The sequence below is a fragment of the Boleophthalmus pectinirostris genome, unplaced genomic scaffold (genome assembly GCF_026225935.1).
Source record: "Boleophthalmus pectinirostris isolate CB_2022bp ecotype Guang Dong unplaced genomic scaffold, ASM2622593v1 HiC_scaffold_1, whole genome shotgun sequence".
NCBI classification, from domain to species: domain Eukaryota; kingdom Metazoa; phylum Chordata; class Actinopteri; order Gobiiformes; family Gobiidae; genus Boleophthalmus; species Boleophthalmus pectinirostris.
This window is the reverse complement of record NW_026570970.1, coordinates 18931550-19003638: the sequence shown is the minus strand read 5'-3', so window position 1 is coordinate 19003638 and position 72089 is coordinate 18931550. Positions and strand designations below refer to the sequence as shown.

Sequence of the window (72089 nt, the reverse complement as noted above, 5' to 3'; positions counted from 1 at the left end):
AAGTGCATTTAAGTTTTGAATGGCCTTTTTCTGGGGTGAAGAGGCTGCTCTGACAAATATATTATTTTCATCAGGTGTATCCAGTGACCAGTCAACATTGCACAAGATCTTGAAAAGAAGTGACAGTAAGAACAGTCTTTTGTGCAGCAGATCCTATTGGTTGCGTCATTAGGGATGCATTGATACTGGTATTGTCTATATACAGGCATATTTTATCCTTGAATTTTTTTATTCATATTAAAACATTCAAGGTGCTGTGTTTACACAACAGAATCCCTTGTGTAAGAAGTTAACTGTGTTTTATGGAAGTAAGAGTCATTTTCCTTCCCTACACTGGTATCGGTTAATATCGAATACAAGCAGTTATGTAAAGCCAAAGTATCAATATTGCTATCAAAACTGAAATAGCTGAGTGGTGCATCCCTAGTGTTTTTATCTCTGGTCACTGGCAGGATCAGACAGTCGCTCTCTGGCCTCACAGCCTGTGGTGGTGGCTCAGTCCAAGGCTCAGGAGTTCCTGTCCAAGCTGCGGCGCCCCAAGAGGCAGGTGTGGGACCGCAGCCGACCGGACGTGCAGCAGTGGATTCAGCAGTTCATGTACATGGGCTTTGATGAGCAGGTACGAGCTGTTTAAATGGAGTAATATTCTACAAATGTTTGAGAGCAACTTAAATATACTATTTTGAATTAACTGTTTATATATGACAATAGCAAATTGAAAAATAAGTACAAGCAGCAATTTTATAGACACCACTTCAACCAACATCCACTTCAAACACAACAACTCACACATGATCATGTTTTAGGAACTTATATTTCTGGTAGGCAGAAAATTCTTGACAAATGTCTACATAGTACATAATCTCTAAAAGGCACAGATTGAATGAATAAATACAAAAGGGAACACTATATGTCACTTCCCTTTAATACAAAGCCCTCCGCTTCCTCTGGGTCAGAGGGCACTTTCAGCAGAGATGACAAACCATGAAAAGAGCAGATAACAAGAGGAATTGAAGAGCCTTGTCCAAGGACATGCATGTGTGTACAGTGAACATTTCTCTATCAGCTCCATACTCAGGATACAGGCTCTGCTGCTTTTTTAGCCACAGACCTAAAGCCATCTGGAGCGAAGGCATGTTCCGTGTTTCCCTGTCTCACAGCATGTGCACCACATCCTCCATCTGATCTTATCTTCAGACTCACAGTATCCACTGACTCTGGTCTTTTCCTCACCAGAGGCTAGAGGCAGACCTGTCCTATTGGATGGACCAGGCTCGGTCACATGACCAGGGCCGACAGCACCATTATGACGAGAACTCCCCTGTGGGCCCTCGTGACCACACCTCCTACAGACACGGGGCCAACGTCAACTATGACTACTATTGAGAAGCAAAGCCACAAGAGCAACTCTGCACCTCCCATCACCTCCAACCCCACAGCGCAAACAGCCCAAACAAACAACATTCTGACTTATAGTAGTGGCACTAAGTAAACACCAGAAATGTAAATAAACAAATGTGTATTTGTACCACTGAGTCTTCTTTTTTACCTACAGTTACAAGTATGTTTTACAGGTATCACTTTTGCCCTATATTACAAAACATTAAATAGTTTCATAAAATATCAAACATCTCATTCACTTGAAACTAAATCCATCCACTTGATTCTTTGACAGTCTTTTGGATCACTTCGCAGTAGTACAGTGTCTTTTTTTTAAATAGCAAAAGCACAAAAAAGCTGCTTGATTGGGTTTATTCTTCTTATTAAGTCTCAATCCTTCCAGCCTCAGTGATGGAGCTGCAGTGCTGCCAGAGTCATTGTTTTGTTTTTTTGTAAACAGGACCCTGCACTGCTCCTTCACAGCTGTCTCACAGAGATTCTTGTGCTCAGAACCATCCCTGTTTACAGATGGTTAGAGTCAGTTGTGTCGCGGCCGACCTTTCTTCATGCGTGCAGCTTTAGGTTTGGGGATGTACTGATTGTTGGCCTGGTGCTCCAATTCTCGGTTGAAATACTGAATGGTTTTATTCAGGCCTTCCTCCAGCGGCACCTGTCCACACACATAGATCACGTCATTCATAGAAAATATGGATATTTATCCAGAACTGTCAGTGTAAAGCAATACATACCACGGGTTCCCAGCCTAGCAGCATCTTGGCTTTGCGGATATCAGGTCTTCGCCTTTGTGGGTCGTCCTGAGCCTCCGGAAGAAACTGGATCTGACTGCGACTCACTGGCCACACACAGAGTAATCAGGTTATACAAGAAATCTACAGTTTTGAATTGAGGATTTTACTATAGCTGGAACTGAAAAAAATCCACTTTACCGACAAGGCTTTTGATAAGCTGAGCAAACTCCAATATAGTGTGCTCCTCTGGGTTGCCCTAAAAATAACACACTTGAGACGTCACAAGAGCTCACACTGTTTAGATTAATTTAAACTTTTCATTTTTTACACAGCTCACCAGATTGACAGGGCTACTGATGTTACTGTTCATCAACAGCACCAGCCCATTCACCAGATCACTGTATCACAAACAAGAGAGATGCATTTGAATTAGTAAACAACTCTCATCAAGGCTCCACATTGTACTATTTTCTGATGTATGTTATAATGTTGCATTCTCATCACAAACTCGAGTTGTGTTTGTTTCATTCACACGTTTAACACACAAATCCTGCATGTCAAGCAGAAAACACTCTGTTCCACCTTGTGATGTCATGTGATAAAACAGGAAGTGCTCCACTGTCTTTTAAGGGTTATTCAAAACAAAACACCAGGTATTTTTACGATGAGGTAAAAATATTATAACATGATATGCTCACAAGAGTCAATTTATGTATTGTGTAATATAGAACCTTTAAAGACAAAGACAAAGAGTAAAAAGTGATTTTACCAGACAAAAAATGAATCACACACACTACTGAACTGGAACTGATCATTTAAGCCATGCCCTTACTCTTTAGTCTTTTTTGTTGCTGTTGTTGTTTTTTTGTTTGTTTTTGATGGAGTTAGTTTGTATGTGAAAAAATGTTACATACAGTAGAAGCCTCCAAACATTGTTCATGGCATCAAAGCCTGGTATCAAATTAAAGAATGGTGCTAAAGATTGAATTGCAATTGATACCTAAAATGTATACTTAAGTACAGTACTTTATCACTTTTATTGATAAAAGTGGAATGATGACTGTTGAAGTAACCCAAAAGCAGATTTAAACAAAAACTGCTCAAAATCTACAAATCTGTAAAAAAAAAACAAAAAAAAAACATGAGCTGCAATAAAGGAGCAGCAGAATGAAAAACTTCAGTACTTAGATGCATCTGTAATGAGTCATAGAAGCCAAAGAATAACCTCAAAGCTGTTCTAGCTTTCATATATGAAACAAAAAGTAAATTCAGTAAATATCGTGAAGGAGGTACTTAAATGAGTACTGACCTAATGATAAAGTCAAGCCCATGAGCTATAAGTATGGGACAATATACAAATTTGGTGTCACGATCATCATGAGCAAAATAATTACAATTGTATCACAGTAATTATTAAAGTTGCAGGCAGTTAAAAAATGTTATGGACACAACAATAAATCATAATTAAATAACAATAATCACAATTTTAATGTTATGAATAAATATATAACTTCTATATAACTGTAAACAACTACAATCCAATGAGGATCATGATGGATAAATAGCTTTTTTCTGGACATTTTGGTAATACAGTGGTGATTATCTTTGTTAGCAATTATCACAATTATACAGAATGTCCCACGAACGATTACTGCCTACCCTTTTGATCACGATAAATGATATTATCGTTTATTGTCACATCTCTAATGTGCCATTGTATCGGGTTCTGAGATGGACTCTGCACAGACAGACATATGACATGGACAGACCTGTGTCCTGTGCGCGGTCAGAAGAAGACCTTGGCTTTTAACAACAGTGTGAGCGAACGGGGCAGCAGGTGAGCGCTTTGAAGAGACAGGAGACCTTTAAATTATGCATCACTGCTCTCTTTTCTTCTTACTGCTGAAATTAACGTTGTTATCACCGGTGTCAAACCTGATACACATTCTTTTATCCTGCCACATTTACATATTTCTGCTCGTCTAGATAAATATACATGCGTGTGCTGGTATTTAATGACAACCTTTTAAAAGACCAGTGGAATGCCTTTTTGTGGTCTATTTATCTCATTGCACAAAGTGCCAGAGGTTGGAGGTCAGACTTGCTCAGTGCGAAACATTTTATATTATTGTAGTACATTAATTACAGCCTAATTAAAAGAAATTCAATTCAAAATTATACACGAGTATTAATTTTCAATGTCTTACCTTACATACTGGAAAGCTCTTGTTTGTGAGCCAGTACCATACACCTAGAAATGAATATAAAACATGTATTAATATTGTTTATTTTTCATACCAAGTTGACTGTTATATGCATGAAATTAAGAATTAAAATGTTGATTGAGAAGCTAGGTCGCTCATCTCCATGTTATCACCTCCTCTTCATTAGATTTATTCCTATTATTCTCATGGCTTTAGCTTTCAATGCAGACCATTTGAGAATGACTAATCTTACTTGACACTAATGGTTGTCCAGAGGCAGAAAATGAATGAAATGAAGCTTGAAATATTTACAGTGAGTGGTTCTCCCTGTAAAGCCTGCAGGATGAAGTTGCTGACCACGCGCCCATCGTTCATGTGCATTCGAGAGCCAAAAGTGTTGAAAATCCTGGCCACCCTCACCTCCACTCCCTCCTGTGGACAAAGATTTAAGGTATGGGTAGAAATTAATATCTAAAAAATTATGAAAATCCACTTTTCTTTTCTTGTAGATAGATAGCTACGTTATTGATCCCAAAGGAAATTCAAAGTTCGGCAGAAGCAACATAGAAACAAACATAGCAACGTAAAAACGATGTTTAAGGTGCATAGTGTAACTTTTCTGGTGTAGGGCTCCTCATCTGCTTTTCTCCATGGAGATTTTGCCTTGAATGTTCTAAAGCAGGGGTGTCCAAACTTTTTTCATCAAGGGCCACATATCTAAAGACAGACAAAGCAGAGGGCCGATCGAGGGCCGTAGACTTGAGCTCAATACAGTGAATAATTAAAATATGTGCATGTTTAACACGTTAGAATGAATAAAGATTAATGGCTCATTCTTAGATCCTTAAAACCACACACTAAATATTAAATATGTGCTTTCTCCAGGTAGATTTTCAAAAAAACTTGCAGTAAAAAGTTAATTTTTAATTGTTGCAAGGTAATTTGGACCAATTCACCTGGAAGCCTGAGGGCCAAGAAAGATTTGTCTGAGGGCTGCATTTGGCCACCGGGCCATAGTTTGGACATGCCTGTTCTATGGCATTAAACTTATTTATCCCTATGGAAACTGCAAGTGGCACCAAAGGAACAACACAGTAAGAATGTGAGGTAAAAAAAACAACACATTATTGAGTAAATGCAAGATGGATATGTTTAATGTTACAATGTTATCTCCATGGTGACAAGCAGGTAGCTGATCCCTCCACTAGAAATGTTACACAGTGCACCTTGAAGTCAGTTAGAGTCTGTCTGTGGTGCAGGAAAGGGACAGGGATATCATAATTACAGATCATTACAGTATAACAGTCAATGCAACATGCGCCAACCTCTCCAAGGCTATGGTCCTTTTACAACTGGAGTAATTTATTATTCATCAAGAGTATAATTCAGGACAGAATATCCAAATCAAGTTATAAAACATGACACGCTTCATTCTTATCACGTCATTCTTCTTCACTGGTGCTTCGATACAGCTCTATGAAGGACACCAGTACAGCTTGGATTTTTTGTTTAAGACTCAATCGTGTCAATTTTATGTTATATATAAAATAAAAACTCAGATATCGGAAAGAAAGCCAGGCTTCAAAGGTCAGTGGAGCAACAACAACTCATACAGGCAAACCCTGTCTATTTCAACTATTATCAACAGTGTAGTCTACAAATTAGGTCTTTGGAATCGGTAGTTCAGATGCAATTAATTTACATTTTTGGTGAACATTTGCTTAAAGGTCCTACTGTATATTACACAAAATTAAATCTTGTGACCTCATCAAAAACATATTTTATATATATATTTTATTTCATTCATGCATGTTTGAGTAATCCTGGTTTATTAGTGTGTGTTCAAAATACTCTCCTCCATATTGTAATGTCAAGAAGTTGAAGTTTTCAAATTAAGTCAGATATCTTTTAATTTTAGTTCAGTAACGATGGTCAATTCCAAGGCTGAAATTATCCAAATGACTCTAGTGAAGGTGTATGGCGTTTAAAAACACAGTTCCACCACATGACATGAATGAAACAAAAACATACCTAGAATTGTTTTGATGAGGAAACAACATTATAACATAGACCGTAAGATAAGATAGACCCTTTAACATAAAAAACACACATTGCATTCATCAAAGTAATGTTCAATGGTTCAACAGTAGTGTTTCTCAAACTGTGGTAGGCAGGCTGCCTCTGAGGTACACCGGGCCTACTGCAATTTGAATATTTCTTTCATTTAGAGACAAATCTATGAGTGGTATGAAAAATTAGAGAACCACCAATCAATAGCCATCTTTGGTCATCCGGAGAAACTCAATTTAAAACTCAGAGGCAGTTTGTACATTCATTTCACAAGCCCTAGTTTAATATAAAAGACTCTAAAAATGAAGATTGCAACTCAGAATGGACATATATTGCCACCCCCTGATGTGCTTCGAGAGAAAGCCCTATACAGCTGCAGAACACCTGATTAAGAGTGCCAGTGATTCTACACAGTGCCTCTGCTTGACACTTATGCAAGGCCCGATGCCTTGCATAAGTGTCAAGCTGAGGCCATTGATTTTAAAAGTCGTCTTTTCAAAGTCCTCTAACATGAATAAAAACATGGATATTATGGAGATCCTACTCATGGACATGTACATGAAATTCAATGGATAACACACGGGCATATTCAATGGGTCTGATGGAACAAGGACGAACTGGGGACAATATGATGTAGAGCTCCTGAAGGCAGTGTGTGTGTGAGTGTGTGAGTGTGTGAGTGTGTGAGTGTGTGTGTGTGTGTGTGTGTGTGAGGCTACTTTCAATAGAGCAGGTTAGAGAGAGTATCAAAGCATGGCCACTAATACTAATTTGATCATAACACATCTTATTTTAAGCTGTGCTTATTGTTCACTACAACACTCCCATGTTTGTAGTCTACATGTTGTAAATGGCATTTTATATATATATATATATATATATATATATATATATATATATATATATATATATATATATATATATATATAAAATGCCATTTACAACATGTAGACTACAAATTTTTTTTTTTTTTGGAGCAGAGCTTAAATGTTGATGATGAATATGGTGAAAATGCCTCAAATGCAGAACAATACAGGTTTAGTCAAACAAACATGAATCAATCAATTCTTAAGTTACTGCTGAGGGAACTTCATTGTAGCACACTTAAACTCTCATAAAGGTCCATTGTACATGTCTTGTCCATTGGCTTTTGGAACATTTGTAGCTGAAGTAGAGCTGATGAGAAAAGATGTGAGGATTATATGAAGGCTCACATCAGTATGTGATGACACGTGTGTAAGAAATGTCAAGCACCACACTAAGATGTTATTCTGGTGTTTACAACTGTTCACAGACAGAAGTTATGACATGCATACAAGAAAAAGAGATCTACATCTTAAAATTAATATGCCAGTGTGGTCAGAGAAAGTTAAGTTTTAAGTGTAATCAAGCATCATCCTTCAGATAAATATGAAATGTTTAGTGAAACATTTTTGGTACGGTGCATAAAACCTAGACTCATCACTTTTAAATGTTAATGAAGTACAATTACATGACTGAGCAGTTGATGTAACACAAGATATTTCTGTCTTTTTGCCTCACTGCCTGACAGCTGAACACTGACATACGTCCATTTCAGAGAATTCTCAAATAAGATAAATAATGAGCGGCGATGGTGAAGCGGACAACAAAGCAGATAAATAAATATCACCTGTCCTACAAGAAAATCAGAGCTATCAGTTCATCAAAGGCTGGCATCAATCACACCACAATATAAAATGATTTGTAAAGGATTATATAAGGGGGCTCGGTAAACCTGCACTGAAGATGGCCATGCAGTACTGCAAGTACACCTCTCAGTATAGAGTGGCCATTTTAAAGTATAATAAAGCAACTTGCAAATGTATTAAACTACATATGTATTAAACAGGACGTATACTGCTCATTAGTGAAAGGTAATATTTAATGTATGTTACCTGCTTCATGTATGCATAGCACATAGTCTCTGCGACGCGCTTCCCCTCGTCATAGCAAGCCCGAGGGCCAATGGGGTTCACGTGACCCCAGTATTCTTCATTCTGGGGATGAACCTCTGGGTCTGAAACACAAAACAGGATTTTTCCTCCAAAAACCCCAGAGCATATTCAAGCGTCTTTAGCAGAAATACATCATGCCTATCATGAGATCAGTGTGATTGGCTGAACAGCCTGCAGGCAGTAACAGCACAAGAAATACACAGATCTATTTAATAATCTGCATATAGGATCTGGTCAAAGAAATCACTGCAGTCACATATTTTTTACATTTACTTATACAATATTACTTTATTAAGTTTGATCATCACATCGCAAAAGGGTCTTTATTAGTTATTTTCCTTGCAAAATCCCTTACAAATCCTTCCCCTCCTGGTGGACAGTAATTCATAATGCTGAGTAGATATTCCCACTTCCAAACATTTCTCCAGGCTTTGGACTAGCGTGTGTGACACAAGATTTGAAAAGTCAAAAGGGACAGATGTACTTACCACCGTACACCTCAGAGGTGGAAGCGAGGAGGAGCCTTGCACCAACACGTTTTGCTAAACCTACGACAATCATCAACAGAACAAACAGAACAGCTCTGTCATACCAAATACTCAACACGTTTCCATTATTAATGTTATAGGTTCTATTCATACTTAAGTCACAAACCAGAAAGAGGTTTGGAAAGATGTGATTACAACTTCCCAGGTCCAGTTTTTTTTCATCTGCATGTCATTGTAGCATTCCGTTATGTTCGGCTAATCAACAATTACAACCATATCTCAGTTTTCATCATTTCCCCACTGACGCACAACTACGAGCGCACTAAGTACACGCAATTAGAAGAAATGAGGACATCAAATTCAAGATGATTCCAAACAGCACAGTCTTTATTTTACTGCTGATGACATTTACGTCAATGGGTTTTATTACTGTCAGCTTTAATAGATCCATGGTAGGCGAGCCCAGTGTCAGTAACTACACCGGAAGTTGTAATCGCATCATTCCAAAAGTCTTTCTGGTTTGTGACATAAGCATGAATAGAATCTATTATTGTTTTCTTTATGGAATAGGATCAACATGTGCTCTGGGCTCAGGTGTCACCTTAAAGCAGCACTATAACTTTACTGATAGGGGTCTGCCACCTGCTGTCACTATGGTGGTGTTATGTGCCATGTTATAGCATTAAACCTATTTATCGTGCTTTTCTTTACAGAAAAAAAAAAAAAAAAACTTTGTAAAACACACATCCCTACTGTGTGCAGGGTACCCTCTCCACAGACCTGATCTGTAACTGGAGCCTGATGGAGTCACCTGATTGTCTTCATGGAGATAAGTTTAATTCCAGATAATGGGACATTCCAGGCAAAGTAATAACATCTCCAAGAAGACAAGCAGGTTGTGGACTCTCCTAATGAACATTTAAGCCTGAGAAATGGTTCAGGATAAATATAAACGGAGCACTTACCGAGCATGTTCAGGGTGCCAATTGTGTTTGTCTTGAGTGTTTTAATGGGGTTGTACATGTAGTTAGGAGGTGATGCAGGAGAGGCCAAGTGATAGATCTGGTCCACTGTGAGAAATGTAAAAAATTATTTCACTTTTAAAATAAAGATGATTTATAGGTTGCACCAGCAAAGAAAACTGTCATGTGCCCACTGCCCAGGTAACCTCTGCCCAGCAATGCTTATTTCATACAAAACCTTTTTTCTTCCAGTTTAGAATCACCTTTTGAACCAAATCAAGAAGTCAAATTGCCTAAGACTTCCTCTAACCTCTGTCTATTCAAAGCCTATTTCCTGAGTTTCTCATCTCCATGTAGCAAAGGAAGGCAGGAAAGGAGTACCTCAAGACACTTATTGTGAGTTGGATGACCTAAATACCCAAGTCTAAGCAGACCACTGTTTCAGAAAGCGTTAGTAGCTAAGAAACTAAAAGACCAGTAACAGTTGCCTGTATTTGTGGGCTTCGTATTTTATAATATTGTAATTTAAATGCAACCTAGATTATTGCTCAAATCTACATACAAGGCCAGACACTAAAACATCATTTTACTAAGAATCTATTAATTGAGTAAAAGGTTAATGTTAATGTTGACATTATGTCGGTACTTTTGTACAACCAATCAGTATTTAAAATAAATTGCACACATCGAGTTGACACTGATCTGATGCATAAGAAATCCACCCAAGTGACAGCCCAAGTACAGCAGCCACTGAGACTTTCTACAGAAGGGCAAAGAGGGCTCCATTTTCTAAGCATTGTTCAACAATAAAAGAAGAATAATTTATACAACAACAACAATTACAGTTTCTGTTTTATTCAATGTTTTGGGGGTTAAGCTTATTACTTTTCATAATTTCCTATAATATTGTCTGCACTGCATGTTCTTTCTTGACCCATTTCATAAGACATAGAACTGCAACAGTCTTGTATAATTATTAACTGTTAGATTGTAACCATTTCTGAGTGTATGTGTGTGTGTGCGCGCGCGTGCATGTGTGTAAGACTTTATTGTTGAGCACCATTCACAGACAAACATCACATAGTATTTTACAACACTATGCAATAGTAAAATTTAACATATTAGAATTTGCAATAGAGAAGGGATTTGAAAAGTGCAGTGTCTCAATGTCTCAATGACAAATGCCATTTTTAAATCTAAAATTTGTTGATATCACAAGTATTAGGGTATGGTCTATTATTTTCATGACTGGTTTGTCAATGAGTGTTTTCGTTCATCTCTCGAGTCTTGTCACCCACTGAGCCATAAGTCGCATATAAACGTTTTGCGAATGAGTTGCTGGCGAAGCTTTTCATGTGTAAAAGTGAGAAGTGGCCTGCTGTGCCCAGACTTCCCCATCAGCACTCCTACCTAATGCCTTTTATTGTGCTACACCAACACTGCTTTTGGTCCCAACTTTTCAAAAATCAAATCAACTGACAGTTACAAACTTGACTGTTACATGATACACATATGCTTCAAGACTTGGTAGTTCCAACTGACTTATACTGAACCATTATTAACTCCTGCATCACTGTAAAATGCATTTCTGTGAAAAGATACTGAATACTTAAAGGTGAACTAAGTAACTTCTCTGGTAGAGGGCCTACCAGTTGCTTATCTCCATAGAGATGTTATTGCTTTGCCTGCAATGTTCCAAAGTATGGCATTACTTGTCAATCTCCACAGAGACAACAGGAGATGTAACCTGGATAATTTACAGGTGAGATCTGTGAAGTGATGACCCTACTCACAGTAAGGATACATATCTTGGGACAATAAAAACACCCATAATTGAATAAACAAATCTTATTTAAGTTTAATGCCATATTGTGGAACATTACATGGAACAATACATGGAACAATATCATACCCATGGTGGCGGACCCCCAACTCGAAAAGTTACGCAGTGCACCTGTAATGATTTTCAGCAATACAATCTACTCTAGAGTGATCTTACCTTCAATATAAAGAGGTTCCACCACATCATGATTGATCAGTTCAAAGTTTTCGTGGCCGATCCAGTGCTCCACATTGCGTTTTCTGCCTGTGAAGAAGTTGTCCACGACAGTCACCTCATGTCCGTCCATCATCAGTTTGTCAGTCAGGTGTGACCCAACAAATCCAGCGCCACCAGTGATCTAGCAAAGGTTTCACAAAACATTCAGGGAGGGCCCATGTAAGGCTGACATTTACATCACTGTACAGAAGACTCAAATCGCAAAAATAAACTCAAGTTTTTAAACAGTTGAAAGCGGCTCATTCAAGAATCATTCAAGGTAATACTCTTATTGACAAATGAAAAACACTTGTCTTCAGTTGTTAAAAAATAATTAAAAGTATGCACGTTTATAAAAACTTTGAGACACTAAATATTTTGATTACATACCAAAATCCGTTTTCGATCTTTTTCCGACAAGAACTTCACTGGAGGATATTTCTGAGAAAAACTGAAAAGAAAATATAAATATTACACATTGTTTGACATAAATCTTAATTTATGCACAAACAAACAGTGATGCCTCTAACCTCTGTTCCAGATCACGTATCTTGTCTCTCAGAGGACCCACAACCTTAAGAGGAAGATGAGAGTATAAAAATATAAGTATGCAGTAGTATATACAATCTATGATACTACAGTAATCCCGAGTGTCCCAAAGGCCAATTTATCCTCACGTAGGCAACTTCTGAATGCTGATCAGTTCAAGTTTCCACTTTTAATAAATTATGTTGAATCTAGTGTGTATAGATTTTACATATATTATGTATTTGTCATTATTATAACATGAACTCTTAAAGTTAGCCCTCTCACTTAAAGACATCTAAATATTCATGAGAAGTATGGCTAATATCACATCAAGCCAAAATTATAACTGATAAGAGAGAGAGGTGTACATCATCTCTGTTTTGACATGCACTCTGTTTGCACTTTGCACTGTTTTTGCCCTGCATGAAGAAACGCATGGTGTAAAATATTACACTTAATTTGGGAACATGGTTTTAATTAAACTAAAATGGATAGATTTCTGAGCAAATAGAACACATATGACTAGCACCACAAATAATATTCTTGTTGGCCACATCAACTACAGTAATAAAAATACCATAGAAATTATAATGTGGGCGTGGATGATATTGAGAAAAATAAATCTGTTTTTTTTTTTTAATGGCCACCTTACCATCTGTTTTTAAAGGACTCTTAAAAAGAATTAACTCACTTCTTCGATTCGCTGCTCAATCTTGACTTCTCCATTTTCTTGTATTGATCTATGAATAAAGGAGGAAGCAGGAAAAAGAGCAACAATCATAAAACCTCACACAATACACACCCTTCTCGGATACCACTCACAAATGATATACCTTATGACTATTATGATTGTGTACTTAATGAGTAATTACGAACGGCAAGCCCAAAAAGACTCACTGGGCACATCATTTATTGTAATAATTTCCACATTTTCGTCATACATGATCAGTGTCAATTAAAAGAGAATTTATTAGGTAACTTACCTCATGTTTGTGTATGTCCCCCAGACAGCTAAAAAAGACAAACACTTGTTTTTATATAGATATCAGGACCAAATTTGACAAATCAAATGACAATATCTGCAACCAGGCAGCAACTCTAAAAGCCTAAACCACTGGTCCTCAAACCTTTCACATCAACTAAGAAAGGATTGGGCTTTCCAGGGACCACCAGATCCAAACCAGGTCTAGAACAGAACTATTCCTGGTCTAAATTAAAGTGCACAATTGCCAGAGTAGTACACATCACAGTTTGACAAAATCTGGCAATAAAGAAAAAACTCCAGTAGTTTACACCTTAAAATCTCAATTGTTTTAACATTTTAACATAACAATATAACAGGTTGATTCTTCTAATACAAATGAAAGGGATTAGACCAATGACTTTAATTATGATGAAACCTTAAAAGAATAATTCATTCCTGATTCAATAAAGAACCAAATTTCTAAGTATTTTTTTTACAGGGAAAAACAATGAAAACAATTTCAAGAGTACAGTTTCTGCATTCACTCACACAAGAAACATCAAAGTATAAAACAGAAACAGCTGCTTGACCTATCACCTGCCTGGCCCCATGAAGAAGTTTTATGCCAAACAACCCAGGCTGTCTGCTGTGGGACCATGGATGCGTGACAATTGACAAGAGCCATATCTGATAATTCTCAAGGGTATAATAATATAATAAGTGCTAGGCTGGTGACATGCGGCTGGCTGATTTTGTGAAAATGGGGGAAAGGATCATAGTGAAATGGGCTTTTAATGTAAAGATAAAATACACATTATATGAACTGAATTAAAACATATACGAAGAAAAACAATAGGAATCATGTATGAGTTTTGTGTAGAAGCATGTAGAAGATTGCCATAGAACTTACAGGCAATGTAGGCGATCAAGGCGAGAGCAAAAAGGAGCTTCATAATTCTTCTGTTTATTCCTGTTATGAGCCAGAAGACCCGCTTCATCCTCCGATCAATACAACTGGACCAGGTCGCCGACACGCTGCCCCTTCACGTCCAACTAGTACATTTTGTCTTCGGCCCAGAGTCCCAACTACAAATATACAACCAGCACAATTTTCAATGACACGTTTATCTCGTTGTGATTTGACATATCAAGCATGTTGCTACGTCAACACAGGGGCAGATTAGTTTACGTGGCTAGCAGCGTGCGCACAGGTAACCCGCTAATGTTAGCCGCATCCTATGATAACCTGATTGTTTACATCACTTTGCTTACTTTACACTCCCACAGTGTTGTCAGCACATCTACAAATCCACGAACTTTGTTTTCTGTACAAAATACATGCTATATGGTTTAATCTCTAATAGGAGGTAACAGGAAGTAAATGTAAATAGTTAGCTTCTTGTAGCATCCCTAATAGCATTTAGCAACACAACGGGCTATGCTACATGACAGAAAACAGCTGTCGTCTAAAGCTTCAGAACAGACAAAGACTGGTCTGGTTCACATGTTAGGTATATCATAGTTACAAACCAGAACATGGAATTGAAGCTCATTTTAGCAGCATTCAACAGGATATGGCAGCAGCTCTTCTCTGTGGCAGAATGAACAGTAGAGGAGCGATTACTCTGTGTTTGATTGGCTCTCCTGGCAACTAACTGGAAACATGTACATAAGTTAAGCATGCGTTTTATAAACTGTAGTTGTTGTTTCTGTTGATATTAATATTTACATTCAGTATTCCTCTTATTACAATCATATGTGTGTCTATTGTATAATGTAATTAGGACGATGTAATACAAGGGCCCTTTCATCCATTCATAGGTTTTCACTGTGCTGCTGTGCAGAAAGAGAAGAGGCATGAGGAGAGGCTGAACTCATCTGGCTGCTGATTTCAAACGCTGAACAGAGCTGCTCAGGTGAGCTGCTGTGCAAAATCTGTCTTTAAATGCTGCCTAATTCAACATGGGAAATGTGTTTATCTGAAGGTTGATTTATTGTGATAACTTTGGCTGTGGCTGTTTGATTACCCTGAAACAAAAAGATGTGTGTTTTTAAATGTTTTTAAACATCTGTGAGTTTTTCATGATTTTATGGCAGATTAAAAAACAAAATACACAATTTGTGTGAAACGCTCCCAGTGTAAGCATTTTTTCAACAAGGCACAAGGGTTAAGTAGCACTTGTGCCACTCTCCATCTCTTTCATATTCATATGTTTGCCTAATGGCTATAACAGCAAATAACTCAGCCTCTGAACAGCAAATAACTCAGCCTCTGAATTAGTTTTTGATACATTTGACTATTTATGTGTTTGATCATATGAAGATGATTCCACTTGTGAAGTGGTTTTACAAGTATGTTTTGCGCAAGTGCCTTTTTAAACATGCCAAAACACACTTTATCTTGACAATACAGGCCTACATAATAATATTAATATTATTTCACATGAGACAGGCTGCAGTATGCTCAAAAAACCCCCCCCAAAAAAACAAAAAACAAACAATAACTGCTCGGCAACTCGTATCAAAATCAATTCTCAGGTTTATTGTCAAAATTGCAATACAAGAGGCAGTCATGTTCAATTTCCGACTTGGCATTTATTTATCACAGTTCCTCATGGCATATGAAGGCAGCATAAGCCGTATATTATCATGGATCCAAAAATGGGCGTTCCCAACACACAACATTTTAATAAGGTTTTAACAGTTGGCCTTGGAGGGCAGGTCAGAATTCCAAATTAACAGCAAATTGCTTTGAAACTACAGCTTTGTTGACTTGGTTGTCTCCCTAATAAGAGACTTATGTACATGAAAAAACTGGTATAAAATTCAATGTCGTCTCTATCATCTTAAACAAACATTTTTACAGCACCTGAAAAGACATGAAGACATTAGATTGATTTGGTAAGTTTGTTGAACCAATCCCTAACATATAATAAAATATGAGATTTCTTACAAATGCAATGCTCTGTATTTATAAAGGTGCCTGCTCCATGAAAATAATCATATCGTGAAATTCTAGAATGTAACCTAAAAGGTTCGCCTGCAAAATCCCAACTTTCATATCACACTTCTCAATGAATTGAATGTAAATATTGTTTATAATCATGGGCTTATCAAAGGTTACTAGGCTATTACAAAGCTAAACTTTATGTTGTGGTTCATGTAGGTCATGACCCTTGTCAGCTGCTCTGTTCACTCCTATACAATTATCCTTGTCAACAGTAGTTTTCCTGGCTGCTGTTGCACAACACAAAGAAATGTATCTAAAAACAATATTCTTAAAGTTAAAATAATCAGCTGAATACTTCTGTGGAGTGACACTGTCCTGAGGTAGAAACTGTTTTTGTGGGGACCCACTTTATTTTCAGTTTTGTGCTAAAATAATAACTGAAATAGGCTATATTTATTACTCATTAGTTTAAATCATTGTTAAAAGTAGCATTACAAAAATCTCATACATGATTTCATAGAACTCCAATTATTATAGTACTTTATTAACATTAATACATTATCAAATAGGCTTATGTAAAATAGCCTATACAATTAATTAAAGAGTACTCTAGTAGTTACATGTTACATTTTAGATGAACACTCAACAACAGAAAATTTTGTATGCTACAATCCCACAAGTTAATTATTGACTAGTGGTGAAAATGACGTTGTTGGGACATTTTACTGATATGTTTATTGACTTTTGCAGAGTATGTGGTCATTATAACTTAGCAGCACATAATTAACAGATCCATATCTCCTAATTACATGATATAGGAGGGAACACATCATCTCAGCAGTTCATTTGCCAAAACTAAAGAAATTCCCATTGGGGAAAATGAAATGTGTTGAAAAACATAATTTAATTATGCTGCTTTCTATTTCATGCATAGCAGGGGCAGTATTTAAATAATAGAGAATTAGGCCTACGGAGTTCATGCTGTTGCCCAGGGCACAAATGCCATTACTAAAAGAAACAAGAAGAAAACATAACTTTGTTCCATTATAAAAGAACATTAGAAAGCCAATTTCTGTTCATTAATTGGTTAGTCTGTCTGTTTCTATCTCCTGTCTTATAGGCTACTTCAACAAACATTCGACTGACAAGCATTAGTTGAAGTAGCTCTTGGACAAATTACTTGGTGACATGCAGACTCTTGAGAAGGTGAAAACACTGCCATCATGCTAGCCACCATTTTTATTTCATTATTAATTTTGTTTAAAATTATTTTTTAATAACAACATCTCCAAATGCTGGTCACACCAAATATTTTGTCTAACAGGTTTAAGTCATGATTTACATTTTTGTCCAACAGCCTGGAGCCCTGATGACAGAGGCGGATTATTCTTCAGTCCTGTGGCGCATTGCTTGCAGCCACAATTTCGTCTGCCAATTTCAAAAACGGTAAGGTGCAGTTGGAGGCTGCATAATATGGGGGACTTAAGGGGGGAAAACTAAAATGACATCATTGTGCAGTTTACTCATCAACAATTTTTTGTCAAGTCCAGTTCCTTGGAGGCTAATTCATAATTCTGCTTGCTAAATTGAAAGTTAGAGCCTATACTCTACATTTAACTGGTAAGTACCTCTCTGCAGGCTATTCGTACATTTCCAATTTAGCCATAACCCATGTCGAATAAGAGCTGTCCAACATATAGCGCAATACTGAAGCACACACGAACCCATATGCGCACACACTCGTGACGTAGACAGTCACCTTTAAAAGCCTCGTAGTGGATCCGCGCGCGTCTGATTCCAGTGTGGACGGAGCGCACGGATTATCTACTTCTCCTAAATGTTGAGCGAAGATGGTCATAGTTAATGGAATGCAGTTATGAAAGAAACAAAAATGGTTTTGAAAAAGCTCATTTGCACCTGAAAACGGCGTAGAAGACGCACGATGCCTTTAGGTAACAGGTGCTATTTGAAGTGAGTTTTATAGAGCTTGTCAGCGAATATAACTGAATATGTGATGTATTGATGTAATGTATTTCAAAGCAATGTGTTTAGTTACATTAAAATTACGCACCGGAGACGCGCGTCCCCCAGAAACGATAACATGGACTCAAGTGTGGACACGAATCTAAACTTTCTCAAGCTGTGATCGACGCCACTCAAGGGTCAGATGAATGGCCCGCAGGATGTTTTCTGGTCAGGCTGCTCTGAACTACAGCCTCAACCTCAGTGATGAGCAGGGTCACTCGGACTTTACCCCGGGCGCAGGCAAGCTCACTCCCCCCGGCTTCATTGTGCTGTCCGTGTTCCTGGGCTTCATCATGACTTTCGGTTTCCTCAACAACTTCATAGTGCTCATTTTGTTTTGTAAGTTTAAGAAACTACGGACTCCGGTCAACATGCTCCTGCTGAACATCAGCGTGAGCGACATGCTCGTATGTCTTTTTGGCACCACGCTCAGCTTCGCCTCCAGCATCAGAGGACACTGGCTGCTCGGGACCAGCGGCTGCAGCTGGTACGGATTCATCAACTCCTGCTTCGGTAAGTTTAGTTAAGACTATCGGTATGGACCCAGAGTCATGAAGCGCATTCTTCCCAAGCTTATTTGAGCGCAACCAAAATGTAGCCTAAATATTGCATCTTTTTGTTATAACTTTTTAAATGATCAGGTGCTTGTAGCCCACTGTTTTCACTTTTACCCTTAATCATAAATTAGGCGACTACACATTATTAGAATCAATCTGTAGGTTATTAATAATTTATGTAAAATATGAACATTTGAAACGTATTTTTTTAAATAGTCATACAGATGTATTTTATACTTTCCCTGTAAATCATAGCATTAATGTTTCAGGGTCACACTGTAGCATAAAAAGTGCTATGCATCTGAGGCACTTTATGCCATGGTTCTGAAATAAACTCTTTACTAAACTCGTTTAGATTCAACCTGTGAAACAACAGCCTTTTTACAATTGCACCATTAGAACCCATTTATATAGAGGGCCTGTTTGTGGACTTCCACTTAGTGTCAGTTTCCATAACATTCAAATAGGCATGTTGCTTTCACATACACAGACTGTCAAAACATAAAACAGCGATATTAAGGCCCTGCTTATTTGTTTTATTTTCTCCATGAATCCCATACTGTCACTATCCTGTCATGCATCCCATGGGGAACCAAAGAGTGCTTTTGCACTGAACATACTTGACACATTTACAAAAAGCATACCAAGAAGGCACTGTTTACTCTCTTGATAAGTTGTTTGTTGTATAAGTTTGTTTGTATATCTTACCAGTGGTCCTAACTTTAGTGAGTTTCTGACATGTGTGATGCCTCTAAGTTCACTAACACAAATCAATCTTAATTTGCATGATCTTTTTCCATAGAAACTGTATAATTTGTCATTCTTTTCAAAGTCCGTTGTACATCTATAGGCCTAGTCATTCATGATACATTATGCCCTCATACACTAAACATCGTAAATTATTTAAACTGGTGGAAGCTACAAACATGTCATTGCAGTCAGTTCCTCCAGCACCCACACTTAGCACAGCAGGTGGTAACAAAACAGTATGTTAACTACATTAAAAGCCATGTAGTCCAATACAGAGGGGGATAAATGCATGTTTGAAATGTAATGAGCCAAAGAGCTGCCAACCAATTTATTCTCTTATTTTCTTTCTTTTTTCCCCTTCATTGTGAATAAACAGTAGAGAACAAAATGCAACACTCAACAGCAACACAACAGAAATCATTAACAGACAGCCCATTTCTGTCAGCTCATTTATTTTCTGTGACACTTTATTAGTAGTATAAAGAGGTCCCTAAAGATTATTTATCTTCTTATCATGCTTCTTTTAGTACATTAAAGAATATGTGATTATACATTTTGTGGGCAAAGAGGGCCTAAACTCTGCTACGTATTGATTCACACAGCTAGCCTATAGATGGCTCGTTAAAGTTGAAGTACACAATTTTAGCTCATGTTGTTGACGGTCTGTGCTGGTGACCATCTGAATAAATATAACTATAAAATATGATACTGGCCCAAACAGAACTAATAATATGGTAATTGACTTCCTAAATAGTAAGTGACTTTCTGACTTAATAGATCATGCTTATTGTGCTTCCCTATTTCCATTCACAGGTATAGTGTCCCTGATCTCTTTGGTCATCCTCTCCTATGATCGCTACAGCACTCTCACAGTGTACAACAAGCGAGGACCCAGCTATAGGAGGCCTCTAGTAGCTGTGGGGGGCTCTTGGCTCTATTCCTTGTTTTGGACAGTGCCCCCTCTTCTGGGCTGGAGTAGCTATGACATAGAGGGAGCAGGGACCAGTTGTTCTGTGTCCTGGACCATGAACTCAAGACAGTCTCATGCCTACATCATCTGCCTCTTCATTTTCTGCTTGGGCCTGCCCATCATGGTCATGGCCTACTGCTATGGCCGCCTGCTGTATGCCGTTAAAAAGGTATGCTTATGCACTCAAGATTCACAAATAAAATGTAATGAAAAACACACGTATGGCTTGACAATTATAATACACCTAAGCCTTGAACCTGTGATAATTGTGAAGGAAAAAGTGGTTATGAGTGAGTGGGTGGGTGTGATGATTTAAATTGTCTATGTAAAGCTGTAGGCTACGTGCAATGTATGAAAAGCAAGATACATCTAAAGTAAAACCTCCATTATTGTGGGCTTTTACAATGTCAAATTATAAGATTCTCAGCCTATGAAAACATGGACTATGAGTCATTATGCCTTCACAGAGAAGCGAAAATGCAATTGAGCACAATAGCACTCAGTTTTTAAGAAAAGAAATTGTTTTACCTCTATAACTGTCATAATAATAATGGAGTACCTTTTATACCACAAGGTTAACATGATATAATGCTGTACAAGGCACTGGTAAACAATGCAATCTTTGGGTAATTTAAGTTCAAAATGTTTTTATTGATGAAGAGGAGATGTCAATTTTAATTTCAGAAAAATGTGTAAGTGACAGAAGACGAGTGATGCTTCTATAAAAATCTGCCAAAGCGGCACAAAACGAGTTTGAAGTGTTCCCTGGAGTATCCACATTGATATAGGCTGGAGAGGTTTCTCCTCCTTTGACTGTACAATCTATATCTTCATTAGAATTTATTGATGGGGATGCTTAACAAGTGTGCCCCATATATGCTTCATATTCTATACAGTAACACACAAGTAAAACAATGTAAAATAATCTATGCAGATATTTGTAATGGTATGAGGACTTGAAAAGCTGAATCATTTTGCTCTGTGTGATTGAGATTGTTGAGTTGTGAGCCCAGGCTGAGTGGAGCAGGATTACAACAGGATTACATTAAATCTGATGCTGTTACATTGCTTTGGTCATTTTGAGGTTAAAATAACTTTAGCATGATTTTGATCAAAGAAATTTCTGTCATGCAATCTCATTTCTAAAAATGTTTATGTTTAAGGAAATACCAGATTTTTACCACTTTTATCACTCCTTTTTACGATATATTCACTACTGCATTTAATCTTTTTGTAGATGCTACACAAGTGCATGTAATGTGATTGCCTATAAGCAAGCCAACTTTCTTTGTATATAATCCCATCTTTAGTGGCGTAAATGGCTTAACTGTTGTGTTAAGAATTATGGCGTGAAAAGCAATGTGCATAACAGTATAAATTCACAATATTTTAATGTGAAGTGAAAGACTTGATACTCAATACCAATTTTGATAACACAATCTTAATTAAAGGTGCTACATTACGCTATTTTCTGATTTATGTTATAGTGTTGTTTCCTCATCAAAAACATACCTGGAGTTGCATTTTGCTTCATTTGCTTATATTTAACACACAAACCCTGCATATTTAAGTCTATTAAGTTATGCTCTCAAACAGAAAAAACTCTGTTACACCTTGTGATGTAATGTGATAATACAGGCTTAAAGGTGCAGTATGTAACTTTTTGGTTGGGGATCTAGGTGACAGTCCCCCAATTAGACTTGTTTCTATGGGATATGTCATTGTTCTGTCTGTAATATTCCACAATGACATTAGACACTTCTACTTTACATTTTTTAAATTGCAGCAGTTTTATAGCTCAAAAATATCTAGAAAAACAGGCGTTCTGACTGTGAGCAGGGTCAACTCTCCACGGATCTGACCTGTAACTTGGTCTGGTTTGGTCTCCATAATGATAGAAAGGTTTAATACCATACTGTGAAACATTCCAGACAAAGCAATAATGTCTCCACAGAGAAAAGCATTTGACCTTTGTACACAAAAGCTTTATAATTGTGCTAATATAGATCAAGACAACCTCAGCACAGCACATTTCTCATAAGGGGGTGCATGGAAGGGCACCAGGATCAATAAATACTTTTTAGATAGTTTGTCCTTCTGATCAGCCGCCGTTCTTTTTCTCATAGGTGGGAAAATTTCGAAAAACAGCCGCCCGTAAGCGAGAGTACCACATTTTATTCATGGTTTTGACGACAGCTGCCTGTTACCTGCTCTGCTGGATGCCTTATGGTGTGGTGGCAATGATGGCAACATTCGGCCCACCTAACATCATCAGCCCAGTGGCCAGTGTGGTGCCCTCCGTGTTGGCCAAGAGCAGCACTGTGATCAACCCAGTCATCTACATACTCATGAACAAGCAGGTAAGGCATGACATGACCACATCTTTATTTACACAGTAAAAAAGACACTTACAAATATTTAAATAACAGTTCAAGTGTTATAAGAGGAGTTAAGTCATAAACTCAGGCATGGCAGAGATGATTTAGTCTCTGTTCAATACACTTTAACACTAACAGCAGAAGTGTCAAATAAACGAGAACGTTGAGTCCTTACAGGCAGTGAACTGCAACAATTCTGAATAAAATCAAGTAAAGAAAATTATTTGATAAAAAAACAGATAAGGTTGTCCAACTTTCTTTTTTAGGCAATTCATGTTTTCCCATACAATAGGTTAAATAAAATCTACTCTTGGTCAGAGCACCTATAGTCCAGCAAGGAGACTGTATCCCTCATTAAGCTCTCTAAAATGACATAATTAAAAAGGAGTTTGGCACAACTATATTGAGATGCACAGGTAAGACTTCCCTCAGGCGCTGCACATTATTATTAAGAGCTCCCAGGGAATCACAAGCCCCACGCAGCTGCCTGCCCTTTCCCTCCACACAAACATGCTCAGAATTAGCTGCTCAGGACTTTAACTGGAACTACTGTGGCACAGGGCAGCAGACAGTTTAGACTCTTAACCCTAATACAGTCTGACATGCTGTGTGCACTGGAAGGCCAGCATCTAAATGTACATAAAATATACAGTGTTACAATCACAACCAAGAAAACAATGATTTCATCTCTCAATAGTCTAAAACGCACTGTTCAAATCTACATGAACAAAAAGTTGACCCTAAATTTCATTGTCAATCTTCATAATAATTTTACTGCAGTTACCATTTTTTATTTAAAACTTACTGAACCAAACATAAACAAACCACATAAAAGTAGAATGGAAATTGTTTAGTAGCTTATGTATCCACAACTATAACAAATTGCATCTTAAACAGCTATTATTCAAGTCTTCAATAAGGATTAAAGACAGCACGGTTAAATTCAAATCAGTGAGCAGTCATGTTAAAATAGGATTTAGCTCAGCTTGCATCAATGTGATGAAGTACCAGGATTAGTCGCAAGTTTAATTCACTGAATTACACAACAGAATTAATTCCATTTAGCTTCTCACTTTAATTAAGAGCTATAGATAATTAGAGTAATGTTATTATTGTGTTGGTTCTTCTAGTTGTCTAATATTAAACAATAGCACTATTGAATAACAAGCATTTTAGCCCAACTAACACATACTTTATGTTTTATTAAAACTACATCCCTCCTTTTCCCACACACTATAATACGTAAAACATGTCCTTTACATTATTCACTCTCTTTACCAGCACAGCCAAGAAAACATCTCAAGAAAGACTCAACAAGTATGATACAAGATTATTTTCTGCAAGGTTAAAAAAACCAAAAAAAAAAAAAAAAACAACTTCTAACTATCTTCCATGCATAGCCATTACCTTCCAAGGCAGAGATGTGGCACTGCTTATAAACAGAAAACAAGTCCAACCAGAGCCTGAACAAATCTTTGAAGTATAAGTGGTATGTCTCTGATCTGAAGATGCTACAGACCAATATTGAAGGGTTATCGCTGTAGGAAATGAGCTTCGTGTTGTTACATATTTAAAGAATGTCCCTGCAGTGGTACACACATGCTCGGGACTGTGCACTAAGAACCAGACAGGAATTACATTCAATTAAGTCACCTAACCATCAGAGAGTTTATATCATGGAGGTCCATACAGCAGGTCTCCTACAGCAATTCATCCTAAGTGTTGTTCTCCTGGCCCCACTGTTTTGGGGTTCAAGTGTGGTCCATTGGTCTGAGCACTTGTTGATCTTTGAAACAATTTGGCCCCATTATCCAGACATTTTGAAAAATACATAATAAAAAACAGTGTCCTAAAATAACTGCAAATGATTCAATTAACCCTAAAAATGTGATTGTTTGACTGACATGCGCCAGTCTAATTTTGAATATAACTGGAACAACATTATCCAGCCCAGCAAAAAAGTCAAGTCCCCCCACCCCTCCTTGTAAAAGTGTGTATGTACTTAAGACAGTCAGCAGAGATGACATTATGATTGTATGTAAAAACAATACATCCACTGGAACAATCATAAAACATGGCATCTATTAAAATCACACTCTTATTGTAGTCTAAAAACTTGTCCTAACCTAAGCTCCAAATCTAAGTTGGCTCAGCTAAAGCAGAACAGAACATCCCATTGCTTTGTCCTATTGGTGCAGTAAACATCTTGATGACGACACCATGGTCCAGTTAATGTCTCTGCGTGGGAATACCTATGGCTTACTGTGTTTATGTAAGCTGCAGATTCCAGGCCTTTTTGCACTGCACCCTTCTTCAGCCCCCCATAGGCCAGTGTGTACAATGTCTAAGAGGATGGGATGCAGTATTCAGACGCCACAGTCTATCGTGCTGAGCCCGGGCAGAGTGACCCTGCCCTTCCTGCGCAGGTCATTCTCAGGCCCAGTGTTGAGCCTCTGGATCAGGCTCTTCTCGTACAGCAGAGGGTGGTACGCCCCCAGAGTGCACGCTGCATCGAAGTAACGCTCATGGTAGTGGCAAAGGTCTGACTGCCGCACAGACGGAATGTACTCATAGACATGCACCTTCTCACACAGCGCCATCATCAGGAGGATACCTGTAACAACACAAAGTTTCATTTACATGGTCATTAAAAAAAAAAGATCAGATAAGCCAGTAATTAGACCTGATTTATGGTGTGTGATTACATGCAGAAAAGATATCTGATCAAAAACACCTAGTGAAATGTGCGGTAAATCCATGGCGTTTTAGAGAACCACTCATTTCTTCTGGGAAAGCCCTTTCTTTCGAGCTGTCCTTGGACGATTCAGGTTCGATTGGTGTAAATGAATTCTCCTCTGACAGGGATCAGCATTTTCTATGGTGCTCCTGAGAGAGGTCTATTCCTAATAGGTAAATGTGTTTGTGTTCAGAGCTTTGTTGGTCTAAACCTTTGAACAAAATGCATAATGCAAGAGCATGTGGAGTGGCTCTGCTGCAGCCATCACAGCTCTGTATCTTTGGACCAACATGAAGTCTTTTTACACAAAGCACAGTGAGCTCCCATAGATTATGTTGCCTTGGTACTTTTCATTCTCATTTTTGTCAGCTTCTGCAGCTGCTGGTCTGTTGATCATTTACTCAGTGAGAAAATACAGAGCTGTTTTCCACCTGGCATACAGTGAGACAAGATAACAACATATAGTTCCGATCCCTTTGCAACATATGTGCACTTTGCTGATTTCTTACAAAAGGTTTATTCACAAAAGTCTTAAGCTTGAGCTCAAGTAGATTACAGTGTAAAGACTTGTCCTTCAACAATAATGCACTTTGAACATTCATCAAAAGAAAGACCATTTGGTTCTTTTGTACTCCACATAAAAACTGTAAGAACCATATTCTTCTATAACATTTAACATCATTATACTCTCCTTTTTTAAACTCCTAGTCTGAGTTAGTACAGTTCTAATGCCACAGGTTATATCAGGACCCACTCTGTATCCCCAGATGAGTTTAGGAGCTGACTATGGACATGAAAGTGCACTAAGTCATGACGAGGACTTTTTCCAACTCTGGAGTTGTAGGCACTATTCTCACAGCGAGTACAAAACCAAGGTCAATCCACTTCACATAACACTGAGTTTTGATGGACTCCCTCTCTTTCTCTCTCCCTCTCTCGTCCTAGTTCTACAGGTGTTTTCTGGCTCTGTTCCACTGCGATCATTGGTCTGTGGAGAATGGAAATACTTCGATGCAGTCCAAAACCACCGTGATTCAGCTGAACCGCAGAGTCTACAGCAACACAGTGGCCTGTACCGCCCAGCTCTCCAATGAGACCCTCAACCAGTGCTGCAGTACCCCCCACATGAAGCACACCACCCCCCCTGTGGCCACCACCTAGAGACACCCAGCACCACTCTGCAGGGTCTTACCACAAAATATCAATCCAAGCAACACCCATTTTTATGTTACGAGAATGTGTTATGTCATCATATAGCTGCTGATGAAGATAAAGTGGTCCATTTCCACACTGTTCGTGTCCATCTCAAGTATGGCTACCTATGGGAAGCTTCACGCCTTTATGCATAACACATTAACAGTGAGCAGACTTCTTGTCCTTTGATTGTGCTGGTGAATCATACATCTATAAACACAGCTGCTAAGTGGACATCAGAACAATAATGGCAGGTGGCAACTGGGGTCATCTCTGTACAGTCATTTGCTGCTATTACAGCATCAGTGCTAGGGCGTCTTCAAGCTTTTCCCACAGAGTCACAGGGCACAGCACCAAAACTGTTACATTTATGGACCAAGAGATACTGTTATGTGTTGCTTGAAAAATACGTTTTAAAAATGGACCAAAAATGGGACAACTTTTGGACATCACACTTGGCTATGTAACTGTATTGTCAACACATGTGACCATCCTGTTTCCTGAATTATTGTTGGACCGTTTGCATTGTATTGCTAACTCGGTCAGGTGAATGCTGTACTGCAAATCAGGGTACAATTAAAATGTTTCAGGTTTATATTTCAAAGCTAATTTAATTCATTAGTAGCATTATCATTTACTGTATGAGCTGCCCAGTACGTGACTTTTAGCCAGTATCACACCCATTAGTCATTTTGTTAATGTACATCTGTGAATTGTGCTTGTGGACTGTAAGAATCAATTACCAGCTAGTCTTTTCTGCCGTCACTGCCCACAGGAACAAAATTTACCAAACGTCTTTCTTTAAAAAAATCTGCATGTAGGGTTTTTGAACTACTTGTGCGTCAAAGTGATATAATTTTATGTCATTGTTTTGCATGTTTTTACATTAAATGGTGACACTGATTGAAATTCCAATTGTCTGTGCTGACTGGTTAGTGATGGGTTGAAGAAAAGAGGAGGTAAAGATGTGCATTATATTTTGACAGAACCTCCATCCAATTAATAATACTTTTTTTTTTTTTTTTTAAGGGTCATATATTACACAAAATTTGCTCTTTTGCGTTAAGCTCTAATGCTGTTACCTCAAAAACATACCTGGAGTTGTGTTTTGTTTCATTCACACATGTTTGAGTAACCCTTTATTATTAGTCTGTCTACAAAATCTCCAAAGCTCTAAGTTTTCTGTTTTACCTTGCGATGTCACGAAGCAGTATTTTTCATGTTAACGATTGCCTTTTACCTTTAGTTCAGTAGAAATGGGCAATTCTAGGGCTGAAATTATCCATATGATTCTTGACTAGAATCATAGTAAGTAGTCAAGGTGTATGGAGTTTAAAAACACAGTGGAGCACTTTCTGTATTATCACATGACATCGCAATGTGGAGTGTTTTCTTATCTCTAAGGATACGTATGACTGCTGTGGACATTTAGCACAATCTATAATTTCTGACTTGCTGAGTGGCAGTTTGTGACAGCAGACCTTTTAAAATGGCTGTAACCTTGCCAGACCAATCATGTAAAACGTGATAACAAGGTGACAGTTAATGGACCACCCAAAGCAACTTAAGAATGCAATTAAAACAGTACGCAGCTGGTCTATCTCTAATTAAGCTCTTACAGATGGCTTTGTACACATTTCCAGACTACAAGATGGTGTTTTGCTACAGGCTTAGAACACCTATTGTAAGTGCCATTTGATGGTATGTGGAGAAGCCATGTCTGATCATTACAACTGTCAATCACACAAGAGCCCCTATATCTCCCCCGTCAATGGCAAGGATTTCTCAAAGATAAAAATACACCCGAAAGTCCTTCTTGAAATCTCACCAGGACTGTTGAAATGCTGAAAGGTTGCGTTGGATTGAATATAAATCACGTCTGTAAATAATGTACCAAGGCTACCAGTAAAATAGGGAAAACAGCACTGTATTAAAGGTCCTATATTACACAAAATTGACTCTTGTGAGCTTTAAGCCATGTTAGAATGTTAACTAATCAAAATATAGTTGAGTAATCCTTTATTATTAGTCTGACTACATTTCCAATTTCCAAAGCTCAAAATACTCTGTTGCACCTTGTGATGTCATGAAGCAATAGTTTTCAAGTTAACAACTCCTTTTTACCTTACGTTCAGTAGAGATTGAGAATTCCAGGACAGAAATCATCCAAATGATTCTAGTGAAGGTGTATGCAGATTAAAAAACACAGTGGAGCACTTCCTGTATCGCCACGACATCACAATGTGGCACAGTGTCTTCAGTTTGAGAGAAGAACTCAGCCTATATGCAGAATATGTGCGTTAAACAAGTGTGAATGAAACAAAACACAACTCCGGGTATGGTTTTGATGAGCAAACAACACTATAATAGATCAGAACATAGCGTAATATGAGCACTTTAATGAAAAACTTCTGTCAAACAGCAATTTCTTACACAATTAAGCATTTAAATCCTTAAGCATTGCTATTTTCTGCTGATTACAAAGCAGCAATGTAATTCAAATACCAGCATGGGGTGTTTAGTAATTCATATAGTGTATGGAAATACATACAACAGCATTAAAAACTGGCAAACTGGTGAAATGGAGTCTGTAAATTTCATACCAGCGGTAGGTGCGAGCAAGTGTTAGAAAAATAATATTTATAAGTAAGAACAAATGTGATCCTGCCATAGAGAGGAGTAAACAGATCCACAAGCCAAATATGAAAGCACTACACAGACTGCATATGATTTTTATGAGATGTGCTCTAAATAAATATTGCAAACATTGAAACGTTTTCAAAGAACACTTTAAAGCTACTACAACTTAAATGAAATGCAATACACACATGGTCGATTTTTCCATGACCTTGACTGCAACCTTTAACACTTATTTTACAATTCAATTTGTATATGGAGCTCATGGTTTTCACATTAGCTGCATCCTAATACAGTGTCCATACTCACTATTCAGGAACTGCACAAATAGCTATAGAGACTGTAGTGGGAATGGGACAATAAACAATAATATCACTGCTGTCGTACATTTTGTATAATTGTAAAAATCCCCAACAAAGATTCTCAAAATTTTCACTCCAAGCACCACCAAAAAAATTCTTTGGCTTTCCGAGTAGCACCAGATCTAACAGGATCATTCTAGGTCAAATCTAGGGCTAAACTAGGTCTAAAAGTGAACTATATCATTTCCATTGTAGTTTTAAACAATAAATGATCAAATGGAGGACAAATATTGGATAAAATTGACCCTAAATTAGGCAAACCTACGAACAGAAGAGCTGCTACTCTAGATCACTGCTGAACCATTTTATACTAGTTTTAACACAAAATTAATACAATATAAAATTATCTTTATAATTAACTTGACCATAATTATTTTGGTAATAATTGTGATACTAAATTTCAATATTGTCTCATTTGGAGTGTAGAGAGCAAATTTCTGCCTTTCTACCACTGCCATGATTTCTTCCCACCACTGAATAGTCAAAACTGTCAAAATTGCATCTCCATTTTTTTAGATTTACTTGAACTATATTCAGCCTTACTGCTGCTTTTGGAGCTTAATTATCTAGTTTAGTGTGTGCCCAGGATTGGACCCTCTTCCTATTAATTTACATGAAAGGGGCCCATGAGTGGTTTTACCTCAGCCCTCCAAATTTCTATCGATGGGCTTGGCCATAGGAGCCACTTATTCACCTTTTTAATGCTAAAATCTTATTGTATTAAAAAAAAAAAAAACTAAAATCTCCCTACTTCTATAAATAAAATGTACACAATAAATACTGAGCTCTAAAATATATTGTTCCAGCTTTCATATATTGAATAATAAGTCAATATAGTGACTATCGTGACAGGCCTAGCAACACCTCCTTTGATGTATTAGACTTCCCCATAATTCATGTCTAGTGTCTGGTTCCAAGTAAACAGATTATTCTTGACAAGTATATTTACCGCAGGGAAGTGTGGCGCACCCATAAATTAAAAACTATAGTCTGCTTCTTGGAGATAAACAAAAGCTTAAGTCATTATTGTGTGTGCAATTGACCATATTGAAATGTCCAAGTACCAGATCGCTATATATTGACATGCTAGGGGGTGTTATTTCAACGAGGGGGAGTCTTGGGAGTGACCATTATTTCCCATGATTCCTTCTGCCTCCTGCGTGGATGTGTGCTGCTTCACAGAGCACCACCACATACTGATAATGTTACTGTGCATTGCTGAGATAAGAATTCCATCATGTCTTTTGTGTGGCAGCTCGTGTGTGGTGGGTAGATTTCCACCCGCGCTGAGAGGAGGCAGAGATAAGAGCACAGAAGGGGTAGAACAGAGAAAAGAATGCCAGATTTGGACTTCCGCACGAGTCAGGGCTTAGTCTATGTACAGACATGTCTTACCTATAAAACCCGATGAGGGGGGGATTGGGCTGGATGTTCTCCATAGTATTGCTCTGGATCACATCCCAGAGCCGCCACACAAAGGCTGGGTGTAGGATGTAGAAGGGCTGGTCTGGGTGGAGCTGGCGGTGCTGCATGTAGGGGCCAAACAGGTTGTAGTCCGGGTTGGTGTACCACTGGAGAGGACAAAAGGTGGTTTAGAACAGGTTGCTTTCACCTGACATCATTCAGTTCAATTCTGTGGTGGAATTAGATTGACCGTGCTCACTTCGTACTGATGGGGTGAACATAGGGAGAAAAAGACGCACATTATCTTCTGACAAAACCTCCAACAGATCAATAATTGTGTGTCTTAATAACCAGCTGTTAAGAATGAGTTTGACATCTGCATTGTAAATAAAACACATTCTACAATTTCTTGTTCAAAGTTAATATGTATAATTACTGGGCCTACAAAAATGTCACCAAGCTCAATGTTTTCTCCATAAGAAATGAAAAAGTAAAATTATTATTTCACAACAGCTTCAGAAAGTAGTGCCATTATTCAAGCCTGGCCTCCATCTAAAATTATGACATCAAATTGTACAATGTGAACTTAACCTCTGCAGGTGGTGGTATGTGCCCTCAAAATGTGTTTTAGGAGCAAATTTAGAGAAACCATGCACTTGGTATAAATAAGGGTCAGATGTGTCCATCCTGGACTTTATCTGAGATGGCAGCTTTTAATCAAGTGGTGCCATCATGTAGATCGATAAACCCAGACACAGAGGCAGACAAATCTTCCACAATCACAGCTCTGTCTAAAAGGCTGTATTTGTCAAATTAAAACCGTGATGTGCATCTCTCAACCCAAAAATCAAAAATACAACACTTTTTCTTTGCAAGCAATACTTTTTATTAAAAACTAATATAGGTAAGGTGAACTTAACGTCATCATTCCTTCAGAGTAAACTATCCACACAGAATGCCTATATTTAATTATTTATGATGATAAAATAACTCTGCACTGACTATGCTGCATAATTCTACACATGATTTTCTATTGAGACCAAGCATGTCTGTTTTACATCTAAGCTGACCTTGCAGGGCTTTCGACCATGATTGGATCTTGCATTGCAGATATAAATGTATGTATGAAGTCACAGAATGACTTGTCAACATCAGTAACCTTTGTTGTTACTGAAATGCTCGAGACAATTTATTCTGCAAACATAACATAAGAAATACATTTCATCTTAGATGTGAAAACATTCTGGCATTTGCAGGAACAATCTCTGTGATACAAACAGAGACGTGCACATCATGATTTTCTTCTGATCCAGAGTCATGATTTAAATCAGATAACTAATAAATAATCAGTACATTTAAGATGTAACTTAACCTACCTACTTCTGTCCACACAATTAATATCGCAATGTCGTTTTCAGGATATTCCCAAAAAATATTTAGACAAAATTATGTCAGTCCAACAAAAGATAATAGGTTTCAAAAATTTTTTTCAAAATTTAATGAAAATGTAATCATATCATATATTATAGCTCTAATCGCATTCTGCAATTATTCAAAGTCATATTTTTCCTAATGTAAAGTAAATTATTTTATTTTATTTATTATAATACTGCAAATCATCATTAAATGTTTTTCTTCATATATTGACTTTTTTGTATTGACATTAAAATTTCATTACATTTTGGACTATTGTAAACACGTAATGTGTAATGTACTTGTACATACGCTGAAGTTATTAAAATTGACATCATGAGTATACAACTGACCTTTCAGTCTGTCAATAGCTTCAATTAATTTATAACATTACAGCAGCCAAGCACATCTGCAAATCCCAGCTCTAGTCGCAAGACATCACCACTACACAACCAGATTTTGAAGTTTATTTGTACAGCAAATGCAGCTTTTTATATCCTCCTCCTTCTGTCATTTGTAAATAATGTCAAAAAAGGTCAATATAGCTTGAATTAATAGACGCACATAAGTAGAGGGGCCGGGGTTAAGCTGAGGCACCTCCTGCTGTCTTCAGTGCATTACGACATGATGACAAACCACAAGTCTAAAAGTGTCAATACCTATTTATAAACACTGCTATTATAATACTCCTGACGTCATAACAAACTTGCATAACGGTGAATAAGGCGCTCCTCACAGAGTTCAAGTATAAAGGATTTCAATTAAAGCGAATGCCAGACTTCATTATTTTAATTTTTTAACTTAAAAGGTGCAGGTGTAACTTTTCTTTGACATTGCAGAATCACAAATGAAAGTCTCACAGGGATAATCATATGTCAGATCATCTTTTTGGTACTATACATTCCTCTAATTAATCCAATCTGGCTTCAGTTTATAAATAATTTCTAATGCAATAAATATGAAGGCAACTGAATTTATGCACATAATGGTACAACCTTCATCTATAGTATAATCTGAACACTTGTAAACCATTACTGCAAATTTTAATTTACTGTAAATACCACCGCTGAGAATTCCCGGATTTCCCATGAGTAGATTTTTAGAATATCTCTACCCCTTCCCAATATGTTCACAGAAAAGGTTGAGTCAATCTCGGCAGCCGTAGGTCAAATCATTAAATTCCTTGCCACTCGTCTTCGATGACAAAAGAAGAAGGTGGGGCTCTTTCAAGGGTAGATGGGAGGCAGATAATAGGGAAGAAGAGATCAATAAGACGAGAAAGAGGATGTGAAGTAGAAGGCAAGAAGGAGGAACTAGCAGTTGTGAGAAATGTGGATATGTTGTTCAAATAGCAAAATGTACTATGTGGGAGCAAAATGGACAACAAGTTTTTATTTATCTATTTATTTACTGAGTTATTTGTGTAAGTTAATTGGCTAGAATATAGCACTATTCCACCTTCTAGGCACTCAAAGCTCTTCACACATTCACACATACATACACACACTCATATACCAGTGTGCGCCCATGCAGTGGATCTGACTGATGAACCTTTAAATTATGTTTATGCTAAGAAAGGAATTTGAACTGCCAACTTTTGGATTAACACTAACTGAGCTACTGTACCACTTTATACCAGAATACCCACCTTATGCAGGTCAACGATGTAGGGTGCTGGGTCCCACGCCACCAAAGTGACGTTTTTGTAGATAGAGCTGGTGTTGAATCGGTGTCGTGGATTGGCCAATATCTGAAAAAGAGAGAGATTTTCTATGGTGGCAAAATTATGAACAGTAGGCTACAATTTAAATCTACCCAATTTTACAGCTATGGCAGCCCCATTACTGCTGATTGCAGATATTCTGTTGACAATAATCGAAGTCAGTGGAAATAATTTTCTCAAAGAGATTACAGAAAATGTGCTCACAGTAAATCATGGCTGTAACCAATTAAGAGCATTGCAAGAACATTGAGTTTAAAAACATATTGATTTTTAGAGTCTCATTGTCATTACTGGACTGGAGCGCCTACACAGTACTGACTGAAAACTGCTACTGCATTATTAAATCTGGGAGCATAAAAGCACATTTTCATATACAAGAGCTCTTTTCAAATGCTCTAAACACACAAAGAACAATGATGGCACGTTTCTACTTTTATTTGGTTCCAATTTTAGTCATAATTTATCCTCATCTTAAGGGTGTCTGGACAACCAATATTGTGTAAGAAATCCAATGTTGGTGTTGATAGGTATTAGACAAAAATAATTAGGTGAAACAATTGTGTTCTGCAAAATAAATAAATTACCACCACCATTATAACTGTAGTCCACTATGTACTTCATGTTATGGTTCTACTCTATGGAAGATCATTTCTTTCAGATTTTTTATTCTAACTTTTTTATTCTAACTCCAAACTCTTTTGATGGTTAAATTTGACTACAGTGAATCATTTCTTTTGAAATTATGCAAAAACACACTGACATCTTATCTTGCACAATTCAGCATGAGAAATTCAGAATAAAAAATAATAATAATAAAAATCAGGCTGTTTTTCAGGCTTAACAATTCAAAACTAATAAAATTCAATGTCTGATGAAACAATGCTCTGAAAATAACCATTATAAACAGAGCAATAGTGCTTTGCAACATGCTCCCAAAGCCTTAACTGTTTACATGCATGAAATAAAGCAATATATTTGAGACCGTACATGATTATGTTTGGCTGATATGTATTCAAGGCATATTTATTATTATATATATTGGCTAAATGTTTCATGATGTAGTAGTGAATACACCGGAACAGAACTGTGCTATACTGTATATGGACTTTTAAAGCTATGAATGCTCACTTGGACCCCAGGATGAATAGACTATATTTTTGTAAAGAAATGAATAAATGAATGAATATATATATATATATATATATATATATATATATATATATATATATATATCATATATATATATATATATATATATATATATATATACATATATATATATCATATATATATATATATATATATATATTCATATATATATATATATATATATATATATATATATTCATATATATATATATATATATATATATATATATATATATACATATATATATATATCATATATTATATATATTATATATATATATCATATATATATACATATATATATATATATCATATATATCATATATATATCATATATATATATATATATATATATATATACTGCTTGTTTGATTTTATATAACACAATCTAATCTAGGGAGGTACAATTAAAGGTCCTATATTATCCAAAATTTACTCTTGAGAGCTTTAAGATATGTTAGATATGATAGAGAGTTAACTCCTCAAAAAACCTGAAGTCGTGCTTTATTTCATTCACATGTGTTTGAGTAACCATTTATTATTAGTCTGTTAACATCTCCAAAGCTCAAAATGCTCTGTTCCACCTTGTAATGTCACGAAGCAGTAGTTTTCAACAGCTGCTTTTACCTTTAACTCAGCGATTCCACATCTGAAATCATCCAAATGATTCTAGTGAAACTGAACTCTGAACATTAAATACGCAGGATTTCTGTGTTAAACATGCGTGAATGAAACAAAACACAACTCTAGGTATGTTTGTGATGGGGAAACAACATAATAAAGTACATCAGAAAACAGCGTAATATGGGCCCTTTAAAGCAAGTCAACAAACTCCAATCTCTGAGAAAAATTACTTAAGTGCATGCACATAAGAAGTTGGCACAGAGCTGCGGTGAGGCTTTGCCCGCTGCTGACGCACACGTGTTCATTAAGAGGCGCTCTCTCTCTCTCACCTGTGAGTTGATGATGCGTATAGTGGTCCTGTTGCCCACGTCTCTCTCATATCCATCTGTTGGCGCCGCATTGAACCGTAACACTGCGTCGTGCGTATCTAAAAAGCAAAGCACATATCATCACTCAGATCAGCAACCTGGTCTTCACTGAATCTCTGAAGTTTCAATTTATGGATAGGCCTGTCATGATAAATACTGCATCAACTTATCATTCAATGTATGAAAGCTGGAACAATAGTTTTTAAGATTCATATTTATCATATGTACATTTTCTTTGCATTTCTAGGGATTTTTTTTTATTTATTTTTTGGGCTATATGATAATATTTAAGCCATAGCCATCACTTCTAAGACTCATTACATATGCAAACTAAGTACTAAAGTGTTTCATTCAGCTATTCATTTATTCAATATTGCACATTTGGAATAGGTTTTGTCTTAAATCAGCTTTAATGTTATCGCTTATCGTAAATATTTACTTCAACAATGTACTGCATTTAAAAAATAAATAAAAAAATCATGAACCATAATAAATACACAGCAGAATGAAGTACTTATGTACTTAGTTTGCATCTATAATGAGTCATAGAAGTGATTAATTGAACCTTTTATGGCTTAAACCTTTGACTCCCACAAAACACTGTTCCAGCTTTCATATTGAACGTCAATATAGTAATTATCGTGACAGGTCAAAATATTATATCTTCTGAATGATGAAAAATGTCACATATAAGAAGCTGAAGTCCAATAATAGGTGCCATTATGACCATTTAAAATATACTAAATTTGTTCTCACTCTGAACCATGGACAGTATCTCAAACAACAGACAATGGGTCAATTTCTATTGTAATTACTGTCAGATGAAAGGATTACATTGGTTATTGATATGTTTTGTGCATTTGCCATGACTATCAGTGTTTACAGTCTGAAGTTATATAAAGAGACAATAATACAGCAGCACAATACTAAATATTCCATAGAGTTGAAAATGGGAAAAGGGACTGCAGGGTAAAAGATCCATATGCAACAAAAGAGGTCTGTGTGCTTATTGTGTAATGAGTTTCTAGTGACCTTATTTGTGCACATGTTCGCATAAAGAAGAAATAGTCCTGACACAAAGCAAAATAATTTGTCTATATGTTGTATTCAGTAGTGTATTTGTGTTGGCTTTAGGCTGGCATAAAATCTTGAAGTAGCTTCAACCCAGAGTCTACACAGCATGAGGAATAAGAAGGAGCGGCGTCTTATAAAAATGTACAAATGGCCACCACATATTGTTCAAAATGACGCTAATACAACAAGGAATTTCACATTAGTGTCTATATATACTGACACAGAGGAGATGGGGAGTACATTATGTGAAGACCTATGGCAGAAAAATAGAAAATAGTGGACTAAGGCAGGCAAATGAAGCTCATGAGGCTAGCAGTTATAGGGGTCAATTTGGAGCCGATGTCAATATTAGGAATAGGAATTTATTTACAGACAAAGTAGCAAAATAAAAACACCAGTACCATGCAGAGAGGGTTAATATGAACACTGTAAGACAAAAATGACAAGGCTCACTGCAGCAGTCACAGAGAGAGGGGTGACATTTTTTTAATGTCAAGTCAAATGGAGCCACTTGATGGAGCCAGAAGCGCCCCCATGTTCACTTCCCATTTTGAATGTGGCGGCTAGTGAGTTAGATATGTCCATTTATACATATATAGTTAACACTTTAGCACCCCCTTTAGCTCCTCTCACTGTGTGGAGCAGCGTCTGGAAATAAGGAGACAACAAAGCATAGGATCTTTAAAAATGTTCTGTTTTTATCTTGATTATGATTAAACAGCTAAAAGGCAGTCTTTTTAATTGTACATGAATAGCCATTGTCTGTATTCTTGTCTTAAAAGTTCATATTTACCAAAGAAGTCAGTCATTACTTCTTGAGGGCATATTCAGCGTTTCAGACAAAGAGGTTTCTTGTTTTGATGTAGCGCTGAGCTGAAGCTGTGTTTGTGTGAACCGTTACCATGACAACAGCGGGACTACCGCAGGAAGGTAAATTATGATCACTGTCCCCCCACGGCTCTGTAAGAATGGCCCAAGCGCCCCCTAGTGGTTCGTCGATGCATTACCAGACAATAACTTCTGACACTGATGGATTGTGATGGCAATAATTAAAACTGTTATATCCTGGCGCGTCCACAAACGATCAATCTTCGTGTTTGATCGATAAAACACTACAAAAGATGATGGGGTTTTTTTTAGGCCTAAAACACAATCTCCGGTTTGGTACTGTCCCTACTGAAATTCAGAAGAGCACACAGACGAACACGTTATATCACACTTGTCCATAACACTTAACATGCTCCCCACAGCGCCCCTTCAGTCATGAATATGCATGCGCAGCTTCTAGAAAGTGGAAGTAAACAGATATACAGCATTATTCTCCATGCTGGCAGATTTCTTGCTCTATACTGAAAAAAAAAAAAAAAAATAGGGCTTGAATGAATACTGCTGCTCCTGGATGCAAGTGAGAATATTACACATATTACAAACTGGATATGTAGGCTTGTCACGATAACAAATTCTGAATCACAGTATATTGCTACAAAGAAATATTGCAATAAAAGATAATACTGAAAATAATTTATGCCACTGTCACAAGGCAAGATGATCCCAGTAAACAATGTCAATTTTTGCAGTATCATTTAAAAGTAGGAATGTAACAATATCCAGATCTATCAATATGATATTTTCACGCTATGCATCTCACAGTGCAATATTTTGTGGAGGTTAACCAAAGTATGAATATGCTACTTTTTCTCTTTTAAAATGCCTTAAAAAGCCCTTAGTACTGTTATAATACAAAGAATTAAGAATAAAAAGTGCTTAATAACAGCTATTTCTTCATATAGTCTGCACTGAAACAGCAAAGGATCATGGTCTATGTAGTTTCCTCTGTGTTTATATTGCTACACTGAAATAATAACTTTAAGCATATGTGATTTGATAAATTATGATATTATTGTGAGCCTTTTAACATTACAATATCATGATATTTCGGTTATTGTTACATCCTTATTAAAAAGGCTGAGCTGCAACCAATGAATGTCAAAATTAATTGATAATTTGCCATAGCAATTCTTTATTACACTCTCTACAGCTCAAATATTACATTACATAAAAATGAAACATACATAAAAAAAATTCTTCTCTACTGCAAAGAAAATACCCGCAATAAATATTGAGCCCCAAAATATATTGTTCTAGCTTGTACTGAACGATAAGTCAATATAGTAATTATAATGACAGGCCAACAGATATGCTTTAAAGTAAGTTGTGGTAGTTGACCCAGAAAGAAAGTACACCATATGTAAATCAACATGTATGGGACCTTTCTGATTAGATTTGGTGCAGAATGTCTGTGAAAATGAATTTTATATTCTTAAATAAATGTTGTGCTCCACTTTTTCCACTTGAGCGTCACTGGAGGAGCTAGTGTCATTACACACTCCACACCTCGTCCAGTTCCCCCGCTGTGATAGGAATTGGCTTTAAGAAGTTTTACTTGAAGGCATTGAACGGCACCATTATAACTACAGAGCACTACTGTAAAGCACTATACAGTCTGTGAGACGCTTTTCCCAATTCCAGCAGTAAAATTGACTCCTTTCATGTAATAAACTGCATCTAGAACATGGGCTGTATCATTTTAAGTGTTAAATTTTACTTGTCCTTTTGACAGTATTCACATCTACAAAAGTTATTGTAATATTTTTTATCAATGTTTGGAAGTTTACATTTGTACACAATTTTACCAATTTCTTAACTTTCTCAAATTGATTCTCGTGTAGTCTTTCTTGTCCTTTCTGTGTTTACTTCAAGGTCACCACAGCAGCCAATTATCTGTCTTTAGTTCATCATCTGTATTCTCACACCTACTGCCTTCCGGTCTTCTTTCACTACAGCCATAAATTGCTCCTTTAAAGGTCTTTCATTACACAAAATTAACTGTTATGAGCTTTAAGCCAGGTTGATACGTCCTCAACATACCTGTAGTTGTGTTTTGCTTCATTCACACATGTTTGAGTAATCCTTTATTATTAGTCTGTCTACATTTCCAAAGTTCAAAACACTGTGTTCAATGTCATGAAGTGTTCATTTTCAAGTTAATGGCTACCTTTTTTTTTTTTCTTCTTTTAGTTCAGTAGAGATTGGTAATTTTAGAGAGGAAATTATACAAATGGTTCTAGTGAAGGTGTAGGGAGTTTAAAAACACAGTGGAGCACTTCCTGTATCACCACTCAATGACATGAGAAGATGGAACAGAGTTTTTTCAGTTTGAGAGAGGCTAAGTATTCATGTTTTTAATGAAGAAGCAGCATTATAACATAGATCAGCATACTGTGGGCTCTTTAACGCTCCCAGTTTAGCAGCCTTTAACAGGATTATAAATATAGATTTATAAATTCAATATTCACAACTTTGCAAAATTAAAATGTTATTGTATTTAAAAGTCATTCACCTGCCATAAGCCAAATGAAACAACACTGCAAAACCCGTAGTTGACCACAAGGGGGCAGCCATGCACTGTATCCTCATCTCTACAGCGAGCTCCAACTCATTACCCAAACAACACCAACAAATTGTATCATTTTCAACTTAATTCTTCAGTGCTGTGTGTGTGTTTACAGTATTGAGCTTATGGACAGGCAGAAGGACAAAGAGGACAAACAGTCAGACGATCAATAGACTTTGATTTCCTGTTGAGGCTAAATCTGGAGGAATAATGTAACCGAGAAACAGTGAGAAAGTGTTTGATAATTAATCAGCTTAATTACCACGATCTCTCGCTCAGCTCAATAGAAGCTAAATCTATTCTGTGAGTGCTTTAGTGACCCTCCTGCTAAAGACACATGTAACTGCTCTTAAAGGGGAATAAACATGAACTGTACTGCCTTTTAACTTCTACTACAGACTGTATAAAGAAGTAGACTTCAAGAGAGTGTAAGTGTAGCGTTTGGCTCCAGTCAAATGAAGCTCATGAGGTTAGTGATTACAGGGGAGAATTTGAAGCCGAGTTCCATATTAAGAATAGGAATTTTTTTAAGGACAAAACAGCTAAATAAAAATACCAGGATTGTGTAGAGCAGGTTCATATGAACATTTTAAGAGCAAAATGATGAGGTTCACTGCAGCAGTCACAGTGAGAAGGGCCACAGTTATTCAATGTTTTCAAAGTCGATGGGGCCAGAAGTGCATTTACATTTAATGTCTTAGATTATAGGGTATAATAATAATAATGTAATATTGTCAGTGTTAGCATACTTTAAAAAATATGTATAGATGCTAAATACTTAATACATGCATTAAAATCTGTTCTTATTCTGACAGGGTCCAGTATTGCATTGAGAATAGTTTCATGTTGAGTTACAAACAGTTTTATGTTTTGTAGCACTGTGTGTTATGCATTTTTAATCCTTAATTACAGAAGGAAAGGACATACACGCCACAAGAGCTGTATTTTCTTTCTTGCTCACCAATACTGAGCAGTGTGAAGCCTAAATTGCCTGATGACATAGGACACTGTGTTCCTTCTTAAATTTTTTGAGAAGTAACTATTCTGAATAGTTCTGGGGGTTTTACATAGTTTTGTTACATATATTTACTTCCCACTACTAAATATCGTAGTGCAGTCTTAGGTTTGTTAATGTAATGTGTTTATTTTATGATACTGGACTGAAATCAAAATGCAAACATTGATAGGGACAGTGTGTGACGCATGGGGAGATATTTGGAAACACCTGTCAACTGTACTTAAAGAGCCCTGCATTTAAAAAGCCCATATTATGGTATTTTCTGATCTATGTTATAATGTAGCTTCCTCATCACAAACATATCTGGAGTTTTGTTTTGTTTCATTCATGTTTAACACACAAACCATGCATATTTTAGAGGAGTTCTTCTCTCAAACAGAAAACACTCACTAGAATTATTTGGATGATTTCAGCCTTAGAATTTCCCATTGTGACTGAACTAAAAGTAAAATATTGACTTGAAAACTAACACTGCATGTCATCACAATGTGGAACAGAGCATTTTGAGCTTTGGAGATGTAGACAGAACATTACTCAAACATGTGTGAATAAAACGAAACACAACTCCAGGTATGTGTTGAGGTAACAACATTCTAAGTTTGCTTAAAGCTCACAAGAATCAATTTTGCATGATATAGGATCTTTCAGGTTCATATCACACTTCCACATGGACCGAAATTAAAGTTCTGTTCTTTGTTTGCTCACAAAAAGCTGAACAAGATAGAAGCATTGTCTCTTTGGATTGCAGGAACTCGCCTTTTACAAAACAGAACTGAGAATTTCCCTTCTACAGCACATTCATTCAGTCATATGGACAAAAATAGAATTTAGATGTTTTGTTTTTGTATATCAGACAATCTGTCCAAAATCTGGTAAACAAAGTGGTTGAATTTACTTTTTACTTTGTCTTCACTATATTTGAGAACAAGTATATGTACTTTTCACTCCGCTACATTTCTGAATAGAACTGAAAAGTTAAAAAAAATTTTATTATTGCCCGAGACCTGCTGAAAAAGCTGAGGGTTCATTTTCAACACATTTGCAGTTTGTATTTCAAGTGTGAATAATATAGCCAAGGACAGAAATATTGTGTGTGAATCCATAAATGAAGACACTACTCTCATGTTGAGCTGAGTTTCACTAAATGTGAGATAAAGACCAGTTGGTTTCATGACAGAAGCATTAATTCCTCATCTAGATCAAGTTCAAATCTGGGTATTATCTAATTTACAGCATGAAGTGTGCCTTGATGGTCTTTATTTTTTGGCATATTATTTGGCTTGACTACCACAACAACCAAATTACTCATGCATTTACTTTACTTAACCATTATATTGTGTGATTAAATGGTTTGCATTGACTGAGTTTTAGTATAATATGCCCTAATAATATCAGGACAGTTATTTGATCCATAATTATTACCACTACGTTGCTGCTGAAAAGGCTGGAGGGTTATTTTCAGCTCATTCTCAGTTTGAGCAAAAACAGAAAAAACAATTGATTCAGTTGTTTCTGTTGGACAAAATTCAGCACAAATCTTTATCAACATTGCTAAATTTGAAACCTCAAAATCAGCGCAAAGTAATTTTTGTTTTTACTCTTTAAGTACAGATTTAAACAGGCACTTTAATATTTTTTACTAGATTTTTTCATGTGATACTTTTTAACTTGTACTTGAGGTTTTTTTGCTCCGATATCAACGCAACTTTCTGGTTGAGGGTCCATCAACTGCTTGTTTCTATGGATATGTCATTGCTCTACCTTACATTTATGAAATTACAGGTGGTTTTATAGCTCCAAAATACCTAGAAAAACAGGCATTCTGACAGTGAGCAGTGTTGTCTCTCCACAGATCTGACCTGTAACTTGGTCTGGTTTGGTCTCCATAAAGAAACAAAGGTTAAATACCATGCTGTGGAACATTCCAGACAAAAGCAGCAACATCTCCATGGTTAAAAGCATTTGAGGGACCCTTCACCAGAAAAGTTACACTATGCAGGTTCAAGAGCTGCATAAAATGTCAATAAAAGTCAATGCAATTTTGCACATCTCCAAGACAAGCAATTTGCAATTTTATACATTTTCCCAAATATCCCTTACCTCTGTTACACATTATGTCAGTAAATTGTTGAATTTAGCTCTGTACCTCTATACCTAAAAAATGTAATAGTAAAAGTAAATTCTTATACATGAGGTCTGCTGCTAATTAGCTATTGTGCCAAGTACCTCACATAAACTCTACTGGAAACATTTAGCTAAGATAAAAAAGAAATCTCATTATCTCATGAAATCTACACAAAATGTTCTTTTAAATACGCACAATGAGGAAATGAACAGACCCACTGTTTGGAAACCACACTTAACCCATAGTATTACAATTTTATGATGCAATATTAGGTCTGAATGTCAAAAGGATTGTGGTATATTGCCAATTAACAGCTTGTAACTCTAGACCAACAGCTTTGTGGATATGTTCCACAAAGTATTACAGCTACAGCCACTTCCTTATAAATACAGCTGACCTTATAATGCTCACATATCTTTCTCAACGGGGAACTTATCCAGCAGAGATTTTGAACCTTCGAGCTTCTAACACTTTCCCTGACATTGCATCTTGTCTAACGGACACAAATCAGGCCCACATCGAGGAATATACAAGGCCATCGTGCCATCGCAATATAATACACGAAGCTGTTCTTTATAAAATACCTCTCACTTGCTCTGAGCAGTGCAATTCACACGACAATGCAAGAAAGCTCTATGCGATGTGAAGGAGCCTGATTGGTTACCAGAGGGGGTTCTGCTTTTCACTACCAAGCCATCTGTCACTGAGTTCACACACTCCCCACTCGCCAAAGAACTGCCAAGCTAAGTGCACACCCAATGCAGCAACACAATGTACACAATATAAGGGCCACTGATACGTTCTTGTTTTAGTTTTTTTATATATTTATACAGTATATATACATATACATATATACCTGTATTTATATCAGCATAATATTATATATTTATATCTAAGCAAAATTTTCAGAACAACTCGGCCTCGACCAGAACACATTCAATCATACAACCAGATCATATTAAGATAAAATGTATCACATCATCGAATCTTTAACCATATTTGTCAAGTATGAAACAGTCACAGTTCACAAATTTGGATTGTCAGTTTTACTACAAGGTTTCCATTATTCCTTGGAATCACAGGGTCCCTCACGATTCGATAAGATACATGGATCATGATTTGATATTATCACGATACAGCAATACATATGATAATCAATATATTGCACATGATACTGGTGAGTGTGATATATTGTTGTTTTTAAGCAAATTCATTTTAGCAACAATATTTCTTTGTTAAACCTTTGACCTGTGCAAAGTTATAATAAAATACATCCGTTTTAATAACCAAACAATCAATCACTATACAAGTTTCCTTCCACTAAATAAGCAACAAAACTGTAATGAGGTAACAAAATAAATTACTAAAAGATACCAAAAAATACTCTTGGCAATATATTGATACAGCAGCCCATGATATCAATACTGTATCACCAAATGAATTATCACAATATATCAATATTTCCATATTTTTGCACACCCCTAGTTTCCATTATCAGAGTTGAAACACATCAAACTGAAACTGTGAAGAGAAATACAAACTGGGCTAAACTTTTACTGAGGTGTGAAAAAAGTTGTTAAACAAGACAACTTCCAATTTGTGTATTTTTGTTGTGAACATTTCAAAAGTGCGTGTAATATAGCCAAGGATAGAAATATTCTAGTGTGAATCCATAAATGCAGACACTGCTCTCATGTCTAGGTGAGTTTCACCAAATGTGAGATAAAAACTTCTCTAAAAGACCAGTAAAGATCAAGTTTGCCAGCTGTCTTTTTATTTTTTGGCATATTGCCAACTACCACATTATACATTCATTTACTTTAGTTAACCACTGTACTGGATGATTAAGTAATTATTTCATTTGCATATGCGAGTTTAGTATAATTGGCCTAATAATAACAGGATAGTAATTTCTTCCATGATTATTAGTTTCCTTAGAACACCATTTGTTGATTTAGCCAAATGTTTTGTTATGTTTGTTATGATATGAAGATGTTATCCAACTGGCACCAAACAGTATGTAGTCATGGAGCATTTCCTGGTTAGACTGGTGCCCTCTGACCTCCAGGACCCAATGTGAAACAGATGGGGCAACTGCAGCAATATACCAGCACTACCAGTAGTACAGTTTGTGGTGTTGTGATGCATAAAAGTGACCTTAGATTTGTATAGTAGGGCTATTTCAAAAGCCATCTTTTTAAGGTTAATTTATGTTTTGATTTGTTTGTATTGTGATTTTAATGTCTTTCTTATTCTGTAAAGCATTTCGAATTAATTTGTGAAAGGCTTGTGCTATAGAAATAAACTTTGCCTTGCCTAAACCTGAATAACTGAGCATTGTGTTTTGAAGAGCATCTCGTTATTCAATGCCAATCACAACAGACTATGTCCATCCCAAATATGACCTACATGTGTCTCAGAAGGCAAGCTCTGTGTGTGATAAAGATTTTCATTGGTGTTAGCTGTTTTATAATTCTGCACACAGCACTTGCCTAATAACTGGGTATAATATATTCCCTAGAGAAAACAAACACATTTTCAGAGTAGCGCTCTTTTAACACTTATGACTGTCGAGAGCACTGCATTTGTTTATGAGGAAATATGTGAACAATGAAAAATGCTGCAAACCTGATGAATGTGGATACATATACTAGTATATCTGTGTGCAATCCTAAATAATGCATGGACAAACAGTCAGAAAGTGACCTAATTACACTGTATATTAATTATGAATTATTTTAGCACATTTGACTTACCAATCTCCTTGCCGAGACCTGAGCGCAGGATGGCACCAGCGGAGGTGACCACAGCACAGGTTTTAAAAGAGTCCGGACCTCCACGTCTGTGCAACTGCTCCAGAGGCAGGGAGGGCACCAGACGCTCCCATCCCAGAGACCTGAAGGGCTCCTCTGACCCATCCACAGTGGCGAGCTTGGCCTGGCTCTTGATCTGACAGAGCAGTTCTTTGGGGCTCTGGGCTGGTCGGCGCTCTCCCTTGTACACGACATGGTGCTTGTTGGAGCTCACATAGTCTTTCATGGCACGCTGCAGACGAGGACTCAACATCCCAGAAGACACTTTGCCCCTCCACAAACGCTGCACCACTGAGTATGACTTGGAGAAGTAATACTCTTCCAAATCTCTGGAGTCTCCACCAGACCTTCGGCGTGCTGTGGCCCTCAGTCTGTTGTCAAGGTCTTCGTCCTCCTCCTCTTCCTCGGGGACGTTGCTAACATTGTTCTGATAGTCCATGTTCTGTTGGGAGGTCCTGTCTCGACTGTGTGCTCCAGGACCATCCACGTTCTCTGTGCCAAACGAGGACCATGCAGCCAGACTTTGGGGGTCAAGATAATCCTGTTGACTGACCTCTTGGCTTCCATAGGGGGCGCTGTTGGGGGTGTGCGTTCCCTCCACACTCGACTCAGGTGTGGGGGAGCTGTTGCCTGGTCCTGGTCTGGCCTCTTCTCCCTGGTACGGAGCGGTCACAGTGACGGGCTCAGGTCTGAAGCCTGTGATGGCGGCCTGTATAGAGGCCAAGCGGCGGATGTCGGGGTGCTGTGACAGTAAAGAGCCAGCAGAGGTCAGCGGCTCCCCCACCCGAGCGTCCAGGAAGTACGAGAGCAGGCCCAGGAAGAGGAGCACCCACGCCAACATGGCCGCCAGCACCATCCGCCGCCACTGCCTCATGTTGGACTTCATCACAGGCTTACATGCACAGGCCCAAACACCAGTGTCCCAGGCCACAGCCCTCAGGTCAGTCCTGGGCCTGGAAGAGAGAGGACATAGCTCAGAGTGAGGCTTCGAAAATAAACAAAGCTCCGAATGACAGCTAAACAAACAACTCACCAAACCAAGATTATTCCTTCATGTCCGTCTGGCCCAGGATTTAACAGCACCCTGAGGACACAAGAACGCAGCAAATTAGTAAAGCTGGGAGACGTGCGGCTGAAACACCTCCTGTAGAGAAGATCCTGTCTGTTTTCAATTTTACTGAGAATTTTTACAGAGCGAAACTATTAACTGTGGAAAACCAAATTTACAACTTTCCCATATTCTGAAATTTCACTGCAACAACAGAGTCAGCTTTAACTTGAAAAGATAAATCACCCAGGCGTATAACCAATTCTAAATTATTAAAGAAACACATTTATTTCAAGCTTTAAAAAAATACGGGCTTTGACTGATGCTTCTGCTCTTCTGTGTATCTCTGTGTGTATCTCTGTGTGTGTGTATGTGTGCGTGCGTGTGTGTGGGCACAGCTGTAATACTGCTACAATGATCTGAACTCAAACCCATCTGCACAAACAACTTTATGTATTCAAATTAAAAATACAACTCTATTAAAATACAACTCTATTAAAACACTGTAGAATCAACACAAGAGTTTTACAGTGTACCAGTGGATTTTATAACTGATGGCTGGTGCAATTAACGTGAATAAATGGGGACTTGGGGGCAATAGTTACGACCGCAGGTAATTATAAGTTCTGGCTCTCAATCTGGGAGCGTTTCTCCAGAGAACGGGGCGAAGGGGGGAGGTCTCGACTCTTGTCCTAATTACAGTTTCCTGTCTGTGGATGCCCGCAGCAGCGGAGGTGGGCCCTGCAGTGGGAGCTCTTATTTGAGATGTCCCAGGCCACACCAAGGGCTACTGACCGGGGCAACACCACAGGGAACCAGTGGGGGAGGACCAGAGGGAGCCAGTGGTTATCTGCATCTGGTCAGGCACTGTAGAACATGGAAGTTTTCTCAGAAGATAATTCACAGTACAATAGAGCTGCCTAGTGTATCACAGTTAAACCAAAAAAATAATTTGAGTTGGCACAATTATGAAATCTCAACGGATAGATAATAGAACATATTTTTTATAGAAAAATCCTGTACTAATTATTTTAGATCTCTACAAACATCTGCTAAAACGAAACATCTCTAGGGATGTTTTAAGATCTTACGCCACAAGATTTTGCAAGACAAATCTGACACAAGAATGTACACACATGGCGAATACGTTCTTGTGACCATTTTTGTTCAATCCAAATGCAGACAAAGTCTCACATGTTACAACTCTTACAGTTAGTCAGTCTGACTCTTATAGATAGTCTTATAGTTCCAAAAAGCAGTATTAGTACAGAAACAAGAATATAAAATCAAATAAATAAAAAATTGTGAAGTCAATATTGAAAACTGAATCTTTAAATATACAGGAATACTTTCAAAATCTCATCCTGTTCTCATGGACCTAACCTTGTGTCTTGTCTCATCCAACCCAAATATATGGCAAATCTAATCTCAATCCTTACAAAATAGAGAGATGGCAATTAGTATTCTCTTTTCCATAATCTCACATCTTTACTGAACAACATCCTGCAAAAACCTGGTGATTGAGTAGCTCCTCACTGCAGCTACCCAATTCTTTGAAATAGAATCCACCATCATCAGTTTTATGCTCACAGTGCACCTCAGAGACCCTTTGAGATGTGTAAAAAGAACAGTTTATCTTCCACATAGAAACGAGCCCTACAGGAAAAAACTAGGACATTATCGAAACAGAATGCTTTGTGATTTTTTTGACAAGCGATCGAGATTACATTTGAGATTTTGAAATCAAAGTGCATATAAACCTGTAACGATAATCACTATATCGACTTATTGTGCAATACATGAAAGCTGGAACAATATATTTTGGGGGTCAGTATTTAACATGTGTACATTTTCTTTGCATTACTGAGAAATGTCTGGTTATTTTTTGTCTATATGATAAGATCTGAGCTGTAGATGGTTACATTACTAACTTGACTATGAATCATTACAGATGCAAACTAAGTACTGTTTGATTCTACTATTTATTTACTGTTGCTCATGTTTTTTTTTGTGTTTTTTTTTATAATATTGTACATTTAGAGTAGTTTTTGTGGTGTAAGACTGCTTTAGGATTATTATGTCAGTGGCATAAATTAGTTTCAGTATTATCGCCTATATTTACTTCAACAATTTATCATACAGCAAAATTTGTTATTGTGACAGACCTATGTTCATAATGTTACCATCTGACAGAAAATTGGAAAATAAGCAGCTAAGCTAACAATCGCATTTCAGTAATATGACCCCACAGAGAGATTTTGCTTGCAAATAACCATATGTTCCCAAAAAATACTGTGAGTTTTGCAATTTTGTCTGTTTACGAAATTGCGATGAATGCTTCTAAAAGGCACAACTGTTGTAAGTCCAAATGAAAAAGTATGGCATTGGAAGGACATCTGAGTTAAAAATCTATCTGTCTAGAGTTGTACACACAAGCATGTAACTCAGATGATGTCAAATACTGTATAATTGAACAAACAGACCTTGATGAAAAGGAAATATAACCAGAAGAGGAACAGGCCTGTCACAGTCACAAACCTCGAAGCACGATATTTATAGCGCTACAGATATATAATGCCATTAACAATAATACTGAAACTACTTTATGTCACTGACACAATAAAAATAAAACCAATTCCAGTACACCATTATCTAAATAGACAGTATCATTAAAAGACCTGAGCTGCAGCAAGGAAATGGCAGAATGAAACAATAATTAGCCACAGAAGATACTTCTGCAACTTGCCACAGCTCAAATCTTATCACATTACAAATAAAATAAGAACAACTAACACTAATGCAAAGAAAATGTACACGGTAAATACTGAGCTCCAAAATATATAGTTCCAGCTTTCTTATATTCAATGATAGGCTGATATAGTAATTATTATGACAGGTCTAGAGAAGACATCTATTATGCCTTTAACACAAGAGTCAAATGTTCGGTAGAATGTGATAAATATGCTTTTTAAGACCTGAGAAATTGTGGATAGTTAGGCCTGTCACGATAATTACTATACAGACTTCACTCAGTATATGAAAGCTGGAACGTTTTTTGTGGTCAGTACTTATCGTGTATAAATTTTCTTAGCATTACTGGGATTTTTATTATTATTATTTTTTGACTATATGATATTTGAGCTGTAAAAGGTTGGATAAATTACTTTTATGACTCATTACAGATGCAAACTAAGTGCTCGAGTGTTTAATTTTGCAGTTTATTAATTGCAGCTCTTTCTTTTTTAACAACACTGCACATTTAGAAAAGTTTTTGTGGTTTAAATTTGCTCTTTGGTTAATGTGTCAATAGCATAAATGATAATATCAAAACTAATTTATTGTTTTGTATTTTCTTCAATTACATATCGGACTTCAAAATGCTATGTTATTGCGGCCGATGGATAGCTTCTCAATCCGTGTAACATTTGTTCATTTCATTTTTCAAAATAAAACCAAAAATAAGAAAACGAAATAAAGCAACTACTTTCTTCATTATTTGTGTCCAAAACCAAAATGAAAAAACGGATAACGATTTGTGTAGACTGTTGAGTGATCAGAACTGAGACCAAGACCGGGACCGAGACCGGGACCGAGACCGGGACCGAGACCGGGACCGGGACCGAGACCGGGACCGAGACCGGGACCGAGACCGGGACCGGGACTGACTGGTTTAGTCCTGGTTCAGTATTCGTTTTTTTTACAGTATTCATTTAAACACAAAATCGGAAACTGAAAAAACAAATCGTTATCGTTTTTTTTTTTTTTTTTGTTTTTTTGATTATGGAGACAGATAATGAAGAAAATTGTTGTTTTTTCATTTTGTTTTCTTATTTTTGGTTTTATTTTGAAAAACGAATGAAAGAATGATACATGGATTCTTCCCCATATTCGACAAACACAACAGAAAAAACCCACAGCTCGCCCCCCGGCAAAGTCTGACACAAACCAATGATTCTATAGGCACCACTGGCCAACAGAGACCTGGTGTGTACGCAGACTTGGCCCTCACCTGGCAGTCATCAGGATGTGAGCTTGAGTGCATGCAACAACAACGTGTGGCACAGATGGAGAGGGGGTGGAGGCCAGTTTGGAGAAATGCATGGAAATGGGAAATTGTGCCGCCAGACATCAGTGACTTCATTAGAGGGAAGAGGAGAAGATGAATATAAACAAAAAGACTGTTAATTTAAACACAATTTGTATGAGAGCGAAAGAAGGGACAGGCTTTCTCACAAGATTGTTGTTATGTTGGGACCAAAGAGAACACGCATAGGTCTAAAATACAGGGTTAGAATATTATATAACATAAAGTGGAGTAGGGCTGGCAATCACAGGATCCCTCACAATTCGATTCAATATGATACACGGCTTACAATATGATATTATGACGATATGGCGATACATGCGATATTCTATATATTGCACATGATACTCTGTAACATATTGTGTTTTTTTAAGAACCCAACACATTTAAGCAACAATATTTCTTTGTTAAACCACTTCCTATGAAATGCATCTATCTGAAAATTTTAACTGCGGCTATATCAAGTGTATTACATAAACTTCCACTGAATAAGTAACAAAATTGTCATACAGTCACCAAAAAATACCAAAAAGATATCAAATAATCCTCTTGGCGATATATTGATATAGCAGGCCATGATATCGATACTGTATCACCAAATATAGTATCCCATTATATAAATATTTAGATTTTTTTGCACACCCCTAATATGGAAACAGCATATTTGGTTGTTTGCAGTGGGCAATACATCTTCTGAATGACTGCAGCTTTTGCCATCTGCTTATTGCCATCGTACAGACTGCGATTGGATTTGTTTGTGATTAACCCTGCAGCCCTACAGTCAATCGTCTCCTCAATAGGCCAAATAAGCTCAAAGGGCCACAATCAAATCAAGTCAGAAAATGTATCTCCATAGTAAAGCTCGGGTGAAGTGCTGCTATTTCACAACTGGGTATTGATCCTGGTGACTTAAATGAATCTAATCAAGAGACTGCGTTCTCTACACACCAGCCAGGTTTAATATTATATCCAATGCCAGAGGACATAAAGTGAATGAGGATTTTTTATTACTGCGTTACATACATTACTTGCAGGGAAACATGATTAAACTGTCATGTGGGCGGTAGATGTGCCTAAATTAAACATGTTACATCAATAAATAACTTTACCCCCAAACTCTCAAAGTTGCTTAACAGTTTCATGCATTATTCATTCAGTCCAACCTTGGTGATGGTTTGCTACTTCTCTTCAGTAGAAGCGAGACTGCCAACCTGTGTCCTCTGCCCCTCACCAGGTACTCATTCACTCATCGTCTTGCCCAAGGACATAAGGGCAGCATGTTCTAGTCAGAGCTAAGATCAAACTCCTTTGGTGAGTGAAAACTGTGCGGTCACTAAACCGCTGCCCTCACTGTCACACAGACAAGAGACAAACTGTAACCGTGTAAATTATTCAGTTACATGTTTCAGACAGAAGAAAAGTCTGACTGATTAGAAGATGTCCCTCCAATAAAACATGGATGTGCAGTTTCCCTTCAGTAATCGGATCCTTGGATAAATCCTTTTCGCTTTAAAATGACTCTCACATTGCATTCCCTGACACACTGTTATTGATCTCATAATGTGTTTAGGCCCATGTAGCCTGATAGCTCTAACCAAGGAGCCATAACACTCTGCAGCTTTCTCATATTGTACATTTCTGCGGTTGTGGACACATTTTCAGAGATGAGAAACTTGATCTTCAGAGAGTTTGAGATATCAGGAGTCATTTTGTGTTAACAGAGAGGAGGGGGAGGCGTATTCACAGTAAATGGTCTCTATGTGAGTTAACAAGGCCGCAGGTTTGAGCCCCAGAGGGACTCCTGTTATTACCACATCGGACATTACATCTCAGCACCGGTAATTAGAAGAGTGAACTCTCCACTGAGTCCACTGCCCTTTACCACCATTCTGCAGCCCTCAAAAAGCAGCTGTTAACAGAAGACAGAGCTTAATGTGTACAACTGACAAGAGACATAAGAAAATCTGTAGTGATGCAAAAGGCAAAAAAATTACACCTCAAATGTATGAATACACTTACTGCAATAAATACATTAGATTATATCATAAGAGCAGACCAGTGACGCGCGTAAAACAGACGGTCTTAATCACGGCTGGGTGGAGTGGATAATAGATTTGGGAAAATATCTAATCTACAAAGCACTGTGCTTAGATTTGTGATTTATGTTTTAATAACAGAATTCTGTTCAAAGGTATACATGTTAAGCACTTCCAGAATTCCAGTAAAAAAAAAGAAAAAAAAAGACTAAGACAAATACAAGAAGCGCATTTTAGAACATGTTTTTACAGATCTAAACTACAGGGTTAGCATTTTAAGGCAGAATAAGACAGGATATTTTATTGTTTGTGGAGGAAATTAGGTAACACTTTATAATAACTACATCTTATTTAGCGTTAATAAAGCATGAACAAATACTTAATTAATATTGAGTAACGCTTAGTAACTACGTAATTACTACCTTAATTAGCACTTAACTTGCACTTAATTCGCCTGTGCCGTAAATAGTTACTCATAATTATTTTATTCTTAATTACTCATGAACTAACCATTTGAACCAAACATTATATTTAAGTACACATTTGAGCATTTATTAATGATTAGTAAGCTATGAGAGATTGATTTACTAATAATGCAATGCAATGATAATTCCGGCAGCTATTATCTGTTAGTTACGTCTTTTTGAGAGCTTTTCTAACATGAAGAAATAATTATGAGTAACTATTTACAGCACAGGTGAATTAAGTGCAAGTTAAGTGCTAAGTAAGACAGTAATTAAGTAGTTAGTACATGACTCATTATTAATTAAGGCTTTGTTCATGCTTTATTAAGGCTAAATAAGGTGTAGTTATTATAAAGTGTTACCGGAAATTATAGTACTTTAAAAAATTCAGTCTTTGTGATTTGCAATTTTGATTCAATTGCAATATTAAAATTGGAACAAAATTCAGAACTTTACCTGAACTAGACCAGAACTAAACCAGGACTAGAAATGGACCGAACCAGAACCACAAAATTGAATATAATACTAGAGATACTGCATAGCAAATTGTCACTATTTACTTCCAATCTTTGTCAGTCATCCTTGCTATATCAAGAAAGGTATGTCCTCTGGTGCTTCTACAAAACAATTAGAAGCCTCTCCGATGTCGATTTGTGATGCAGCACTCCCTGGTGAGATCTAGAGGTAAGATGGGGGGAAATATGGAAGAGACCATATAGCACACAGGCTTTATTGAAAATCCATCTTGCTGCCAGGAGTGCGGCGTTTCTAAGTATAGCGTGTATTATTGTCTGTAAATGAGTCTCACACATCAGTGGTTACACAAGACTTTGACACGATGACATAATGAGAGCCTTCCTTCTCACTACCAGTCTCACCTTCCTCTTCCTCCCCCACATCTGCCTCACAGTGACCTACATTCAAGTCTCCATGCAGATGTTAGGCCATGTTATGCTTCAATGGGCTGTGGTGATGATAGAGGCCGATGGGAGCCTGTTCTTTCTAGGAGCGTACAGTGCATCAATAACATAGGTTTTCAGTCTATTATGCTTGTTAAATACTTGTTAATACTGAAACAAATTTATGCCGCTGACACAATAGCCCTAAAGCAGAATTATCAACAAAATTATTCCATGTATAATGAAGTAAAATAAAAAAAAAAAAAAAAAAAACAAACAAAGCAATAAATAAATAGCATAATGAAACACTTTAGTAGTTAGTTTGTATTTGTAATTCAACCTTTTAAAGCTCAAATGTAAAAAAAAAAAAAAAAAAGACCCCCACTAGTACAAAGAAAATGTACCCACTTTAAATACTGACCCCAAAAATGATAATTCCATCTAACATGTATTGAATGATAAGTCTATAAAGATAGAGCATTTATCGTGACAAGCCAACTAAACACTCTTACTGCGCTCCCAATATTTTGACTAAAAATACTGGACAAAAAGCAGACTAAACTATGCAAATGTAGCTCTAGCAGCAGTACCAGCTTGGCACCGCTGGCACTGTGCATGTTGAGCAGAAGAGGCGCTGCACACAGGGCTTGTTCCAGCCATGCCCTGACCTGCCAATCAAAACCACCCACTCCATCACATGACTGCACACAACTGTGGCACAATAACATTGTAAAACTGGAGTCACGGCCGTTTAGGTTTCACTTCCTTAATCTCAGTGGCACAGGGAGAGCAGGGCACTTGAAGGACATCTGAGCCAGGCATGCCTCTTTGTGCCCGGAGTGAGCCTGGAGGAGCTCCCAGGAATTAATGTCATTGGATTTGAGTTACTATGACGCTAGTACTGAGATTAACTAATAAAATGGTGAGGTGTAATCTACAATAAATGTTTTAGACTTAGATTTAGGCTTAGAGTTTAGACAAACTTTATGGATCCACAAGGGCAATTACTCACTCACACATACAATATACTATAATAACAAGGAGTAAAAACTATAAATTGTTATCATAAATTCTAAATAAATAGCAATAAAAATAGCAAGAGGTTGGTGTCAATGGATTATGGACGTCAGTTTGATCATTCTCTTTCAAAGGTCCTATATTACACAAAATGGTTTATTGTGAGGTTTAAGCCATGTTATGATGTTGTTGCCTCCTCAAAAACATACCTGGAGTTGTGTTTGAGTAACCCTTTATTATTGGTCTGTGAACATCTCTAAAGTTCAAAATGCTCTGTTCCACCTTGTGATATCACGAAGAGGTAGTTTTCAAGTTAACAGCTACCTTTCACCTTCAAGTAGAGATGGGCAATTCCAGGTCTGAAATTATCCAAATGATTCTAGTGAAGGTGTCTGGAGTTTAAAAACACAGTGGAGAACTTTCTGTATTACCACATGACATCAAAAGGTGTAACAGAGACATTTGAGAGTTTGAGAGAAGAACTCAGCCTAAATATTCACTGTTTGTGTGTTAAACGTGTGAATGAAACAAAACACAACTCCAGGTCCGTTTTTGATGAGGGAACAACATGATAACAGAAAATAGGGTAATACGGGCCCTTTAACACTTGAATACATATTTGCACAAAATGTGACTACACAGCTCTGTTAAAGGTTTGTGGTAAAAAAAAAAATGGCTTGGAGAAAGTTTGTAGTAACAGTCAAGCAAAAGGACTTGCAAAAGGTTCATTAGTTAGCTACGAACACTCCCAAAGCGTCCTCTGATGAGATCCTTCACACACATACTCAAACACACATACTACTTTAATCTTCATGATACACTGGCTTTCACATTTGAGGGTGGGCTCCTCGCAGCTCTAATACTGCTCCATCAAGGTCAAACTGGAACGTCCTAACTCCATTAAAGACAAATCCTGCTGAGAATTCAATTAGGCTTGTCCTGTCCATCCTCCTGCAGCCACAGCACTGATCATATCAACCAGGCAAAATGTAGAGTTTTCTGCAAAGATCTACTCAGAAAGTCATTAATCTTGTTCAGGGAAGTGACTACATGGAATCATTACAGGGAACTGCAGTGAGGTAGATGTCTTTCACACAGTCTCAGTAGTGGAAAATTCACTCCTGAACTATGGTTATAGTGTGTGCCAGAGCATAGTAAAAATAATGATGTCTAAAAACACATCCACAAACTGTGGAACTAGTATTCGCTATGATTAAACAATGAGTCTGACACACAGGGTGGGGATTTTACACACGGGAGTAGACATCTGACACATGGAGAGGGCATTTAAAACAAAGGTAGGGCATCTGGCATGCCCTATTGTGTGTATTGCACTTAAAACTTCCCAGAAACGTGGGTGTGTTGTAATAACAATGGATCCGAAAAAACAAAATACACTTGAATAGTTCTAAGTAATAATCAGAGTCTCCCTACTTCACCACAAACAACAACGCCAAGCTCTGTTAGAAAATATACTTAACAAATTACAACCAGACCACAACTACCATTTTAGTCTAAGTTTTGATGTTACCACCTGCACCTATGCTAGGTTTTAAACAAACACACGGCTTATCTTTGTTTACACAGTCACAATTCAAACGTTTCACCTTCAAATGCGATGATTCACTCAAACAATCCCCACAGGAAGTGATAGATTTACATCCCGATTATAGCCGTAATGCTTGAGCACACCTGGAGATGGTTCAGGCTCCTCCAATTACGGGCTCTCCCTCCCTGTGAACGCTCTCCATGTGAAGTGTGAGCCCCTCGTAATTACAGGGGCAGAGGACGCGTTTCATTTAGGGCCACAGCAGCAAAACTCTGACTCATTCATGAACAAGAGGAGTAGACAGGAGAAAGTGTCAGATCATAATGCAAGCACTAGTATCCAGCAATTTAAAGGTGCATTGTGTGACTTTTCTGGTAGAGGGTCCATCAAATGCTTTTCTTCATAGACATGTTATTACTTTGTCTGGAATGTTTCACAGTATGGCATTAAACCTTTCTATCTTCTATCTGGAGACCAAGCCAGGCCAAGTTATAGGTCACATGCTTTTTTTTTTTTCTAAGTATTTTAGAGCTATTAAACCAACTGTATTTTAATAAATGTATGGCTGTTTAAAGCCATACTGTGTAATATTACAGGCAGAGCAATGGCATATCCATAGCAACAAGCAGGTGAAGGGCCAAAATGTTACATAGTGTACCTTTAAATCAAGCTTGAAAAAGGTTTATAAAGACACACCACAAAGATAGAAAGAAAGCATATTTTCACATTCATAGTATCAATACTAAAGATGTTAATGTTACAAATCCCGGAGGAAAAAAGCTCTACAAAGGCTTTGCTCTTTGAACAGAAAAAGAAAGTGTGATTTAATTAAAAGCTATGTTTATTACTAATTAGCATAAACATAATAGAGGAAGCTAGGGTTGCAACAATTAATGGACAAATCATGAGTAGCTGACAATGAAAAATATTTGTATTTTGATCATCTGAACCACACAGACTCTAATACACACCTTTTGATATCAAAGACAGTGGAATTATTAAATCAAAATGTCAAAAAAATAATAAATAATGTCAGATTTTTATTAATAACAGACTTTCATAGTGTGTTATATCTGTAAATATTTTCTATTCATAAACACTCAGTCACCATATTGCAAGCAAGTTATTTGCAGCGCTAGTGAAACATTTGAGATAAACCTCGATATCATGACCCATGTAAAGAGATTCAGATCAAACCGTGAGAAAACTGCATTATTATATGCCTATACTGTATGCGTATATCCATAGAAAGCACAGGATGTCACATATTCAGATGAGTTCGAGTAACCGTAAATACAGAGGCTAATGCATATGTCTGTGTGTGTCCAGGAAGCGTTTGAGTCATCCTGGCCTTTGCGCGTCCATTTCTGATAAATCACAGAGTGCAGTACATTTTGATGATAGGCTTTCAGAGAGCAGAGGGCCCTCTCAAAGACAGCCTGCCAAGTGCAAGGTCCTGGGAGGAAATACAGCCACACACCTCACATGATGGATCATAAAATACAGGTATAGGCTCAGACGTAGACAGGAGAGAACATCTGCCACCTGCACAATAAAGCAGACTATCAATAAATACAAATAGGTAGTTCAAATTTGTGTATTTTTAATTCAAAGGTGCATTATGTAACTTTTCTGGTGGGGGGTCTGTCAAATACTCAAATTAGTGCTGTCATGCGATTAAAAAAATTGAGAGATTAATTAATTATGATCTGTAATTAATTAATCTAATTAATCTCATTTTAATCTCACCTAAAAATTGCTGAGAAAAGCCTTCAATTTGAGGTATTTTCATTTAAATTCATTATTACATTATTGTGGCAGATCAAAAGACTGATATAGATTAAAAAAAGTGACTTTATAAAGTCATTTATTGTTTAACAAATCTCTCCAAATTGGCTGTTGAGCCCAAGTCTCCATGAATAAGAAACTGTTTGCTGTAAAGTAGCAAAGACGAGGAAATCTGAACATAATAACTTTTGTCTACTTAAAGACAATAAAAAGTCCAGTCTTTCCTTAACCATATTAAAAATATTATTGATAGAGAAATGCTTTATATATGAGATCACTGGTTTTAGTCCTTGTTTTAGTCCTGGTTTAGACCTACTTTAGTCCTACTTTAGTCCTAGTTTAGTCCTGGAATGGATTAATCCTGTTTTAGTCCTGGTGTTAGTTCTGGTTTAGTCCTGGTTTAGACCTGGTTTTAGTTCTGGTTTAGTTCTGGTTTAGTCCTGGTTTAGTCCTGGTTTAGTCCTGGTTTAGTCCTGGTTTAGTCCTGATTTTAGTTCTGGTTTTAGTTCTGGTTTTAGTTCTGGTTTTAGTTCTGGTTTTTAGTTCCTGGTTTAGACCTGGTTTTAGTTCTGGTTCTAGTCCTGGTTTAGTCCTGGTTTAGTCCTGGACTGGATTAGTCCTGGTTTTAGTCTTGGTGTTAGTTCTGGTTTAGAGGCACACAGGAGGAAGCGCGGGTTTACGCAGCGTAAGCGAGAAAACACGATCCACACGCGGCTCACGGGAGCACGTCGGTGTCCACGCAGTAACTACGGAAGGAAACGTGGTCCGCGCGTTCTCAGGTTAATGACGATGATGAAGGTGTGTGTTGGTTTGTGTGTGTTTGTGTGTATTTGTGTTTGTGTGTATTTGTGTGTGTTTGTGTGCGTGTCCCCTCATGTGGCAGGTCACTATAGGACAGTAGTGCAGACATCATGAGCCTATGCAGGTTGTTTTCACCAGTGACATTTAAGTTGTAGGCGATATTATATTTGTTATTTTCTTTTATATTTCACGTCGGGAGAATAATTTCCAAGACACGAATGGGTTTTTACCTGTGCACTGCTGCCTCTGTTCTACTGGCTCTTCGACCTCGTCCATTGTGCCGCCAACGTTAACATGACGTTTACATCGCTCTTACTGCGCGTGTTTTGTGCGGGTTTCCGGCAATGAGTGGAATTACCGAAATAAAAAAGTGTATAAATGTGTTTTGTGTGTGTGTGTGTGTTGTTGTCCCAACAACACATAAAAAAACAGGTTTTATAATAAAGCAACTCGCATTCAGAAACAGTAAAGTTAGAGATTAAAAATGAGATTAACGCGATTAAAAAACATAACGCGCTAAATATGACTGTAATTAATTAATCGCAATTAACGTGATAATTTGACACCCCTAACTCAAATACCTTCATGCAGATGTTTTTGCTTTGTCTGAAATGTTTCACAGTATGGTATTAAACCTATAATCTAATACAGTGGAACATTCTAGGCAGAGCAATGACATATCAATAGAAACAAGCAGGTGACGGACCCCCAACCTAAAAGTTACATACTGCACTTTTAAATATTCCATGCATCTGTGCACTTTTAGTCTTTTTGTTAAACTCTTTTAGATACATTTTTTTTTTTTTTTTTTTTCAGTTTTTATTAGGAATGCGCCGATACTGACACTAGCATCGAATATCTGCACTGATATTGAAAACATAGGGTATCAGTTCCATGATATCAGTTAAGACAATATCCTGGTCCAATATCCTTGTAAATAGTCTTATTACATACATTTAATCTCACTGTGTTTGAACTTTTAGTTATACATGTAACAATAACCAAAATATCCTGATATCCTATCGTCAAAGTTCTCACAATAATATCGTTGGCCATTACAATATATCAAATTACAACTCTCTTTGCTTAAATTATGAGTTATGGTGCAGCAATAAAAAAAAAAACAAGACAAAGGGAACTACATAAACCATGATCCTTTGCTCCATTTCAGTGCTGACTACATGAAGAAAAAACTGTTCTAAACACTTTCAAGTCTTAGTTCTTTAGATAAAATCTTGTCAAGGAATTTTAAGAAGAAAAGTAGCATATTAACAGTTTTGTTAGCCTTTACAAAATATTGCACTAAATATCGTACCGTGAGATGTATTTCGTGAAAATATTGTGTAAATATCATAAGAGATTTGGACATTTTTACATCCCTAATCGCGAGCCTCCCCACCATATCGTGAGCTTTCCCATGATATCGCAATAAATATTGTACAGTGAGGTTTATACCGTGACAATATCGTATCGTCAGACCTGGATATCGATACACCCCTACTTCACTGGTATCGGGTAATATTGGGTATCATACTTAAAGCCAAAGTGTTGATATCGGTATTGGTACTGAACAAGATGGATTGGTGCATCCGTAGTTTTGTATGAAGTTTTAGGAAGAAATAATACGCAAATGAATATCCTTTGTATACCTAATGTAACCTCTGCTTATTATCTACTATACAGTTCAATTGTTTAAATTAAAAGGCACTAAAAAGATTACAGCTGTTGCAGATATTAGACACAATATTTACCTCCGCCAAGGAGGTTATGTTTTTGCCGGCGTTTGTCTGTTTGTTTGTTTGTTTGTCTGTTAGCAACATAACTCAAAAAGTTATGGACCGATTTTGATGAAATTTTCAGGATTTGTTGGAAATGTGAAAAGGAAGAACTGATTTCATTTTGGGGGTGATCCGGAAGAAATCCTGGATTCTGGATCACTTTGAAATTTTAGTTAACATTGTGGTAAATGGGGCCAAAAAAAATTATTGACCAAACCCCATGAAATTAGACTCAGGGATGGACAATGGGATCCTCTTTCATATTCCAAAGGCTGATCCGGATCTGATCCAGAAGACTGATTTTATCGCAATTTATATAAAAAATGAGGGTAGTCCTTGGCGGAGGTCTGCGCTCTCTGAGTGCTTTTCTAGTTTTACTGTATGGGTAGATGAAGGAGACATAGTCAGCAGCAATACAGGATGTCAGATTATCATCAACATCATTCACACGTACACATAACCACACACAAACATTTCCTGTCTAACCTCTCCAACTGAGTCAAGATGATGCTGATAAAGTTGTGTGTATTAAAATCGCACATTAAAGTGTACTGAGTCTTTACCTTGGAGCAAAGAGTCATTTCCAGTGTACTTAGCATGTCTAATCTTGAGTGACCCCTGGACACTTACTGCTAAACAGGGCCTGTCATTAGCAGCTTATTGGAGCACCACTATGAAAGCTACCCTTCCTTAAGCAGCTCAGAGCACCACTGCTCGTATAGACACAACAACAAGAGAAGACACAAGTTTAAAGCTGCACTGCGTAACATTTCTAATGGAGTGTCCGCCAGCAGCTTGTCTTCATGGAAATGTTATTGCTTTGTCTAGAATGCACCACAGTATAGATTAAACCCATCTATCACAAGGAAGACAAGCAGGTTACAGCACTACGCTACATTATAATTCAAATCTGTGGAGAGTTGTCCCTATTCACAGAAGGAATTATTGTGTTTTTGAGAAATAGAGACACCCATAACGAATAAATGCTCTAGATGGATATGTTTAATGTGATACCATGGAACATTCCAGACAAAGCGACAACATCTCCATGGAGAAAAGCATTTGACATTTGACTCTCCACCAGAGAAGTTACGCAATGCTACACTAAATAACTTCTTGAGTGGAGCGTCAGAAATTAATATGGCATTAAACTTATCTATCTCTAGGGTTGTAAAAAGTAATCCATACTAAAACAAGTATCAAAACTAGATACTCATTTGAGCAGGTATCGATACAAAAAAGCTACATTCACTGGACAGAAATTAATCTTTCCTGAATAGATTTAGAATGATCTTGGGCATTCTAGTCTAGTATATAGTCTTACGGAAATATATATAGTCTTACGGAAATCAGCTGGAAAGTCCCCCTGGCTGGAAGGTCCCCAAGCTGGAAATTCCCCCTGAATTGTACACATTATATATATATATATATATATATATATATATATATATATATATATATATATATATATATATATATATATATATATATATATATATATATATATATAAATAAAATTAGATAGATAGTATTAATTACACACGCAAGTTACAAAATATCTCAACGCATTTGTTCATACATACAAACAAAACATACAAAAATGATGTGGTCTCAAACATACACACATAGAGTAAATACAGCGTGTCAAATTACTTCTCAGGAATCTGCAAAATGGCATAAACCAAACCCGACATTTGGTCTCGCTATATTCACAATTCATTTTATTATGATATAGAATGCTCATTTTTGAACTCAATACATCACAGTGCGTGACATGGCTGACTAAAGGCTGACGAAAATGTCCCCCCTTTACCGGGTACAGCACCTACCCGTGTGCCGCGCAAGAGAAGGGAGCACCCAGAGTGAGGAGGGGGATGTTCCCACCAAGAGAATGGGATGCTCGAACTGGAACTTTCAAGCCAGAGTAACACTCAAAATGGTATTCGGTCTAACACTTGTTCTGATACAGCGCATGGACCACTATGGAACTACCTGTATGACTAAGGGATTACATAGATATAAGGCCACATAGTAATATAAAAGAAAGTACCACAATTTCATGTTGAAAATAGTCCAAGTTATACACAGCGAAATATGTGTGTGTGTATATTCTGATATTTGATTCTCCTGACAAATTTACTGTATTTATTGCTTTTTCAACCAATAATCCCACTGCTTTTAGGTGAATAGTTTAAAAGCCCTTCAAATAAACCATAAATAAATAAAATAAATGAACACCTTTTAAATCTGGAGATGACTATAATTATTGGGGCAGTACATGGGCGCGGAGTGCCCTTGCTCCAGGAGTGAGAGGCACAGCTGGCCCTGATGATTTGGCGTTTGGAAGGCCGAGCTCAGATAACTGCTGCTCTGGTGGGTTAGTGGCCAGCTGAAATTACACCTCCACCTCCTCCTGCCCAGCCTCATACTGTAATCATGTACAGTATGGAGCGCGCACAGAAATCAGCTCAGTGGATGGGAAGTTAGAGGGCAGTGACCACCAAACAAGTCAAGAAAACTTTAAAAGGTTAGTATTGGCTTGTAGTGTGGTAGGACAAAGATTGCTTATAGTTTTATTAAAGCACAGATTTTTGCAAAAATGTTTAAGCTTGTTTTCCCAGTTTGGCAATGTTTTAGGTTTAAAATTTCACTTCCTTGTTGGAAATCCTGGCACCACACTGGGGACTTCCATGACTGTTACCTAGCAAAAGTCCTGGTGTACACAGAAATGGTTATCTGACTAATACAAATATAAGTAAACAACTTTGTGCAACTTGTGCTGAACGTTTCGATAGAATTCTCCCTCGTGTGATCAGTGTTATAATCTCACCAAATTAAATCAAAGTTAGAGAATCAAAAAATCTGTCATGCACGTTCACTAGGAATGGGTGATTTATAGGTTCCAGTATTGTGTCAGTGATATCTGAGGGGCTCCACAGAGATATATTTAAATGACATATTTTTAAACAGACTAGTCCATACAAATGGAAATACGAGAGTAGTTGACTAAAAATATGGCTATGGGTTGCACAATTGTATGACAAATTTATATTAAATGTATTATTATTATTATTATTATTATTATTATTAACAAAGAGAAAAAAATATAAATGCTATTATATTTATTGTGATGTTTCCAAATAATTTCCCTTGTTGATCAATAAAGTTTGTCTAAGTCTAAAAATACATTTTGTCATTTTTACCTGTACCTGCTTTTAAACTAGAGAGAAAAATGCCCTTTATGACATGCATCATATAGTGAAAGGTGCTAAATAAGAAATAAAAAAATAAAAAATTTAAAAAATCCAGACACTTGACTCTCTTCTTTTTGTTATTTAACCCAGATCTTGATTCCTCTCATGTTGCATTATGAATAGTAACAAAACACATTAAAGTAGACCAAAGACTGAATTCTTCTTTTTGTGCCCATGTCCTTGTTATGGATTTTAAAATAATATCTGCCAATATATTGTCAAATATCAGTAAATTGCAATATCAACATGCCAAACATCAAATATCTGTGTCAATTACAAATTATAGAAATTATAGAGAAAGAACTGTCAATAACAGACACACCCTGCGTGCCTGAGAGAGTGGCAGCAGGGTCACAGAAGCCCTTGTGGGTCAATAAAGTCTAAGTCTAGAACCAATATAGATGTATACCTATATCTAGCTCTAAGTAAAGACTATGGGTTATATGTGGGGCTTGCTGTGACAGAAAGGGCAACTGGCTTAAAAACCTGTCAAACTCTTTGACCGATTTACTGTGAAAACCAAGCTGCATTAGGGAACATTTTAAATTCTTTTACAAGATTCTTGGGGCAGTTAGAAATGACCATCTGACAACATTGCACCATGCCAAAAACATCAACCAGCTAAGTGAATCTTTTAGCAGCTCAAAAGTCCCTGAGTGCTTCTCCTCCTCACAGGAAAGGAAAACTGCGACTTCCATTGATTGCGAAGTCCCTAGAAACAGCCTATGCTTCAAGTAGCTGTCATACCCCTTAATATTCAATTACAAACTTTTAATATGGCACGACATCTAACCCTGTTCTCGAGATGGGGAGTTTCATCTTGTGTCTAAATCAAAGTGACGTTTCCGAGCAGCCCTGAAATATTGAAAGGTGCTACAGTCAGTGTGCAGCTATTAACCACATAGAGCATAGCACATCTATCTGAATGATTCCTGCGAAATTGTCCTTGGACACTTCTATCACTGCTGTCCCAGAATCTACTTTATTTCTTGTGGTTAATTGGGCACAAACAACACAGCAGTATAAACAAAAGCCTGCGTCATTTATAAACAGCTTGGCCATTGATTAGACTTCTCATAATTCAGTTGGGTTTGCTTGTATCCGCCACACTTTCACACACAAGTGCCTCAATGGGGCCAAAAGAATAAATCTGGGACAGCCCTTTTTACATTAATCATTCAATAAGTAGATTCCAATGCAACATCGTGCACAGTTTTGTAGAAGAGGGTGCACTGTGTAACTTTTTACTTTTTAGGTGGCGGAGCGTCACTTGCTTGTTTTTATAGATATGTCATTGCTTTGCATGAAATGTTCCACAGTATGACATTAAACAGCCCTACTTTACTTCACATTTATTAAATTACTGGTGGTTTCATATCTCAAGAATACCTAAACCCCCCCCCCAAAAAAAAACACGTATTCTGTTGTGAGTTAGGTTGTTTCCTCAGCATATATGACCTGTAACTTGGTCTGGTTTGATCTGTGTGAAGATATATCAGTGTAATGCCATACTGTGAGACATTTGAGACAAAGGAATAACATCTTAATGGAGAAAAGCATGATGATGGATCCTCCACCAGAAAACTTACACAAGTCATGTTAAGTTATGTTAAAATGTTGTTACCTGATCAAAAACAAACCTGGAGTTGGTTTTTGTTTCATTTACACATGTTTGAGTAATCCTTTATTATTAGTCTGTCTGAATATCCAAGCTCAAAATCCTCAAGTTAACAGCTCCCTTTATACCTTTTGTTTAGTAAAGATTGGAAATTCCAGGTCTGAACTCATTCAAATGATTCTACTGAAGGTGTATGGAGTTTAAAAACAGAGTGGAGCACTTTCTGTATGGCCACATAACATCACAAGTTGGGAACAGAGTGTTTTCTGTCTGAGTGAACTCAGCCTAATATGCAGGGTGTGTGTGTTAAACATGCGTGAATGGACAAAACACACCTCCAGGTCTGTTTTAATGCCAAAATAACATTATAATATAGAAAAAAATCCAATATGCTCAATGCCCAAACATGAGTCATTCAACTCAAGTCTGAGTAGTCATTTTCCCCGTAAACTGATTTATTTCCTGCTAGCAAATACAGGAATACAACTTACATCAAATGCATTTCATGGAACAAAATTCTCTACTCACCTTTGTCCATTGAAGTCCTTGTGGTCAGAATCAAGCCCTAACTGTGCTGCCATTGCTGTATAATATGGGCAGCTCTCTTCAACACGAGTATCTCCTACTAACTGCAACACAAACTGGCCGTGCTGACAGAAAAAACTCCAATCAAAAGAGAAGCGTAGAGAAACATGATCACGCGTATTGTGAGATCGGATCTGAAAAGGAGTAGGGAGGAATATTGTTTGGTAGCATCACCAGTCACACCTGTGCTGTCTGAATACAGGAGGTGGACCAGACTACACTTTACAGACAATGAACAGCTGTGGAGACGAAGAGGTGGCAGTAGCCTTATAGAATGGTGATTAAGAGGTGTGGGAAACCCTAGCACGCAGATGTTGTGAGAAACAAAAACAAGAATCTATCCAGAAAGCACCTGAATGTAAATATAAGTGTAAATATGCATGTCGCGTATGCATCTGGCTTCGAAACAAAACAAATGACATTCCCAAGCAGCTGGTGTGAAGAATTTCCATTTGCTAGAAAATAACTTGAAATGATGAAGCTTTGATTTCAATGACCACAATATATATAAGTGTGAATGCTCTTTACAATACAAATGAGTTTTTGCAGCTTCCTGAGGGTGATAAGTAACACTGAGGGGAAACGGCAAACTGGAAATCTTTGGTCATTTCAAATAACTGGCTTAGAGGCACTTGAAAAGATCAACGCATGGCAACCCCTGCTACATCCAAACAACACATTAGCACTTTTGACACTGGTGCGTTAAAAGGCTTTACAAAGAGAAGACTGCAGTTCAGGCCATAATATGTTAAGTGCAATGACAATGAAGTACCCAAATCCAGTTTCCATGTAAGCAGAAATATGCTATTACTAGGGCTGGGTATCATTAAGAAGTGTCTCGATACAGTGCACTTTCAGTTCGATACGATACATTTCAAATTTGCTACGGTTCAGTAAAAATTAAAGCTAAATCATGGCCTAAAAGTCTTTGTTAAACCACTTCTTGTGCCAAGTTCATATGAAACACACACATTTTATTCAATCAAAATGGTGAGAATGTCAAATGTGTCACATAAACGAGTTTCCTTCCTCTAAGCAAGCAGCAAAACTGTAGCTCTGTAACAAATTAGTTTAGTAAAACTTTAGTAAACCAAAAAATACACTTCGATACAGCACCCAACGCAACGTCCTGTATCATCACATTAAACTATACGATATATTGATATTTCAATATTTTTGCACACCCCTAGTTATTACACTGTGCGCAATATCATTTTTTGCTATTATTTATATATTATTTATATATGTGCCCATTTTTGAGGATTTTCTTTTTTTCTATCCAATCCAATGAGCTGAGTTAAGGACTAGTTTTTTATTGTAATAATATCACACACTTTAGCATATAATGTAGTACTATAAACGTGGTTTTCAGCCGTTTGCATGGGGGTGCATTGCTATCGAAGTAGCTTTTTTATAATAACACACAGACACATCATCATAAATGGTCCATAGAACCTGTAGGCTATAGGCTATAAGTAAAGTGCCCCACAATTATTCTATGGGAGAAGTTGCTGAAGGCCTGAGTTTTGAATGCACTGAATGAACTCCAGAGAGCAGAGTGTCTCCATAGACGCATGTGGAGAGGAGAGCATCGCAAACACACAATGCTGCAAAGGGCTATCACGCCGCTTATGTTTATTAATCCATTTCAGCGGAGCACCACAGAACTGGAGACAAATGGCAAAAAACACTGATATTTGGACCTCCTCACTGTGCTAAACCAAGGAATAAAACCTCAAATCTCACCCAACCACCCGCGTGTTAAGGCTACATTAACCAAAAATATGGCATCGTTCATCGCCAGTATTTTTATACTCACGTTCGCGCTCCGTGTCCTGCACAAAGCGCGCATAATGAAAGGAGCACATGCAAAGACTGAATGGAAATCCTGCGCAAAGGCGAACAAAGCCCTTACCTAAAAACTGTGCTGCTCCTCGCGGGATGCTGCTCGTGCCACTGCCGCTGGAGATCGCGCGGCTGCTCGGTGCATTTCGCTCGGTTGCACGCGGAGAAGGCGGACCACGGTGGATCGCCTCGGCACGTACTTCATTGAGGAGATATCCACTACTACGGCGAGGAGAGCAGAGCAAGGGGCTGTGTTGTCTGTCACATTGTTGCTGGCCCTTTTTCTCGCATCCACATCTGAGTTGAAGGGGGCGGAGTCACGAGGGGCTGGGTTACGCGGCGGGGAACTCAGGCTGCTCCTCGTTGGTCAGGAGAGAAGCGAAGAAAGCAAGGACGCACACACGAGTGAAGACAATTATACTTTTAATAGCATCACTTTAGCCTATAACAAGTGGCCATGTTAAACTGCAGCAATTTCCTCTGTGTGTGTGTGTGTGTGTTTGGTAGGGGAACTTCAACATGCCACAGAAATTACATAGGCTATTTCAGAGTCATTTATGTTATATAAAACGTAGCATATAAAATAAAACCACACAAAGAAAGCTACACCAGTGGGTGCTCCTCCATATGATCATCCCTCCTATAGGCTGCCTCGCCAGTTGGTTTCCAGACAGTCCTATAGGCCTACAGGTTTAAGTGCATCAAATCACTCCCATAAAATGCGCGAGCGATTTGTCCTTCCATTTACTACAGTGAGAAAGATCAACTACAATTCATTAAGCTCCCCGTTAACTGTGTTAGACAGCAGGTCTAAAAGAGTCATTTGCTCACGTCAAATTAAAGTGGTCAGTTTTAATTAAGAGGACACTAAGGAGTGATTGAAGCAAAAATAGTATTTCCACTATTCCTCTAGGTTGTGCACGTGGTGTATTGTTTTTACAAGGTCCCTTTGTCAGAGTGGATCATGGGAAAGAATCCACTTTTGTTCTTGGAGTCTAACAGAGGTGGGACCAAGTCATTGTTTTGCAAGTCTCAAGTAAGTCTCAAGTCTCCCAAGTCAAGTCGAGCCTCGTGTCACTGGCCCATAAGTCCAAGTCAAGTCCAGTTCATCAGCTTTGAGCTTCAAGTCATTTCAAGTCTTTAAACCAAAGTACTAAATATAGCTTAGATTTTTGCAATTTATATGAATTTTACACTAAACTGTACTTTAAAAAGTTACGGTATATTTATATTTGAATATTTATAGAGTATAGGAGAGTTGTAGAAATTAATTTTGTTATTTTTCCTTTTTAAATGTCTTGACAAGTGTGTGTGTGAATCATTAGTGTGAATCACTACTGTCAGAACAGAAAGAATTAATATTTAAAAGTGCTTTTCAAGTCTTCTCAGGCCTCAAGTCCGAGTCAAGTCCCAAGTCATTGACCTTTAAGTCCAAGTCGAGTCCCAAGTCTTAGTCCATTTTATCAAGTCAAGTCTCAAGTCATAAAAATAGTGACTCAGGTCTGACTCATGTCCAAGTTATGACTTGCGTGTCCCTACCTCTGGAGTCTAATGTGGATATGTCATTATGAATGGCAGCCTATTGTACAGCTCACTTTTGGTTTGTTCATAGCCCTGAAGCAGAGGGTTTGCCTAAACACATCTTTGATGCACTCTGGTGTGTCCACTGTTAACTTCATGCTTTAAACAACTAAGGGCAAATTTGAACAGAAATGGGGCTCGTTTATGGAAATACTGCAAATCATTAAAACCTCGGACTTTAGACTACTTTTTTTTTTCACATTTTATTGTGTCCGGTTATGTATTTTAGCGTGTGAGTGTGAGTGTGTGTGTGTGTGTGTGTGTGTGTGTGTGCATGTTTGTGTGTATGTGAGTGTGTGTTTGGGTTGTTTGACTATGTGGGGTTGGGGGTGCGGGGGTTGGGTTGGTGGGTGGGTGGTTGGGTGGTTGGAAATGCGGGACTGTTTTTAATCACTGTAAAGCACTTTGTGTTGCATTTTGTATGAAAAGTGCTTTATAAATAAAGTTTGATTTGATTTGATTTGATACTTTCTTCTCTCTTCTTTCTCCCCCTTCCTTAATTTTGTTTTTCATTATTTATTGCTTTTATTTAATTTTTAATAATAAATGGATTTGACACTTATTATTAAGATAGTAGTTTTGAAAATAAGAAAAATGTAAAAAAAAATAAATAAAGTAAAAGAAAAAAAGATGTATGTTTTAACAGTTTGTAAAGGAC

The 72089-nt window shown here is 37.3% G+C and overlaps 4 protein-coding genes across 4 annotated transcripts in view; 2 read left to right on the top strand and 2 right to left on the bottom strand.

The window, feature by feature from the left end:
* The window catches only part of ecrg4a (ECRG4 augurin precursor a), a 2116-nt gene extending 730 nt beyond the window's left edge, over positions 1-1386 (top strand). Inside the window, exons 2-4 of the mRNA XM_020939138.2 lie at positions 75-134; positions 459-619; positions 1237-1386. Of these exons, the coding sequence (XP_020794797.2) occupies positions 75-134; positions 459-619; positions 1237-1386 (371 nt within the window). The remainder of the gene's footprint in view (positions 1-74; positions 135-458; positions 620-1236) is intronic.
* Positions 796-15000, bottom strand: uxs1 (UDP-glucuronate decarboxylase 1). The gene is made up of 16 exons (XM_020939136.2): positions 14890-15000; positions 14270-14445; positions 13379-13406; positions 13087-13135; positions 12398-12441; positions 12258-12318; positions 11829-12009; positions 9833-9937; positions 8868-8927; positions 8320-8441; positions 4646-4765; positions 4337-4380; positions 2467-2527; positions 2328-2385; positions 2130-2233; positions 796-2050 (listed from the first exon to the last, which is right to left on the bottom strand). Exons 2-16 carry the CDS (start codon positions 14355-14357, stop codon positions 1919-1921), a joined length of 1257 nt encoding a protein of 418 aa, XP_020794795.2. The 5' UTR covers positions 14358-14445; positions 14890-15000; the 3' UTR covers positions 796-1918.
* A 3128-nt stretch (positions 15001-18128) lies between these two features.
* On the top strand, positions 18129-27703 carry tmtops2b (teleost multiple tissue opsin 2b). The gene is made up of 4 exons (XM_055157758.1): positions 18129-18847; positions 20455-20780; positions 22738-22971; positions 26672-27703. Exons 1-4 carry the CDS (start codon positions 18481-18483, stop codon positions 26885-26887), a joined length of 1143 nt encoding a protein of 380 aa, XP_055013733.1. The 5' UTR covers positions 18129-18480; the 3' UTR covers positions 26888-27703.
* On the bottom strand, positions 22973-70129 carry st6gal2a (ST6 beta-galactosamide alpha-2,6-sialyltranferase 2a). The gene is given in 8 exon segments (XM_020939101.2): positions 22973-25603; positions 31315-31336; positions 31338-31490; positions 34385-34486; positions 36562-36659; positions 47028-48037; positions 48118-48168; positions 69921-70129. Coding segments are annotated over 6 exon segments (1566 nt in total). The 5' UTR covers positions 47971-48037; positions 48118-48168; positions 69921-70129; the 3' UTR covers positions 22973-25355.
* Between the last annotated feature and the right edge of the window lie 1960 nt (positions 70130-72089).

What these genes read in the sequence shown, in the direction of transcription:
- uxs1 (XM_020939136.2), bottom strand. Translation starts at nt 14,357, where the DNA reads ATGAAGCGGGTCTTCTGGCTCATAACAGGAATAAACAGAAGAATTATG. An exon ending in CTTGATCGCCTACATTGCCT is followed by an intron (nt 13,407 to 14,269) that starts GTAAGTTCTATG and finishes TGTCTTTTTTAG; the next exon opens with CTGTCTGGGGGACATACACA. An exon ending in AGAGCTTTCCAGTATGTAAG is followed by an intron (nt 2,528 to 4,336) that starts GTAAGACATTGA and finishes TTTGTGATACAG; the next exon opens with TGATCTGGTGAATGGGCTGG.
- tmtops2b (XM_055157758.1), top strand. Translation starts at nt 18,481, where the DNA reads ATGGCCCGCAGGATGTTTTCTGGTCAGGCTGCTCTGAACTACAGCCTC. An exon ending in ATTCATCAACTCCTGCTTCG is followed by an intron (nt 18,848 to 20,454) that starts GTAAGTTTAGTT and finishes TTCCATTCACAG; the next exon opens with GTATAGTGTCCCTGATCTCT. An exon ending in ACATACTCATGAACAAGCAG is followed by an intron (nt 22,972 to 26,671) that starts GTAAGGCATGAC and finishes CTCTCGTCCTAG; the next exon opens with TTCTACAGGTGTTTTCTGGC.